This window comes from Zymoseptoria tritici, chromosome 3 (genome assembly GCF_000219625.1).
Source record: "Zymoseptoria tritici IPO323 chromosome 3, whole genome shotgun sequence".
NCBI classification, from domain to species: domain Eukaryota; kingdom Fungi; phylum Ascomycota; class Dothideomycetes; order Mycosphaerellales; family Mycosphaerellaceae; genus Zymoseptoria; species Zymoseptoria tritici.
The window spans coordinates 497652-550365 of NC_018216.1; the positions used below are offsets into that span (position 1 = coordinate 497652).

A 52714-nucleotide genomic window follows, 5' to 3' on the forward strand; every position below is an offset into this window, starting at 1 on the left:
ACTACTATCCTAGGCACGGGTCTTTCCCTAAGGTTAAGAGATACGAGAGAACAACGATTGTACATAGATAGACTGCTGTCGCAAGACAGCCGTCCTACATAGTTATAGACTCCTATAGGACGTAAATGGAACAAACAAACAAAACAAACAACAAACATGGCGACGAGCACGTGGTGTCCGTCGCCCTATCTCAGGCTGTTATCGCAACATGAGGTGCCGTCCACAATTTCTAATGGTAGGAAGAAACAATCCCGTGATTCCACCAGTTACATGCAAGCCTCGCAAACATCGCTCCCTAAAAGCCGCCCTGATTCCTCTCTACTCGTCCAACAACGCACCCACAAGAGTCCACAACCACCCTCGCTAACAACTCACCCACCCTGCCCCGTCAACGACAACATCAAACTCTCTCCCAAAAAATGAAACTCTCCCACCTCCCCATCCTCCTCGCCCTACTCGCTTCCACCCTCGCAGACTTCGTGCGTCCCTCCCGCCAGACACTCCCTCTCTCACACCGCACCAAACTTGTCCTAACCCACTCCTCTCCCACAACAGACCTGCGAACTCCCCAGCGACGACCACGAAAACGGCAACTGCGTCGGCCACGGCCCCGACGCCGGAAAACAGCAGGATTGCAGCTTTGTAAGCTCCCATGCCCCATTGCATCCCATTCCCCCATCCCATTTCCATGCCCTCGTGTCCGCACGAGTCAGATCTTGACGCGGCGGTCCTCGCTCGTTTCGTTCGACTTCCCGACTGACCGTATGTTTGTGATTTGCGCTTGGTCAGGCCAGACCTTGCTTCGACGACCAACATCGATGCGAATTCCACTCCGGCACGTCCGAAGCGGCATGTGACCACTGCTGTGGGGATTAAAGGGCGAAAGCTTTTGTTTAAGAAGGGACCTGTATGCGAGTCGGACAAAGGTGCGGGCGATGCGGGCGATGCGGATGGCATGCGGAGGGAGCGCGGACGGACGGCGAGGAGGACGGTGAAACAGGCAGTGCGGGTAATGCCACGCAGTCCTTTTGTCGAACTTGAGGTTCTGTCGAATCGTATTTTCCATGTTGGCGTTGCTGCTGATCTCAATGTCAACGAAAACTCCCGAATATGTATATGCGGTGATGGGGTATCTCATGCGTCTCGCTCCAGAAAAGAAATCATCGATCGCAACAGAAACCGTCCCAGCAGAACTCTGCCACCATTCCTCCGATCAGTGCTCGAACCCTCGACATGCCCTTCAAAATGCTCATTTTTCCCTCCCAGCCTCCTCCCACAACACAACAAAAGCCAACTCGACCTCCACCTCCCTCCCCACTCCCCTCAAAATCTTCACCAACTGCCGAATCGCCGCCCGTCCTCTGACCTCATCCCTCACAATCCTCGGCAGCAACTTCTCATTACCCAAGTCCTTCTGACTTTTCACCCGTATTTCTTTGATCTTCTTACCGAGTCGGGCAATCTCCTCGGGAATATGCGCGTCAATGAGAGCGAAGAACTCTCTCGTTGTGGAAAAGTCTCGTAGTTCCATGTAATCGCTGAAGTCAAGGGTTGTGAGACCCCATTTGAGTTCGACGGTGACGTTGGGGAAAGGGAGGGGATAGATTTGAGTGAGGTCGTGGGCTTTCGGCGGAAAGGGTGCCATGGGGTTTGAGGGTACGGGTCTGGGAATGGGAATTGGACCGGGAGGATGGATGGGGGCGTAGTAGTGTCCGGTACCGCTTGAAGCGCGGCGTGAGTAGACAAGGGTTGGTGGGCCGCCTTGTCTACTTGCAAGAGAGGGTCGTGGGGTGTTGCTACTACTGTTGGGAGTGGGCGGATCCGAGGGAGCGCTCATTCGGGCAAGCAGGATGTTGATGTCGACGCGGGCTTCGGGATATTTGGTGAGTTTGTCTTTGAGGTTGCGGAGTTGTTGAGCGTCGAGGTCAGTGTTGGCGGCCATCATTTGGGCGACCACGGGAGTTTTGGCGAGGTCGCCGAGGATTTCTTCGGCTAGGCTTTGGCGTCTGCCGTGAGAAGGCAGGCCGGAAGTGATGAAAGGTAGGTTTGGAGGAGATGAGACTTGTCGAGGGTTGGCAAGAGGCCGCTGTGGAATCAAACGGCCTTGGTTGGGATAGGTGGGCGGACTTTGCGAGAGTTGTTGAGCGCCTTGCTGGGATGACGAAGGAAAGTGGTATAGTTGCGTGGCAGGTGATGACGGCAGATGATGCGGGCGTTGTAAAGGCACAGCACGTGGAGGGAGATTGCTCAGAGGTCGGACCACGGTGCGAGGCGAGACGGCGGCAGATGACGGAGACAAAGCAGAAGTGCTGTTAGGCTCCGTCGCTGTGTGACGTCGTATGCCAGATTCCACTGGTGGCTTTGGCCGTAGCATTTCACCATTATTCAGTCGTTGTTCAGGACTCTTCCCGCCGCGTGCTTCAGCGACTGGTATGATGGTGAGCGGAGACGCCGGACTGGCAGTAGGCTGCGCTCTGCGTCCAGGGAAAATATCGAGGAGTGGATTGACTGGAGGACCAGCCGTGGGTAATGACATGCGACGTTGCTGCATTGGAGAGGGCTCTCTCCTATGGACCGCATCAAGCTGCTCTGTGGCAGGGCTTTGGCGTTGTGGGGTCTCCTTTGGAACGCCCTTTTGCGCAGCATCGTTAATTGAATTAATCGCCTGGAATCCGGACGAGCGCCGTGGTGGTGGCGGGCTTATGTTTGTCAGAGGCGTATTGTCCGGCGCCGGCATTGCAGACAGTGCTGACGGCACTGGCGTCTCATATGGCGGAGCAGCTGGCGACTTGGCGTTGTCATCTTCATCATCGAATGCATCTATCAATTGAATGACGGCGGCATCTGCTTGAGGATCTGCAGAGCTCGCGACGCCAGCGGTAGCCGTTTCATGTGCTTCCGCTGTCCTTTGCGTGGCAGAAACATCTTGCGACTCCTTCTCGCCGGGAACTGGCGGTGCTTCCTTGGGATGTGGATGAGCGGAGGACTCCGAATTGACCTGTTTATTGCCGTCAATCGAAGTTTTTGGCGGTGTTGATGCACCGCCATTCTCACGCACTCGCTTTGATGCGGCCTCTGGCCCATGTCCGTCGATTCGTCGTCGCTTCACGCCAGCTCGAGGCGGATCGATGGATGCGACCGTGAATGATTGATCCATCCTACCAGCGTTGTCAGTTGCGCCGTCAGAGAAGAGAGAGCAAGACTTCAGCATACCTTGCCATTTCCTCTCGATAATCTTGCAGACGCTGATTCTTGGTTCTCGTGTCGGATCCTGACTCGGGCGTGGTGGAGCCTTCACCATTGTCTTGATTGCTAGACGACCCTCCGAATGGCAACCCATGTGGGAGGTATGGTTCAGCTGGTTGGGAGCCAACTCGCTCTGCATTATTTCGGTCCGACCATTCCACACTTTGAGTGCTGAAGGCGGGCTGACAATGTTCCAAAGGTCAGCGTTGTCAGTGCGAGAATGGTAGTTTTGATGCCTCCCGTGCCGTGCTTTCATTTCCGGAAAGAGCGCCGATTCCAAATGTGGAGAAAAGTTGTACATACCAGGGCCTGCCCATGAACATCATCCTGCATCTGGTCCATCGGCTCCATCTCGCTCCTGCGAGCAATGCGTCGCGCTTTCTGTAATTGATTGTCATGATACTTCACACACTTCTCCACAACAAGATCATGGAAGAGCTCGGTGAGTCTGCATCAACAAGTCATGTCAGCATGTGGCCTGCGACATCCAAAGAACAGGACCACCCACGTCTGCCGATCTGGTTCATCCGAATAATGCAAGTCCTTCGGATACCGACCGTCATATTTCTCCAGACTGGGAGTTTCCAGCCAGTTCGGTCGTTCGTCATCGCCAAAATCCGGCCAGAGAATCGGACCGTAGCGAGAGAACAAATCCAGAGAGGCTTTCTCCAGCGAGGCGGAAGATCGGATTTCGGTATTTGGTTTCGAGACGTATTGTTCCGCGATGACCTTGATATCGGAGAGGAGATCTTGGACCTGCAGATTAATGGTCAATGAGATTGCTCTTTTCGAAGGTCGCATGCATGAAATCTGCATACCACGGGACTGTCCTTGTTACCTTGGCGCGAAATTCCACGATCGGATTTCAGGCCAAGGGAGCGCTCGATGCTGACGAGATCGCCGTCGCTGCGTGCCATGGCGACGACTGCATAGAGGAGAACGGTCGAAAGGGAGTGTGTTCGAAGTGAGCATGTAGGAGAGATCGTAGGATCGTAGTGGAAAGCGAGATCCAAGCGGAAGATGGGCGGTGGCTGCCCCGCGGGCAAGAAAGAAGGTAGTCTACGTGTAGCAGCTTACCCACTGCTACCTCTAGCCTGAATCAATCTCCTAGCGCAGGACCGTACGAAGTTCCGGCTAGATCTACTACTAGACGTTCAAAGAGGGTGCACCGCCGGGTCTATCGTACGTCCGTGTACATCCGTGTACCTCTTACCTTTCAACGACAGACAAGGTCAACCCTTGCCTCGAGTGTCATTACTAAACCTCATCCATCATGACAGTCACATTCCTCTGATCGGTGTGCCCAAAATATGCAATCACATGAACCAGTCATGTTCCCTGTCGCAATTCATCAATCACACTCGCCTTAGCTGCCGCGCAGTGCGCACGGACACTATCCTCGTACAAATCTCCTAGCAAGAGCCGAGGCTTACGATCCCCATCACACTAAGTCCCGGCCTCCGGCACATGTAACAGGGGACCAACGACACTAGACGCGCGGCCGATGGTCGTAGCACCTGCCTATTGAGTGAGGCATGCCTCGTACTGATAGGGATGCGTGCGACTGGGCTAGGCCGGAATGTATTTGAATTTTCGATTGCTGATCATTCCGTCAGCTGCTTTCATCACCGCGAACGCAAGATCGTGAACCGTACGTGGTGCGACTGCGATATCCCTGTCGCGGCTGTCGCTTTCCGGTCTATCCGAAGCAACAACAGGGACATCCTATCTGGAGCGAAGTACTCCGCGCCGTCGCTCATGGACTTGCATGGATATATCATGAGGTACGGAGATCCGCATTGGGTAGCCAGTCCGACCGCCATTTATTGCCAATTGCTGGCGGTGAGCGAGTGGGTGATTACAGCATTCGGAACATCGCCCTACGCATCTCTGCTATTGTCTACAGCGAGTGTCGCCAAGCCGGCTAGAACATCACTGCTACAGGCTCCATCCAGCATACTGACTACAGCAAGATGAACAGAAAGGTAGCATTGGAGCAGCCGAATCGCCATCCCCATCGCCATGTACCTAGGTCACTTCGTTCGGGCAAAGCCGAGGTTCGGACACGACGTCGTACAACCTCAACTTGAACGACGCACGATACAAGCCTTGCATACCATACAATACTCACATCTCATCTCGCCTCCGATCTCCTTGAGCCATGTCCTCCCCTCCCGCAGAAACAAACACAGTCCTAACAAGTCACCCATCCTCCGGCATAACAGTTCTGACAATCAACCGTCCCACAGCCCGCAACGCCGTCAATCCAGCCACCGCACTCGCCCTATACAAATCCATCCTCCAATTCGAACAGGACGCAACACAAAGAATCCTCATCCTCAATGGCGCCAACGGAACTTTTTGCGCTGGCTTCGACCTCAAATCCGTCGCCCAAAATTCCTCCTCCAAACCGCATTATGACGTCCACGATGTCCGCGGCACGATTGCACCGATGGGACCGTCCAGACTGCGAATCAGCAAGCCCTGCATCGTCGCAGTAAGTGGATATGCCGTTGCGGGAGGGTTGGAATTGAGTCTCTTGGGTGATCTGAGGGTCGTGGAGGAGGGGAGTGTGTTTGGCGTCTTCTGCAGACGATGGGGAGTGCGTTCCTCCTTCCATCCTTCCTTCGCCTTGTTGTCGCGGGCATATCGAGCTATGGCTCCGCTTTGTATATGAAATGGATCCAAGTGATACTGATAGATTCACAGGTCCCACTCATCGATGGAGGAACCGTTCGTCTCCAAGCCATCGTGGGACTAGGCCGCGCCCTCGACATGATCCTCACCGGCCGCCCCGTCTCCGCCACCGAAGCGCTCTCCATGGGTCTCGCGAACCGTATCGTACCCAAAGGCCAAGCTCTCTCCGAAGCGATCAAGTTGGCACAGCAACTCGTGCAATTTCCGCCGATATGTATGAACGCCGATCGAACGTCAGCATATCACGCAGCGTACGACGCAAGGAGTTTCGAGGAGGCGATGAAATTCGAATTCGCGAACGGCGTGGGAGCGACGAAGGCGGAGGGCGTAGAGGGTGCGAGGAGATTTCGAGAGGGAAAAGGGAGGGGTGGGGACTTTTCGAAGTTGTGAGTATCTTGTCTGTCCAAATGCTCACAACATATATGTAGCGTCCGTCATTCGCCCTATTTCACAGCCTCCTCACAACATCCATTAAAGCATCCTCTTCACCCCTCGCCTCATCACCTCCTCCCCTCCACTCGCAATAAGTCCCCACTCCGCCACCGTCGCCCCCGTTCCGTTCTTTTCGTTCTGCGTCCCCGATTGCGCCTGGTTCCCCCGAATCTCCAACGTCGCAAATCGCGCACTCCAAACCGGCTCCGGCAGTGTGACATTCGTGGTATTGCTCATATACGGCCGGATTACAAACTCGTTCTCCACGTTGAAGGGATCGCTAATCTTCACATTGTCGCTGGATGTCACATTGACCGCCGGCACGGACGTGGTGTCGGAAAGGTTGTGGAATGTCACGGCGTAGTACGTGGGAGGAGCTTGCGCCCAGTCGAAGTGGATCGCGCTGATGGGTACGAAGGGTTGGGGGAGTTCGACGGTGAGGGAAGAGGTGGTATTGGAGTAGAGAGGTTGCCAGACTGTGCTGACGGCGCCGTCGACGGCCGAGAGAGGGAATTGACCCGGGACGTAGTCGGTATCAGAAGAGACGGGGCGGCACTGGGCGATATTACCCGGATCGGTTTTCGTTTCGCCAATTTGCCGGTTGGGGACCGTGAGTGTGTCGTTCGGGTGAAGGGAGTAGACCTCTGTGCCTTCGAGGGAGATCGTGACCGGGATGGGGCTGTTGGTGAAAGTGGTGTTGGCATTTTCGAGAGGGGCGGAGAGCCGAGTTAGAGTGGTGTGCGTCGAGTTGGAGACGGCTTTGATGGGCCAGCCTTGCCAGTAGATTGTGCGGTAGGTCAGATTGGGGATCTGTGGTGGGAGGGAGGGGTCGATGTTGAGGTGTTCTGGGGTCAGGCGGAGACCCAGGTAGCCGAATACAGCGACTCGGTTGGCGCCTCCGACGCCTGTCAGGAAGGGGAAGGCGGGGTGGGTGCCTCCGTTTAAGGTCCAGTCGTCGATGAGTTGCTCGCTAAATTGGAACCATGGACCGCGGGTGTAGGGCTGAGAGCCGTAGAGGTCGTAGGTGTATGATGCGCAGCCGGAGGGACTTTCTCTATTGGCTACGATGCTGAAGACTCCGTAAGTCATGGCTGGTCCATCGGCAGATTGGGCGGCGGCGTAGTAGTCGAGGTTGCTGAGCGAGTATGGGTTTGGGTATTGGAGGAAGTCGTCGATCAGGACGATATCCGCCTGCTTGACAGTGATACTGCCGTTCTGGCTCGCATACTCCAAGATGATGTTCGCTTGCTCAGACACCGGAATTGTGATGAGCGAGGATATGTTCGCCCACGTCTCGTTGGCTTCCATGCCGAACCGCTGTCGAAAATCATTCGTGCTGTTGAGATGGCTTGACATCAAAACCATGGTAAAGCCCACATTTGTTTGGAAGTTGGCGTATTCGTCCGGATCAGTTGCGTTGTACAGCTCATACAGTCCCGTCGTTTCGTTGAAAGTGACCAGATCGGCGTAGAATTGAGCAATGGAGTCGTAGATGGGGAACAGTTCCTCCTTGAAGTACTCCGTGTCGCCAGTAACGACCCAGTAGTTCTGAAACTCCAGCGCAATGTCGCCGTTGAGGTGGTACTGATAGTCGAAGCAAGGTCCGGTTCCCGTGCAATTACCCAAGCGACCACTGGTCCAAGAGTATGCGGCGCCCTCAGGCGAAAACTTTCCCGTCTCATTCTGGCTCGACTGGTACGCAGTCAGGACGTTAGCCTGAGCTTGGGCGTATCGATCAACTCGATAGCGAGCAATCTGTTTCGCAGCTTGCGGGAAGGAGACGACGAGGCCGGGCTGCATCCAGACTTCGGTGTCCCAGAAGACGAGACCGGCATAGCAGGAGCCACCTAGACCGCAGACGCTGATGCTGTTGACATCAAGTCGTGTTGTGTTGTTGGCAGCCATGATTGCGTTGGCACTGACGGTGTTCTGTAAAAGCTGGAAGGGGTTCGTGATAGCTGTGATTTGAAGCTCCAGGACATCTGCGTCGAAAGCGAGAGATCCACCAGTATCTCTGAAGTCATCCACGCTGTCCTCTGGCATGACAGTCTTCCATTCCTGCACATGAGACTCGTAGAGACACTCATATCCGGTGGTGGCGGCGCTCGCGGAAGCGTTCAAGGCGGTCTCCTTGGGGTCCGTGAAGGCATCGCTCGAAGCTCCGCCGATGTGCTTCGTGATGGTAGACGTCTTGCCTCCCGTCAAAGCCACATCCATAGCCTGCGCAATCGTAGAGCTGTTACTTCCAGTCACAGACTCCGTATCGAACAGTCTCCGACTGGTCGCATTGCACGAATCGTCTCCAACCAGCGTCGAAGCAATGTACGCCGTAACATTGCTCAGCCCATCAGGACTCACACCAGAGTGGATCATCGGTCGGTCAGAATGGTACTCCTTGCCCACAAACTGCGTCCGTACCGCACAATCTCCATCCAACACATCCACCACCGTAACATTGACGTCCCTTTCCGCCGTAAGCTGTACCCTCACCAACCCGACATTGACCAACAACTTATGCACCAACATCTCATACTGCACTCCAATAGGCACCCCACCGCTCGGCGTCCAGGTGAAACTCCACTCCATCACACCCCTCCTCACATCCAGCGTCGAGCTAAACCCACTCACCTCCTCCTCCCTCACATTCGCATCCAACACACTCTCCCCAGCCACAACCACCAACCCACCCCAATGCGGCACCCCCGAAATCACACTCTCCCCACCATACTGATTCAACCACCCAAAATTCGTGCCATTCGTCTCCGGCTGGGAATCCCAAAACCCGGCGATCGTCGCAAAACTCTGCCGCCGATCAAACAACGGCCAGCCATTGATGTTATCTCCATTCACCGGATCGTCGACGTCGAAGAAGGGACCAATGGCGGCGAGGTTGATTCCCAGGTAGCCGTTGGCGAGGGACATGCGGGATTGGTAGTGGTGCGGATCGAGGTGGGTGGTGGTGATGCGCCAAGCGGAGTCGTCCCAGGTTGTGCCATTGAAGCGGGTGTTGTAGATGGTCGCGGAAGCGGCGCTGAAGAGCGCAGCGAGGGTGAGGGCGAGCATTTTGCCTGTAGGGAGAGGGTGTTAGTTTGGTGAGGTGGAATGTAGAAGGTGGAGAGTTTTTATGGTGAGCGAGAAGCAGGGTTTTTTCCTTCGTGCCCAAGAAGACTCATTCACTGGTTCACCCACCTCTTCGACCCAACGGTATACTTCTCCAGTCCAACCACGAAACGTCCAAACTCACCTTTCAGCTAAGCCCAAATCGGGCTATATCCTCAAAGAGAGGTTTCTAATAAGATGTCCTTCTCCCAGACCGGCGTTTTGGTGAATGGAAATAGAGGGAAGGGTTGTTGTGCAGACTTACGCAGAGTCAGACGGACTCGTGACTTTATGCGCCGATCATCATCAGTCGGACCGGCTTAAGTATATGCATTGTGCAAAGAAGTGGAGAGAACTTCGAAGGCAGCTGACATGTGCGTCCACGCGAGCGACTTCGAAGAAAAGCATCGAACCGGTGACGTGGGTGGGGTCGGCACGGGCTCCCCGCTCTGCACTCCGCACTCGCTTCCATGGACCATTTTGGGACAGACCGAAGTCAAACAAGTGAGTTTCGCAAACGAGAACTTGTGCCTGACGATCGAGCCAGATCAAAAGTCTAACGACCGATCAGTTCGAAGCATTCATTTATGCTACCTACCCAGAAACCACCCAAAGCAACGCCAGCTCTATTGTTGAAGTCGCACCCCCCAGTCCGATGAACCACTTGTTTAAAGGGCCATTCCTATCCTGACCGGTCCACCAACGCCTCGCTTGAACGCTGTTGAAGACCAAAATGTTGAAGATGCATGCTCACGACGACTTTCCATCGTCGTCGCGGACACGGGTGTGTTGAAGCTCGTTTCGTTTCGTTATTCCACGCTGCCTCACGTAGGCATGGGAGCAGCAGCGCCTGTCAGCCCTTCGACTTGCTCGAGAGACTCGACTGGTGCACAGCTAGTATGGAAAGTCAGCATGTGTAGTCTTGGAATGTAGGGTGGTCAGCAACATACCTGCAGAACAAGTTCATATCACCATACGCATCATCCAGCCTCGTCACCGTCGGCCAAAACTTCTTCTCCTTCAGGTGATCCAGCGGGTACGCGGCATTCTCCCTGGTATACGGACGATCCCACTTGCTCAGGATCAAATCCTTCATGCTGTGCGGCGCCATCTTCAAAACATTGCCATCCCTCGGCTGCTTGCCCTGCTCGATCTCCGCAATCTCCTCGCGAATCGAGATGAGCGCGTCGCAAAAGCGGTCGAGTTCGTTCTTCGACTCGGACTCGGTGGGTTCGATCATTAGAGTATTGGCGACGGGCCAAGACATGGTAGGGGAGTGGAAGCCGTAGTCTTGCAGACGCTTGGCGATGTCGATGACTTCGATGCCGGCCGTCTCCTTGAACTTGCGGGTGTCGAGGATGAACTCGTGTGCGCAGCGGCCATTATCGTTGGTGTAGAGGATCGGGTAGTGGGGCTTCAGGCGGGACTGAATGTAGTTGGCGTTGAGGAGGGTGATTTTTGTGGCGTGTGTGAGACCGCGGGCGCCCATCATCTTGATGTAGGCCCAGCTGATGGGGAGAATGCTGGCAGAACCCCAAGGTGCACCAGAAATTGGAGCGATCGCCTTCTCGCCGCCAACATTCGCAACGAGAGGGTGGCCGGGGAGGTATGGAGAAAGATGCTTTGCTACGCCGATTGGACCAACGCCAGGGCCACCACCACCGTGAGGAATGCAGAAAGTCTTGTGGAGATTCAAGTGGCAGACATCCGCGCCAATCTCACCTGGCGAGCAGAGACCGATCTGGGCGTTCATGTTGGCGCCGTCCATGTAGACTTGTCCGCCGTGCTTGTGAACAATGTCACAAGCCTCCTTGACCTGGGGCTCGAATACGCCGAAGGTGGATGGGTATGTGATCATGATAGCACCGAGTTCCTCGCTGTACTTCTCGCACTTGGCCTTCAGATCGACCATGTCCAAGTTACCAGTACCGGGGTCACACTTGATGGTCACGACACGCATACCAGCCATCGCCGCAGAGGCGGGGTTGGTACCGTGGGCTGAGACCGGGATAAGGCAGATATCACGCTTCTTGCCAGGTTGGTCTTCTTGGTACTTGCGGATGACACGAAGACCCGCAAACTCTCCTTGAGCGCCCGAGTTGGGCTGGAGAGAGACGGAGTGGAAGCCAGTAATTTCTGAAAGGTCCGCTTCCAACTCTCCAATCATCTTGGCGTAACCCTTGGTCTGGTCGCTGGGAGCGAAAGGATGAATGTTGGCGAATTCTGGCCAGGAGATTGGCACCATTTCAGTCGTAGCATTGAGCTTCATCGTGCAGGAGCCGAGCGGAATCATCGAGTGGACAAGAGACAGATCCTTGGACTGCAGGTGGTACATGTAGCGGAGAATCTCAGTCTCGGAGTGATAGGAGTTGAAGACTGGGTGGGTCAAGTATTCGGAAGTGCGTACGAGCGACTTTGGAACACCCCCAGTCGCGGTCACGCTCTGAGCGAGTTGGTCAACATCGACATCATCGGTGGTGAATGCGCGGAAAATCTCCTCAATCTGCTTCTTGCCGACAGTCTCATCGACAGTAATGCCGACGTGCTCGTCGTCGATTACGCGGAAGTTGGTCATGAAGTTCTGAGCAGTCTTGGTGACAAAGCCGCGAGCATCGTGCTTCTTGACGACAACCGTGTCGAACGCAACGGGCTGGCGGACTTCGAGACCACCACTCTCGAGACCCTTGGCAAGGACCTGCGCCATCTTTGCGACCTTCTCTGCGATCTTCTTCAAGCCGGCAGGACCGTGGTAAACTGCGTACATAGCGCTCATGTTGGCGAGCAGAGCCTGTGCAGTGCAAATGTTGCTAGTGGCCTTCTCGCGGCGGATATGCTGCTCGCGAGTCTGAAGCGCAAGACGGGCTGCGTTGTTTCCGAGGCGATCCTTGGACAGACCGATCAAGCGACCTGGAATCTTCCGCTTGTGCTTCTCACTGACAGCAAAGAAGGCCGCGTGAGGTCCACCGAAACCGAATGGAACACCAAATCGTTGAGCATTGCCGAAAGCGACGTCTGCACCAAACTCACCCGGAGGAGTGAGTAGGGTCAGAGCAAGGAGGTCGGTGGCTACTGCGAACGTGCCCTTGAGCTTGTGGACCTTGTCCGCCAGCCCACGGTAGTCCTCGACACCGCCCAATGTGTCGGGATACTGTGCGAGGACACCAATCAGATCCTCTCCGAGCTCTTCAACACGGCTGCTGTTGTTGGCGAGGACATCGCCGACCTCAATTTTGATACCAAAACCATGAGCACGGCTCTCCAACACAGCAAGCGTCTGCGGATGGCAAAGGTGGGACACAAAGTATGTCTTGTTCGGTCGCTTCAGGCGAGTCGCTGGCATTGCGTTCATCGACAGAGTCATGGCCTCAGCCGCTGCAGTAGCCTCGTCCAAAACGGAGGCATTGGAAATGGCAAGACCAGTCAGGTCGCATACCATCGTCTGGTAGTTGAGCAAAGACTCCAGTCGGCCTTGACTGATCTCAGGCTGATATGGAGTGTAGCTGGTGTACCATGCCGGGTTCTCCAAAATATTGCGCTTGATCACCTCTGGAACTCTGGTGCCTGCATATCCGCACCCGATATAACTCTTGTAGACCTTGTTCTCACTAGCAATCTGTCGCAGCCGCGTAAGAAGTTGGCTCTCCGAGTATCCGCCCGACTCGCTGGGCACAGATCCCGATTCTGGGATAGGTCCCTCCACCTTCAAATCTTTCTTCGACAGAATCGTGCTTGGCAGGACCTGGGACACGAACTCGTCCAAGCTGCTTGCCGGCGGATCGAGCACTTTGAGCATCTCCTCGGTGGATTCGGCGGTCGGGCCAATGTGGCGGCGGGCGAACGTGTCGAGAGGAGCGAAGAGCGAGGCATTGTCGATTTGAGTCTGTGGTTTACCTGACTCCGAGTCGGCGGAAGAGCTCGAGTAGAATCCTCGAGTGGTAGTATGCTTAGCACGTGCGAGAGCCGGGAGTCGTGCAGCTGGCTGCTTGACGATAAGGCATCGTGGCGACAGGGGACGTCGTGTCGCCAGCCATTGGGCGCGCAAACGAAGAGCTGTAGCAGACATGTCGAGTAAGCTGTGCAACGCGCACTGTGGCGTGTGTAAGCTCAGTCGGTGTAGCTCTCTCTCTCTCTCCGCTGGAGGAACAATCCTTTTCTTTGTGCGTGTATTCGGCCTGGTCCGTGGCCTCGTCGAGTGTGAGAACCAGCAAGCAGGTGGAAGGACTGATGTGTAGCAGAAGAAGATGGAGAGTCAGTCTTCAGGAGATCTGCAAGAAATGTGAGACTACACTCATCACGACCCTGAAGGTGGAAATGTTGCCTTAGCTTAGGACGGCGGGCAGCTTTTTCGCCCACCACCCGGGATCTCAAACTCAATCTGGGCCGCCGCTAAGCGATAAGAGATAACCGCGTGAGGATTCCGGGCGTACTGCTGCTGTTTAAGGAAATGTCTTCCCCGACATCCATCTTCTCTCGACTGCGAACATGCCGTTCCTGCGACGATTTGACTGGGGAACTGCGTCGTGACCTTGTTCCCTGCCTTGTTCTGCTACACTTGACTAATCGGAGCCATCTTCTCTCACGTTTTGAGTCGAGCCTGACGAAGCCTCGATAGCCGCACTACCCGCTATCTGCATCCGCTCCATGTTTGGACCATGTTTGGACCTTGTTGAAACTCGAAATTGGGACGAGATGAAGACAGCGATCATTTTGGCACTTTCAATGGTGTAAGGCAGTGCCCAAAAGTGTTCTTGACAGTTGATCTTCTGGCAATGTTGAGAACATCGACTTTGAGCAAGATGTATGGAATCAGTGATATTGAATCTGTAAGACCACCACTCTTAAGACGAAGAATACACCGGCAATCTTGACAGCGGGCATGGTTGGGTGTCTGGTGTTTTGTGAAGTGGTCGGCTTGGAGAGGTTCGGATATGATATACACGTTCGTGATGAGATTTCAGAGCAGCGACGCATGTCTCTCAAGCATTTCCAGCGTGATTGACAGGGCAATGCGAGCGATGAGCAACGTCTGGACCAACACTTTCCGTTCCAGGGCCTCGCTGGCTTCTTCCCCGTCTTCTTCTCGGATCTCTATGAGATGGCAGAGAACCCGATGACACCATGTAGCCGCCTTCATACTTGACCACGCCACGCCTCGCAAGACAGACCGTACACTACCGTGAGTGGCTTGCGAGGCCACAAACATCTCACGCGAGCGGTGGAAGCCAGCGCTGTCACAATTGCGAGTTCTCTGTCTGCCGTGTCTTTTTGTCGGGCGGACTGCACCAGCGGAGGCTGCCATGCGAGCAGACGTCGTCATCAGCGCTCAGGCTTTCCATGCATTCTTCTTATCGGTCTCATCTTCCCTTCGGATACACCGTCACCATCCCGACGCAATCAGGCTATCGGGCGAAGCCTGATCCCCCGAGAGTTCGATGATATCCCCAGAAGGGGTGTCGGGCGAAATCCGACGTAGGCACCTTGTACTCCCGGCGAGTATCCCACGAAAACGATCGAGCGGCGGCCTGTGGCAACGTAGAACTGTCGCAAGTCACTCCCGATCCTTTTGCATATTCCAAAAGCTCGAACAATCCAATGTTGCAAATGAACTCGACATGAAGAGGATGTCGTCCGCAGATGGAGGAAGTGCCCTGGTAAGCTTTCTCCCAGCCACGTGAGCCACGCAACACGTCACCCGGAAACGTCGGATCAGCGTAGGCCAAGGCTCCCAAGAAGGCTCCCAACTCGATGAAGAAGGTGTGTATTACTCTGACCTTCCTCGATCGTCCTTTTGCATACATCCTGGAAGCTCACACAACATCCGAGCACTTAATTCGAAACGTATCAGAGAGCTCAAGATAGAAGTCGTACGACCCGCGAGACAGACATCAATACCGTACCTTGGAACTCGGCCAACATCTCAAATCCTAGGGAAAAGTGACCAACGGCGAAAGGAAACAAACCATACAACAACCCGAAACACACGTCCATCAAAATGCTCCTCACCCTCGCCCTCTCCTTCGCCTTCGCCAGCCTCACACCCGCCCAGATCACCACCGACTCCGGACTCCTCGCTTACACCACCAGCGTCGGCCCCTGCACCACAAACACCATTCCGGAATCCGACCTCGTCTTCAGCATCCAAACCGACACAGTCGTCGAAACGCCCGGCCCACAATCCGCGTGCACATATATCGTCAACGCCGACAACCCATCTCAAATCGTCAGCACGTTGACGCCCGCGAGCGTGATTCCCACGGTCTCTGTCCCGAGCACCGCGGATGTGATTTTGATTAGCGGGTCTGGGTCATCAACGACGTCCGGTTCGGGAGCCGTGGTCACGGAGACGGCGGTGGTTTCTACGACTGGTGGGGAGGAGGTCACGGAGACGGTGACGAGGACGAGTGGTGGTGCGGCGTCGAGGACCAGTGAGACGGCGGTGCCGCCGGCTTCGACGACGGCGGACGGAGCTGCGGCTGGAAGGGGAGTTGCTGGGGAGGTGTTTGGTGTTGCTGGGTTTGTGGCGATGGTGGCTGGGTTTCTGATGTAGGTCTAGGGTTATCGTTGGCGAGGCAGGGAGTGATGGAGGTGGTTTGTCTTGAGGCAGTGAGTGAGATCAGAGTGTTGGAACATTTCTCACTTTAAGTCGCTGCGATGCGAGGTCGAGGACAGTTTCTTCAGAATGAAGATGCAGGAAACCCACATCTCTCAGGTTGTGGTGACAATGTGAAGTCTTGATATGCAGGCTATACTAAAGAGCGGAGCTGAGGCCTTGCAAGAGTGTGTCAAAGTCGGCGTTGCCTGATCCGGTTGCTTGTGTCCAAGAGCCGATGTAACGATTGCTTGAACCCAATATCCCGCCGGTTCAACAGTCCCTCCCTCGTCATGTCCCTGGACGACGCCGATGATTGCCACAAGTAATCACTAAAACGGACAAATGCAATAGCCGTCGGAACTGCGCGCAAGTCAATACGCGGACGGTGGTAGACACGAATGAACACAAGAGGGATCTGGCTCACCAAGCGCCGTTCTTTGCAGGGCATGTATTCTTGCATTTGTTGTCGTCGTTGCCGCAGGGGATGTTCCCTTCGCCTGCCTGTACACGCAAGTCTCTCGTTAGCAATTGTGCAAGATTATTCGAAGATGCGGCCATGTCGTACTGGCGCCGCGAGGACGGGAGCGACGAGAGCCACGAAGACGGCGGCGATGAGAGTTTGGAATTTCATCTTGGAGTTATTTGGTGGTGGATGTTGATGGGTCGTTCAGCTTGTTTGGTTATTTGTTGCTGGCAGTGGAAAAGTGATCTGAATTCCGCGAGTGAGAGCTGCCTCTATAAGTGTTGCGATGGCCGGCACCGGTCGGCATCGCTCAGGGAATATCCCTAGAAATGGTTTTCTGCCGAAACGTCAGCAGCAGACAGGTCATCGCCGCATTGATCGCGACCATCGCAAAGTCATGCCTCCTTTTCTGCGAGGAGAAAGGCCACTCCGAGGTACTCATCATCACTCTCCACGAAATAGCCCTCGGTGCAACGGGCACTTCGCTGTCTGGGTGGAAACACCTCAAGTTGGCAACGGCAGCACGGCCAGGAAGCTGAAAGAGAGCGTCCGGAGCTCAGCACAAGGAACATCAAGTGTCCATCCCAGCACGGGTCGCGCGGACTTGCTTCACTTCACCGAGGTGATGATAACCACCGGAATGAAACCACGGCCTTTGTTCGTGCCCACGACCCCTGGTGCTCCTAGTTCCGTATGGAGTTCCTCTTGCCCATCTAGCGCTCTCCCGCCTTATGCCAAGGTCATCAACAGCTTGTGACTTTTTGGGGTGTCGCTGGTTTCGTGGCGATCATGGTCGAAGGAAGAGAATTGTGAAAGAAGACACAACAGCACGGTCTGAAACTTGCTGACGTCGTGCTGTGAAGTGCAGGCATTCATCCATGTCAACACCTTTGCTTGCACACTACACAATCATCATCGCAACATCAACATCAATCATCTCATCTTCATGTTTCTTCCTTGTCACCACAGTCCTCAAGGCGAGCGGCCAGTCAATTTGACCAGCCACGGCTCGCCTCCGAAACAGCACGAGACGCCATGAACAGCTCGGACGTTGCCGAATGCTCCTGTGGCAGAAGCGCGGTTTCGACAACGAGTGAAGCCAACACGCCGACCCCAAAACAGCAGACTGATCCTCCACGGCAGTTGCATTCGTCTTTCAAATAGCCGGCTCCCATTCATCCGTTGACGTGAGGTTCCAATAGATCTACGGTACTCCGCAATTGCATCATGAATTGAGTTCCGCCTCCAAGAGCTTCAGAGCTTCTAGACCCATGAAGGTCGATCGACGTGCTTTCGCATATAAGAACACCCGCCACCCGCTTCAACACACTTTCCAAACCCCGTGATACTGACTAGACCATACGCTTCGTCACCATGGCCCCACCAATCATCCACGTCGACTACGACTTCTCCCCCTACGGCCAAAAAACCAAACTCCTCCTGCACGCCTCCGGCGTGTCCTTCAAGAAACTCGACGTCCCCGCCGTGCTCCCCCGCAAAGACCTCGAAGCTCTCGGAATCACCTACCGCCGCATCCCGCTCCTCGCCGTCGGGAAAGACATCTACCTCGACAGCTCGAAAATTCAACAAATCACCGTGGCCAGCCTCGGCTCCATCCCGCAGTCGCCGGCTGATAAAGCGTACCAAACATGGGGCGATACGGTGTTCAATGAAGTCCTGGGTTTGATTCCCCAGCAGGTCCTCTCGCCGGAGTTTGTCAAAGATCGAGAGACGGTGTTCCCGATCGTGAAAAGGCCGGACTTGGCGACGATTCGGCCGAGTGCGTTGGCGGGCTTTCAATCGAGGTTGAGGGAGGTGGAGGAGGATTTTCTGGGAAAGTCGCAGGGGCCGTTCATTAATGGGGAGAAGATTTCCATGGCGGATGTGCATGTTGCGTGGGCGGTGAGATGGGCTTTGAATGATCTGGGAGCGGGAAAGGATAAGGGGTGTGGGAAGGAGGATTTCCCGAAGGTGTATAGGTTAATTGAGGCGCTGCCGGAAGTGAAGCCGGAGGTTCTGAGTGGCGATGAGGCGCATAAGGTGATTCGGGAGAGTGAGTATTCCGCCAGTGGACCGACGAGTGTGATGAAGGATGAGGCGTTGGGGCTGGAAGCTGGGACGCAGGTGACGATTGAGAGTTTTGAGTGCGTTTTCATGTCCGTGATGGTCTACAATTCGCTAACGTTGGAGTAGTTCGACACCTGGAGCCCACCCTCAAGCCGGCAAACTGGTCGGTACCAGCATCGACGAAGTGGTGATCGAAGTCACCGACGGCATTCGTCTGCATTTCCCCAAGATCGGATACATCGTACGCGCGCAGTAGTGCTCCATACGATTGGTAGATACCTATCTCGGCGTGCTGCGTAGTAGACTTTGCACAGTGGATAGACCGTAACGCTTGTAAATCAAGAGGCATCCATCTCTCAGATCTTCTCCTTCGGCTCTTGAGCCCTTCCATCCTGACTATGAGTCTCACTCTCGTCTTCGCCCTTTCCAGAGTAGACATCATCGCGAGCACCCAATTCGTTCATGGCCTCTTCTTCGCGATCGTAGTGGTGGAATGTGAACCAGAAGATGACGGCGGTCAAGGCAGCGGCAATGGAGACACCGGTGTCTGCAATAAAGGTCAGTGGAAGTCGAAGCTTGATCTAAAGAGAAGTCATGAACTTACACATGTACATGATCGCCGGGTCGCCGGTAGCAGGCACCAGAGCTTCGCTGAGCGCCGATCCAATAGCGTTGGTAAAGAGGTACAGCGACTGCACGAAAGACTTCATCGACGGCGGGGCCTTGGTGTACGCATACTCCAGTCCAGTAACCGAGATGAAGATCTCCGCCACACCGATGAAAATGTACGCCGGCGTCTGCACCGCGATGTGCACATTGTTGGGCAGTTTCTTGTTACCGTCCATGCCTGCTGGACATCCGCCTGGGTTGCCGTAGCAGGGTCCGGAGGAGTAGATGATGTGTTGCACGATGGCGGCGTAGGCCAGGCAGAGCGAGGCGAGGAAGAAGCCGATGGTGATGCGGGCGATGGGTTTGAGCTCGATGTGGTAGCGGCGGAGGGCGGGGTAGACGACGCGGTCGAGGATGGGGATGAAGACGATGATCTAGGGGAAGATGTCAGTTGCTGTTGAGTGTGGGTGCATGAAAGAGTCTCAAAGGCTGCGCTTACCGAGATGGGATCTAGAGGGAACAAGTCAGCAGGAAATCTAATGCAGCTGGGGAGACAATGACATACCAAAGTTCTGCATCAAGTCGTTGGGCATGCCGTGACCTTCCATCTGGCCGGCTTGCGATACAAAGTTGGAGGAGAATTGTCCGTAGCAAACCCAGAAGACCGGGTAGACTTGGATAGGTCAGCAGAGATCCAAGAATACTAGAGGAGCATACTTACAAGTGAACACTTTGCACGCTCGGAGCGCACGCTTGAGTTCCTCAACGAAGTGGTCATTCCATGGCACTGCCTTTGCCTTTCCATTTGCCGCGCGCCACGATGGCTTAGCAGCGTTGGTGTTCCTGTTGGCGATCATCATGCCAATAGCCTTGAAGGAGTCGGTGATGACACGGCCTTGAGGTGGTCGATCGATGTATTTGCCGCGGCAAAGAACGAGTACAACGACGCCCAAGGAGAACATGATGAAGCACATCAAATATGCCGTCCAGAAACCCTTGTACTTCTCCATGAAAGGCGTGGCCAGGAGAGAGAGACATCCGATGTTGATGCAGGCGTAGAACATCATGTAAATACGCTGGTAGGTGATCGCAGGGTTGATCACGACACGTTCGCCAGATGGGAGTGTCTTGACAGCCATAATGCGTCGAGTGTACTGGTCGGCGATCAGAGGTGCGATGTTGGACTTGATACCGCCGGTGCCGAAAGCAATCACGATGATACAGGTCACATATCCTCCAAGCGCGGCGCCGTGTTCGATTGATGTCGGAAGTGCGGTGGTCCAGAGGATGATCAGACCGCACCAGTAGATCCCGGCGAAAATGAGAATGGTCTTGTACTTTCCGAGATATTGGTCGGCAATGATGGCACCGAGAATTGGCGTAACGTAGGCAAAGAATTGGAAGAACAGGTTGAGTCCAGTTGCTACGACAATGTCAATATTGATCGACATGAAGAAGACATGCGATTGCGCATACCACCAGCATGGCCAAGTCCGAGACCGGGAGCACCATCTCTTCCGTCTGGGTGGTTGTTGATGTAGTTCTGGAACAGCCCTGTAGATGCGGTCAGCAAATGTGCACTCTGGCTAGAACAGTACTGCACGAACCTTGACAGCCGTAGTAGGTGAAGCGCTCGCAAAGCTCTACCACCGCGACCAAGTATGCAGACTTCGGGAACTTGTCTCCAATATGGCGAAGGGTCTGCTTCTCGACCTCGGACGGTTCCTGGTCATCTGGTGTTGGTTGCTGTTCAGCATCACCGGCCGTCAATCCGCCCTTTTTATTCTCGACGATTGGCAAGTCGGCTCCAGCCATGTCGGCATGGTTGCGGTCACCGATCGACCCGTTCCTTTGCTGAAGAGTGGCGTGCAGCTCGGCGGCTGTGTCTTCGTGATTCATCTTGAAGTTTGTATGCAGAGATGGTAGGACGGGAAGCAGCAGGGATCAGAGAACCAGAGCGAGAAATGACGATGCTTATCACGAACAGCAGGAACGGTGATGCCTGTGCGGGGGCGTCTCACAGGACTATCTGATCAATTGCTTTTTCGAGTCTCTCCACCGAGAAGGATCACAACGATCATGAAGGCTGATTGATGGAGCACCAATGCCGTCGCACAGATTACGTCCGGCCCTCGCCTACCGCACGTGTCGAAATTGCTGATCCAGGGCTCGCACGCGAGTTTGATGTGGAGGCGATGTGGACGAGCGATCCGAACTGACACCGAAACGGGTCAATGGTGCCTATCAGCCAATTGCGTAGTGAAGCCAAGAAGCAGAGGGTTACATGGTGCGAAGCTTGTCTCGTACGAAGTTGCGCCGTGCTGCGAATCCTCTGCCGATTGTCCCGGCCAAGACTTTGGAGGAAAGCCTCTGGTGTTGCTTGTCGGGGCTTGTCGTGCTTGTTCGTACTCTCGAGTGGCGCTTGAGGTATGATAGTTGTGGGATGCTTGAGCCTCGAGACCGTGTCAATTCCTGCAAACGGCGGACAGTTCTGTTCCAAGCTTCATCTCATCCCACAGTGAATGCGGCAACAGTCCTTTCGGCTACGAGCGGGACCCAGCCCGAGAGGTCATCCTTCGGCTCAGGCAGGTACCTCCTACAGCACTTAGGCAAGAGATTTGCGAGCTCGGAATGCTTTCCGAGAGACGATGGCCGATATGAACCTCTCGTGATGATTTCGCCCAATAGCAGTGCAGCCGGCTTATTCGAATGCGAAGAAAGACTTGTAGTGGGCCGAGCGCCGCTCTGCTTACTCAGTTATTGTTGCCTCAGGCATGATATTTGTCCTTAGCGTGGACGTAAGGGTCGACCCTTGTCCCTTGCCCTTCTTCGTCCTTCTCAGCACTCACTTCAAGGCCGTCATCTATCTTCACCTTGCGTGGAGCCTCGAAATGCGTGTGAAAATGCGGTGCCAGACAGGACTGTAAAGGCTCGCCCAGCCTCAGCCGCACTCGGCAGGCTGCATATGCAGAGGCACCGGTGGCTGTGTCACGGGAAGTAGACCACCATGCTGTGCTTTTAACCATCGTTATTTACATCTTCTAACGTGGCACGAACCGATTTAAGAGTATGAGCGAAGAAGCTGCTGACATTGACCGGAGCGCGGCCTGTTCCGGTATCATAGGTCGCGCGACCGAAGTTCACAAGGAGAAAATCCGCCCATTGAGGCCATACACATATTCGCGCATTCCTGAAGATGACAGATGGATCCGTATCGTACACCTGGAGCCTGCACCTGAGACGACATCGCCTCTCCGAGCCACCGTCACGACCGATCGTCTGGAGCCTCGGCTGTTCTATGAAGCATTGTCGTACTCCTGGCGAAGTCCGTCCGTGACCGAGCCACTTGTCCTGGACGACCAGTATCTTGCAGTCACGACCAACCTCGCCGCAGCACTACGGGCACTCCGTCTCGCCACTGAACGTCGGGTCTTGTGGATTGATGCTATCTGTATCAACCAGACCGACATTGAGGAGAAGAATCGTCAGGTCCTTCTCATGAGGGAAATCTACACGCATAGCTCACGGACTATCGTCTGGTTGGGGCCTAGCGACAGACTGATCCGGAAGGAATTCGAGTTGATCCGACAGGAGAGAGAGGCAGGCGAGATCGAATTGTTGTTGTATCATTTGCCGAATGCCCTTTCTGCTCTCCGTACCCAACGGGTGGCAGCAGAATGCCCTTGGATATCGCGTGTGTGGGTCGTACAAGAGGCTTCATTCTCCCGTACGATCACGGTACAGTGCGGCGCTGATCAATGTGGATGGGATGCCTTCCTTTCGAATTGCCAGTCCTTCTGGGGCGCCTGGTTTTTGGATTCTTCCGTGGGCCAGCAAATTCGGACTATGGCTTTGACGAGAAGGATGATTAAGCGTGGACTGCGGCTTGGACTTCTTGAAGCCCTGCGCTTCTACAGGCCTCTCAACTATACCCGAGCCCTGGACAAGGTCTATGCGGTTGTCGGTCTATTGCAACGGCCGGACGAAGTCGTCATCGACTACGCCAAAGATCACAGGACGTTGTATCGAGACGTCGCGTTGCTCGCGATGGCGCAAACGAGATCCCTGGATATCTTGGGCGATGCAGTGCAAAGATCTCACAGTACAAATCGCGATGACATGAAGTCTTGGATCCCTGACTGGTCTGACAACGATAGCACGGGAGCCATCGCCCCGGGCTGGACTTTGGAGTACCTACGACATCCGGAGTCGGACGGGGCGATGTCTTCGTCGCCAGCAAATTCCGCGACCGCCATCGCAGCCGCTTCTTCGCCGACACTTCGACCCTCTACGCAATTCTGCGCCAGCAATGATCACTTCGCCATGCCGATCTTAGCGCTTGATGGAAGTATCACGCTCGAGGCGCAGTTCATTGATAGCATTGCAGAAGTCGGGCTGTATGTTCCGAGCACGTTTGAGATTTTCGCCTATCTGGCCCCAAGGCGCCTGGCTTTTCCGACCCTCTGGTATTCCTAAGATACTACAAGCATTCGGGAACAGTCTACAGAGTTGGGTGAACGTGGCTTGCAGGATCAATGGACCTCATGGAGCACTGGACGATTCATACATAACCGGGCAGCCGATAAAAGAGGCACTGTACTTCAGCTTGACTAAGCAAGAGCTACCGTGGAACCGGGAGCTCTCTGATTCCCTTGAGCTCGTTGTAACGGCTGTCGCAATTCACCGTCGGAGCCTGGATCGCGCGCTGTGGCTGCTCAAGCACCTTATCATGCCACTCCCGTTTCCCTTCTCCCTTGCAATTCTGCTCATATCCCTCGGTCTATACGCCATCCTGCACCCTGTCGAAGTCATTGCACTGGATCCACTGGATGAACCATCAGGAAGACTATCCCGAACCGCGGACCGACAATATTGCTCTTGAAAAGTACTTGACGACCATCGGCCGCACCGACAAAGGCTTGCTCGGGACGTTTCCTGGTCCTACGCTCGCATCGACTGGGAGGCTACCGACCATTCCAGGCGACTCTGTCGTTCTCTTCAAAGGAGCCTCAATGCCATTCGTCATCAGACAATCCGGCGAGCAATGGAGACTGATCGGCGAGGCATATGTGCACGGCATTATGTACGGCGCCGCGTTCGATCCATCCCGTTGTGTACCAATCAGCATTTGCTAGCTCATATACGATGTAGCATTGGGGAATTGATCTGGCACGAGAGCGAGACTACCGTTAGGTATAACCGCATTGAGCGCATCCTGTTCATTGCCCGTTGGTGGAGAGGTAAGTGGCAAGGAACATCAACGGTACAGCCACGGTGGCCAGGCCAGGAGTACTGCAACTATTATCAGACTCGTCGCCAGCGTCGCCCCCACTGGTCCTGTCTGAATTTTCGTGCACCCCATCAGAATTGTCGTCCTGCAAGAAGCCTGCTCGAGACAAGCCAAGAAAGGAGTAGCAGCTGAAGAGAAGCCTTGATTACCAAACCATCGCCACGCAAGACTCATCAGGAATTGTCTGTTGCTGAATGTGCCAACCCTCGAGGAACCAGTTCAATGCGCCATGACTGCGTCCGGGGTCTATCGTCCAACGACATGGTCCCTCAATCCACCTCACGTTCAATCGAACGGTGGCCATTCCAGCGACTCTAATGCCGTTCTGGCCCAAACGTGGCAAGCGATTTAATCGGACGAGACTAGAGGAGACGGACTGTAAGCGCAGGTCGAGGTGTGAGTGCGAGAGCGTTGGCGACGATCTGATCGCTCCCTTCGCGGACTCCATCATCCTCCAGGCGGATGGACTCGTGGTCCACCTACCGTTGGTACTGAGTTAGTTTCTTCTTGTCCTCCCCTTTGCGCTGGCCTTGAAGTTGTTGGCTGCTGGTCTGCTTCGCCTGGTCTGGCACCTTCCATTGTGGATCGAATATGGAACTTTCAGCATGCTGGACTGAATCGATCCCCCGGAGTCGAGTTCAGCACGCAGGGTGATCTGACGACAGTCGGCCACACGGACGATGGCATGCGCGAACCTCGCATACTGTTGACTTCAGCTCTTGTCGGTTGAGGACAGAAGATTGGCACGAATATCAACATCACAGCCATATTAGCAGATGCACGAGTACCACAACGATCGATGGATGCGTTACCATTGTCGCTCCCGCTGTCCGCACTTTCGTGCACTCCGTTAGCACCGTCGTCGTATGCGGGCAATCGACCGGGTTTCGAAGGTCATCCCGCTCTACTGCCGGTTCGTTACCTCGCTGGAAACTGTGACGGTGTACGAGACGAATTTTGCTTTTCGAGTACGGCCCGAACAGGATGCGATTGGGGTTTATGAAGGCAACAAAGCATGCTGAAGGGAACTTTCAAAGGGGGGATCATGCCATGATGCCGGATACTGGTGGCTGTACCCCAGTTGGGATATGACTTGGCGAAGACCTGTCATGTATGGGAAGTGTCGCTATTCGAATGACTCCAAAGAACACACCTCTGCGCCAAACTTCGCTCATTGCCCATCGAGCCGAGTATCATGGAGGTCTACGCTGGTGCGTGCAGTGACCGTCCACCGGACGAATCCTTCTTGCCGAATGTCGATGAGGCCATTGTGACGGCCCCTGGGGGCGATCTTGTCATGCTTCTGCATCCTGGAGGGCGCGCTTCGAAAATGATTACAGCGCTATGGCCAGCAAGTTGCGGTCAGCAATTCACCCGCCATGGCGTGAGACGTTCGCCCAAGCCTTCACAACAGTGAAGCTGCAATCATGAGTGGGCAGTGCCTGTAATCGCGATCTCGGCGACTATGATTTCGGCAACTACGATGGTATCCTCTCAAAGCAAACAAAGCAAAGCTACATTTGGACGGCAGCTGAAGGATTTCCTCTGTTGCAAAACCGTCGCCAGTCCGATGTGACATGTCATGCTTATTAAACCTTGTTTGAACCCTGGGGATGCCTGAACATGCCATCCCTTGAGGGACAACGTCAAGGGGCCATAAATCCCGGACGCACACTCGGACCAGCGACATGGATCCTCGCGGAGATGTCCAATTCAACTTACCACAGCGGTCAGCCCCTCAAATTATCGAGCGAGTTGTCACATCGCACATGGCGCCCTTCGAGTCAACACAACCTGTCTTGTGGAACTGGCGTTCGAGTAATAATCCTTGAATCTCTTCTCCAGCGCTGCTTATGGACCTCGTCGGGAGTGATTCTCTGCAAGAGTCGGCTAAAGCCGTCATGCAGTCCTGTGTTCAAACCATGACATGGTGTGCGCCCCCTGAATGCTTCCCGGGCCAATACAGTATGACCTTGAGTATCTTTCGATACCTGCCCAACAAACAACGACATGGTCCCCAGAAGTCAACTGTGATCGACCCTGGAGACAGTGTGTGTCGTTCCATGCCTGGCAACTGCTTAACTTTGGTCCTGATTCCGCGAAGCATCGTTCGATCGTTCCACCCTCGTATTCAACACGAATCCGGCACTGTCCAATATATTACGACATGCAACCTGTCTCGTGCATGCGGCAATTAGCGCTGGCTTCCGGAGACCTCGCCGTTGTATCCATCGGGTATACGTGTCTACTATTCGTCCAATTTCTATTGGCGCGGAGTTGTCGTTGTCTTACTCCAGAGTCGAGGGCTGAACTTGATATGCTTCGGCTCCAGGGATCGGAGGTGTGATCACATCGGACCACTCTGCACTTCGCTAAGCACGAGCATTTGCAGGTCTTGAACTCATTTCACGTCCCTGTCCACAGCCCTTGAATCCGTCGAGCTGGCTCTGGACTTTCGGGTTGCTGAGCGTTCGAACGCAACAACCTGCTGTGCTGGAGAGACATATAACCGTCTCCACCCCCCAAAGGGTCGGTCTTCTCTTCGCTCAACTCCAGATCCATCTTTGAAGTTGCATCAGCACCAGGAGAAACACCACACATCAACAAACATGCACATCTTCAAGCTGTCCTTCATTCTCTCCATGGCTTCGGCCGCTCTCGCTCATGTATGCCGACTCCCTCGCGGGCTTTCCCCTTATCTTCCTCCAACTAACCCTCCACTCCCAGCAATGCAGGGGCGGATCCGGCGGTCTCTCCGGGGTCTGCGTCATCAACGGCGTCAACAAACCCTGCGACATCGTACGTCCTTTCTCTTCCCTATTTTCCTTGAGGAAATCCTCGCCGACGATGCCGCCCTTGCTGACCTTTTTTTCCTCCGCTAGAGTCATCCGTGCAAGACCGGCGGCGACTGCGGATGTCTATTCTTATTAGTAACTTGTAGTACATCGACTTCTGTAACAATCTTCCAAATTCCAGTCTGTCTGTCTCTACGCGGCTTCTCTATGCAGTAAGCAAATCAAGCCCACCGGAAAGGTGGTACGACTCCCTGAGCTCAAGTCGGCTGCATGAAATGGAGGCTTGAAGCGCTCGCGGGATGAGAATGTGATCAACAGTCCTCGTTGATCCTTCACAGCCCTTCTAGAGACCCTCAAGGAGGACTCGTTCCTTCGGAATGCTCAGAATGCATTTCGAACGTGCAAACCTGCCATGCTAAGAGAAGCCATTTGAGCGTCCGAAGCTTCTCGAGTGGATGATCTTCTTTTTCAAGCGCATTTTGAAAGTCGTATCGGCACCAAACACCACCACTAGACATGTGCAGTTTGGATGGACAAGGGCTTGGATGAGGGGTGCAGGGGAGAAGCCAGAGAGTGAAGGAGTACCTAGCAAGTACTGAACTTTGCTTCTCACTCCCCGAAACATCGTTCGATGATTCCACCCTGGGCTGCTTTTGATTTCGCTTCGCACGAGCTTCATTTTAGCTCCTTGTTCTCAGGCAGCCCTGGGAAAGTATCAATCATCAAGGACACCTCGGAATTTCGGGACACTCAGCGTTCCGATGGGCCATGCACCACCAGCCTGCAGTGCTGATGAGGACACGCATAAAGATCTGACACCTCTTCGAAAGATTTCTTGTTCTTTCCTCATCAACTTCCTCACTCTCGACTTTGAAGTCCCATCAAGACCAAAAAGTCTCCACCAAACACCAAAGCAAACATGCACGCCTTCAAGCTCTGCGCCGTCTTCTCTATGATGGCTGCTACTGCTTTCGCTCATGTATGTCATTGACTGCCTTCCTTTTTGCACTTTCCCACCTCACCTTCTTCCTCCTCCACATCGCTCTCCAGCTGAGCTCAACGCACTAATTCTGCTCTTTTCATCTAGAAATGCAAACCCAACCCACCCGCCAGTGGTTACTGCTACTACAGTCCAACCGACATGCGAGCCTGCCACCACGTACGTCCTCGCCGTCTTACGACCGACGCACTTGTCTGGCTCTTTCATGCCTTGCTGACTTTTTGCGGCAGTATCACGAGTGCAAGACCCCGAACGGCGCTTGCGGCTACAACAACAAGGGTGAGATGGTGTGTTCTTGAGGAGGCGGGAGCGGTCTGGGAAGAAGGAGAGGGAGAAGGGTGGAGGGATGGAGGAAAAATTGGAGGCATGGAGGAAGGAGTGGAGGAAATGGAAGGAGTGGAGGAGTGGACACTGTTCCGAGGCTGGGAGGCGGACAAAAGCAACGGATTGATACTTTCCCAACTGTAGTATCTCCTCCGAATCCCACCTCATTCCTGTCGCTCATCCTCACACGAACGTGCTGCCTGGAGCCTCGACTGCTCACTTGCATCTTGACTGACACATTCTCTCCGCGGCTTCAACAGTTCCACAGGTCTTACCATCCGCCGGAGGCCTCTCCGCATCCAAATAGATTTGCCGTCTCTTCTCTCATACAAGCTGCGAGAGCCTGGCCTTGCCTCTCGACACGAAGCCCAAAAAGACCGCTGGATCAACGCCCAGGATTCCCAGAAGTCGGTCGAATCAAGGCGCTGCTCACCGACATGACTGCTTGACTGCGCACTCACGTCTAAATACTCGACTCCACTCCACGACCCCTCCAGCCGCTCCATCCTTCTCATTGCCTCTCCACCAAAAACTCCGAAGCCTAATCACCAATCCATTCCCCCTTTCCTGGTGCAACTGGCGCAAGAACCTTGTCTGTTTAGAAAGTTACAGAGTTGACAGACATGCTTTCCCAACACCTTTTCCATCACCTTTCCCGAATGTCCGAGTCACTTCTGACCATGACTCTCCACTTTGCCATCAAATACATTCTCCATCTCTTCGGTTCGCGCTGGACCGAACCAATCCCAAACTTCCAAACGACTCCACCTCCTTTTCTCCGTACACATACAAGCCCCGTCCGTCCGCCACATCGCAGAAGGCAGTATCGATTGTTTTCCGCGCTCAAGAGCCGGCGAGAGCTAAGCTTGCAGTTGGATCAAACCCGCTGAGCAAAAAAATTAAAAAAAAAATTAACAGCTCAGCAACCTCACCCATCTCGGACCATTCAAAGTCCAGCTCCACCAACACTCCCCACTCCCCACCGCTCCTCTCACTCCCTACAAACATTTCTTTGCAACGCCAACCTAGAAACTCCCCACCTTCTCAACTCCCTCCTCGCCACAACCTACCTCCATCTTCTCCCTCCCTCCTTCCCACCCACGCCGCCTATCTCTTCCCACCTCCTCTCTCGTACAACCCATCATCATCTCCATCCCCTGTCCGCCTGAGCATCACCTCAAAAGAGACAGACAACAAACACCTTTCCTCCAACTTTGCCCCGGCCCAGAAATATTTACCTACCGAAAAAACGACCCGATTAGTCATCCATCTGATTTGTACCATTTCCACTCTCCCACTCTCCCACTCCCAGTTTTTCCGGCTCTCACAATTCCTCCCGACTTGGCTCTCCGAACTTGACCATGTTCCCAAATACCCAACTCTTTATAACGACTCTTTAGCAACCCCCTTTCGCTCGCAACACCCGAGCTTCCTTCGTCCGTCAGGGCTAGAATATTCAGGAGAGAGCGTCATCTCGAACGCGGAGTGGGATGAAGAGAATTCTCATATGTCAAACGTGGTTGACAATGCTGGTTGAGACACAAGAGTCTGAACCCGAAACGGAAGACGAAAATCCGCCCGTTGGCTTCTTTTTATCCGTAAAAAGAGAGGGTATCTCGTTCGCATATACACAAAAGTGCGCCGCGCCTAGTATATATATATGACCTGACTTGCCGTCCTTCCTTCCTTTCTCATTTTTTGTTCTTACCTGGCCGTTGATCCGGGCGTCTCACAAGTCCCATGTCCCAAACTCCAGATTCGCATCCAATTCCTCGTAGCTCCATGTTGAAGTCGCCACTCCCTATGCCACACAACATACCCATTCCCTCATAGCCTCGCCTTGCCATGCCCACTCCACCCCCAAGTCCCGGCGACAATCTCCGCACACCTCTCCCCAATCGCCAACACCGTCAACATGGGATTCACACTCGGCATCTCCGGGAAAACACCCGCGTCCGCAATCCTCACATTCTGTAGTCCTCGAATCTTCAACTCCGGATCCACAACCGCCATGTGGTTCGTCTTGACGTCTCCCATCTTCGTCGTGCCGGCCGGGTGGTATACCGTGTGGGCCACTCTACGGCCGTACTCGGAGAGGTCCTCGTCACTCGTGATGGCGGGTCCGGGGGCGATTTCACGCTTGATCCAGTCTTTAAAGGGCGCGGTCTGGGCGATTTCGCGCGCGGCTTTGAGGCCCTCGACGATAGTGGCGGCGTCGTAGCCTTCTGGATCGGAGAAGTAGCGGAAGTCGAGGGCGGGTTTGACTTTGGGGTCGTTGCTGACGAGGTAGAGTTTACCCCTCGATCGCGGACGGGGAATGTTGGGCGTCACGCAAAAGGCGTCGACGGGGACGTCGTAGCCGAGTCGTTCAGTGTTGTAGACGAATGGGACTTGGTAGCAATGAGCCATGATGTCGATGATCTCCCCGTCGTCGTGGTTGGCGTTGGGCCGTTGGCGACGAATGAACATGGCCGCATCAGAGTCCATGACGGTTTGGTTTTGAGGGACGGGTTTGTTGAGTTCCCAGAGGATGATGGATTCTGGGTGATCGAGGAGGTTTTCGCCTACGCCGGGGATGTCTTTGACCACTGGGATGGAGAGGGATTCGAGGTGGGATTTCGGGCCGAGACCGGAGAGCATCATCAGACGAGGAGTGTCGACTGCGCCGGCGCAGAGGATGGTTTCGCATTTGGCGGTGAGGGTGTGGGTGGAGCCGGATTGCAGGGTGACGTCCACGCCGAGGACTTTGGTGCCGGACGTGTTGATTTTGCCGACCCAGGCGTTGGTCAAGATGGTGAGGTTGGGACGGGACTCATCGCCGCGGAGGATGGGGTGGATGTAAGCGACGGAAGCGGAAGAGCGGTGGCCATCGTCGGGGTTGTAGGAGATGGAGAGGAAGCCGATGCCGGGGTGGAGGGCGCCGGTGGAACGGATCTCTTGGTTGTAGTCGCTGACCACCGGAATCTTGAGGGCTTCCGAGCCGGAGTTGACCCAGTCTTTGCAGAGCTGATTGCGGTGACGGGCGTGGACGGGCTGTACCGTGTTACGAATGCCATCTAGCAGACGAGTGAAGGTGGAAAAGTCCCATCCTTCACAGCCCTGGGCCACCCATCGCTTGCAGTCGTATTCAAACGGACGGAAGGAGATGAGGGTGTTGTGTGAGGAGCAGCCTCCTAGTACTTTTGCTCGCGAATGGCGAATGTGTGAATTGCCGTGGGGTTGTTCGGTGGTGGGGTAGTCGTAGTCGAGCTCGCCTCCGAGGAGGGATAGCCAATCTTTGAGGAGAAGGACGCGGTCGTCGTTGTAATCGGAAGGACCGCCCTCGATGAGGAGGATCCGCTTGGTGGGGAGATATTCGGCGAGACGGGCGGCGACGACGCAGCCGGCGGTGCCTCCTCCTACGATGAGGAAGTCGTAGGAGTTGAGGTCGGAGGTGGGGAGTTCGTTGGTCGTCATGGTGGGTGAGAACGATGTTGTTGTGGGTGTGGCAGTGAGGGTGGAGAGGGATGTGTATTCACGCAATCGTGAAAGCGAGAGATGGATGTCAAAGAGGAGGATAGAGAGTGAGAGTGAGAGGGAGTAGAAGTAGAAGTAAGAGATACGGTGCTCGGGGCTGACCAGGACTCCCGGACTCCCGCTATCGATAAGTAGCAAAAAAGCTTCCATTCGGCTCGTGCCAAAAACGTGCGTCGACTCCACCTCGAGATCGAACACGCTAGCATAGGGCGGTTTCTTTCTACGAGATTTTCTACATCCGATGCTTGCCGCCCGTCGTTTCTCATCAATTGAAGAGAATCGTCGAGTTAGTCCGTCCGTGTCATAACGCTCTCGTGGTTTCATCGCCTTGTCGTACGGCCAGGCCTGCAAAGTATTCGACGTCGTCGATGTCGTTGTCTCACGACTTCTGGCCAATGCAGCCACCGGAAACTCAATTGAAGGAGGGGTATGTGGTGGTCGTGCATTCAATGTTTGCTATCGGGTCTGTTGTAACATGGAATCTTGTTCCCGTCTCCCGGCAAGATCAAGCACTGGAATCGCATCTCGCTAGAATAGTACTCCTCCACCGCATCTCGTCGCTCCTGCATTCGCGATCCACAGATTCATAGCCAAGCAAAAGACCCGTCATAGCTTTTCCTCTTTGCCCCGCCCAGCCCTGCATGAACGGCTCTAGTCCTAGTCCTAGCTCATCCTGCACCTCGACTTCTGTCATGAATCCTTCCACCAACCTCGCCCACTTCACTTCACCTTTCTTTGCCATCTCATCACACCATCCTCTATCGCTCCTTCCTCCCCTCGGTCGTACTATCGGCTGCTGCTTCTCCATTCAGCCAAACGCTAGCTCTTAGCCTGGCTCTCCGTCTTTCACTTCACCACACCCCTACCGTCACTGTTCTTCATCGGCATCTTCGCCGTCTCTAGCCGACTTTTATCGACAGAGCCTCGTCCTCTACGTTTGCCCGACCTCAGGAGAAATCAGTACTGAGGCCGGCACTTAGGCAATTCACATCCGCCAGGCCACTCCAAATCCTATTACAGGCTTCCCTCACGACCACTCCTCCACCATGTCTCCCCCAAAATACGACCTCCAACCCCTCTACTACGCCGGCAAACGACAACCCACCTCCTCAACATTCCAATCCATCGACCCCTCCACCAACACTCCCATCGCCACAATCTGCAAAGCCGACAAATCCTCCATCGACGCCGCCGTCAAATCCGCCCAACATGCCTTCCCCGTCTGGTCCGCCCTCTCCCCCATGGAACGTTCCCGCATCCTCCTCAAAGCCGTCGCTCTCCTCCGACAAGAAAACGACTCCCTCGCCACCATCGAAACCCACGACACCGGCAAAGCCTTTTCCGAAACCTCAACCGTCGACGTCGTCACGGGCGCCGACGTTCTCGAATACTACGCCAACCTCATTGCATCCGGCGGTCTGAACGGCGAAACCACTCACCATCGCCCCGACGCTTGGATATACACCACCAAGTCCCCGCTCGGCGTCTGCGCAGGCATCGGAGCCTGGAACTATCCCATCCAAATCGCCCTGTGGAAGTCCGCACCTTGCCTCGCCGCGGGTAACACAATGGTCTACAAACCGTCCGAATTCACCCCTCTCCACGCCCTCCGGCTCGCTGAAATCTACACCGCCGCTGGCGTACCTCCAGGAGTCTTCAACGTCGTCCAAGGTGCCGGAGATGTGGGCGCCATGCTCACCTCCCACCCAGCAATCCAAAAGGTCAGCTTCACCGGCCAAGTCAGCACAGGCGCCAAAGTCGCCTCCTCTGCCGCAGCAGGGATGAAATACGTCACCATGGAACTCGGCGGGAAATCCCCCTGCATCATCCTCCCCGACGCCGACCTCGAAAACGCCGTGCAAGCCGCTCTGCTCGCGAACTTCTTCTCCACCGGACAAGTCTGCACGAACGGCACAAGAGTCTTCGTCCCGCAATCCCTCCTCCCCGCTTTCGAGAAGCGCTTGCTCGAAGAAATGAAAAACATCCGACCCGGCGACCTCTTCGATCCAAACACCAATTTCGGCCCACTCGTCTCCAAAGTCCACCATGCAAAGGTACAGCAGTACATATCCCACGGCATCAAAGTTGACGGCGCAAAACTCCTCGCCGGCGGGCTTGGACTTCCCGATAACCTACCAGCCGGCGCGAGTAAAGACGGCTTCTGGACCAAACCCACCGTCTTCACAAACTGCACCGATGAAATGCTCATCGCCACCGACGAGATTTTCGGACCGGTGATGTGTATCCTTCCTTACTCCGACAGCACAACCTCCCCTCCCACACTTGGCCAGGATCCCACATGGCTGGCCCCTCTCATCGCCCGCGCGAACAATACTCGCATGGGTCTCGCGGCGGGGATATTCACCAAGGACATCGACTTGGCGCATAAAATCATCGCAAAGCTAGAAGCGGGCATCACATGGATCAACACGTGGGGTGAAAGTCCGGCGGAGATGCCGGTGGGTGGATGGAAACTGAGTGGGTTGGGGGTGGAGAATGGACGAAAGGGGTTGGAGAATTGGGTGCAGAATAAGAGTACGCTGGTGGAGATGAATGGGAAAGTACCACCGGCTTTTGCGAAATTGTAGAGCAAGTTTTGGGGCTTTGCCGTTGCGTGCTAGTTTGAAGCGGTCCGGTCGCAGGAAGGTGTTGGATGTTGTTTGATATGTATATACATCGTATACCCGATCTGTCCCTTCATCTCAGCACATCCAATTCCTTTCGCTCGAGGCCCTTCCCTTTCTCACCCGCTGTTTGAACCCGTTTTCACTGCTATGTGCTTTTTTCTTCGCCACTCCTCCCCCTCTTCCTACGCAGCTACAATGGACGCTCGCTAGTCTCACCTCAACACCGTCCTTCTCGCCAGCACTTCCTCTCCTCCCTCTCTTACCTCTTAACAGCAAATCACGTCGAGCGCCTCTAGCAGCTCCACCACCCCCGCGCCCCCCAAATCTTTGTCCTTAAGCGAGTCTACGACAGACCCTCCTAAGCCCCGCAATTCCAATCATCGCGGCGCCTGAGACTGTCTCGGCCCGGCCTGTTGCAGGTCTCAAGTCTGTATTGCTGTGGGGTCCGAACATCGCTGACCGTTATACCCTTTGATGTTTAGCCTCACCAAGCAAGGAACGGGAGTCACGGGAGTCACGCAAGTCACGCGACAGCGAATGGCATACGAAATCCACCTCTAGGGTGGAACGAGGGAAGTGAACAGTGTGTCGCATAGTGTTACATATTGGCAGAAAGGCTGAGACGTGACGATATACGAGGCCAGTGGTTGGTTTGTACGCGAGGCACGCGAGTGCCTCCATCAGCTTGCGCAGCAGTTGCTCTGAGCAAAGCCCCTGGTGGCGGTGGTGGTGTTCTCGAATGTGAGGTTTCTCCAGCCGCGTCGATGTTGGGCCCTGTAGTGCAAGTCGGGGATGCCCCGCCGTTTGTTGCTGCGAACATGATATTTCACTTCACTCGACTCGTCGCCCGTAAAGCAGCTACTTCGCCACCACAATCTGCCCTCAATCCCTTTGAGCGCTCGCCCCAAGCAACGCATGCCGCAGACCCCACCCACCACCACGCTTGTGCTGGGTGGGAATGGCTGCCCCGCACCCTCATTGTGGTGGTGGTGGTGCCGGTGCCCACGGTTGAAGAATATTCCCACCGGCTGTGATCCTCGACTATACCCCAGAGACGCGAAAGGAGAAGTGAAACGTCCTCCCGATTCTACAGCGAACACGATAGTTTGCCCTACTTTCCTACCTCTCTCCCATTTGGATAGTTCTTGAAGAGCTGTAGGAGTTGCGATAAGCATAGTCAGTAGCTACACCCCAGAGCTCGATCTCGAAGTGACGAAATACTCCCTAGCGTGAACCGAGCGCTAGTCCCGCGCGTAGGTGCTCGTCTTCTAAAGCCCCTAGAGTCGCCTCTCCACCAGTTGGAGATGAGAGTCTTGATCTGGATGAACTAGTTTCCAGGTCCATCGTCTTCGCGGACAGTGTCATGATCTCAACATAGCGATGGATCTGTGCGCTGATCGCTTGATGGGTCTTGGAGATTTGAGGGCACTCGAGGATATACACGTGGATGTGTAGACTCTCGTGAGGTGAAACGACAGTGAAGAGACTCGCCTGCATGTAGGAAGAAGGTAGGATCATCATCATTTTCCATGCGACCATCGGGTGAGGGGCAGCGCGTTCGAGCTGGGACAGGGAGGAAGGATGAACAGGATCTGTCGACAGAGTGGTGCGCGGCCTCTTCAGTGCGCGTGGTGAATCTTCTTGCTGCGCTTCTGGTCGGGCTCGGAGCGGTCTGTCACGACGTCGATGCTCACGGATGCCATTGACGTATAGGCCGCACATCATTATCCGTGAACTCGGCGGGTCGTTTGTCCTGCAGCGAATGCGGGTGTTTGCTTCGCTGCCATTTGCCCTCTTAGTCTCTGAAAGGGCCGGACACGTCTCCGCAATACTGGCGGGCATAACTCTTGCGTCTACGCGCGAGGACTAGCGGCGGTGCGGCGAGCTTTTCACCAGGCTGCCGCTTTGCGTTGACATGTCAAACGCCGACGTTCCTGGTGGTCCGGCTCGCTGTGGTAGTGTGGGAAAGCGCAGCGTGTGAGGTAGGGCTTGAAGGTGACGTGCAGACTCGTTCGGGGTCGACAAGGCACATCTAGCCCATGTCGAGAGAGCTGCCGAGATTTGCTCGTCCTCTGTTGATGATCGTATTGGTCTCTTGCTTGAGCGAAAAAGCGTCTTAGGGTGGTGCTTGTCCTTGATCAAGGATGGCGTTGTTGATGGGCTTCTCGTGGCGCGGATCGGCGCATGCTTGAGCATTCGCGATGATTATGATGACATGCGACCCGCAGAGGAAGCAGGCTGAGAAGGAGTGCTCTTGGATACCAGAAGCCGCACGCTCCTAAAGCTCAGCGGGAGCTGTAAGGAAGCAGCACACTTCACGCCACTGCAGTGCACTTATGGTCGGACTTATGGTCGGACTAGATCAGGCAGGTATCTCCTGCCTTCGTTCTTTTTGCCCACACGCCCAAGCACCCCGCACTAACCACGACCTGCCGGCGTCAAAAGCTCAATCTCAGCCAGCTTCGGGTCGCGCTCGAACCCGCGACCTGAGCCGTCAACGAAACGGAGCAAAAACAACAGCGCACCGAAGCAAAACACAATACCGCAATAACGGACACATTTGGGATCACGTTCCATCCAGCCCGAACAAAAAATGAGTTCTCGTCATGCTGGACGAATATGTTGCAACAGCAAAAGAAACTCTTACCATCACAACACGAGTCCAGAAAACCTTTCCATTTCGTTATATTACTACAAGCCCGAGTTCTTGCGAAGCGGCCAAATGGGCGGTTTTGCTTGATTGGATGACGGAGAAACTTTGCAAAATATATATGTCAACTTCATCTGCTCCGATGTTTGGCCGAGCTCGTGATTTTCTTGGCGGGACTTGGGAGAGGACGGCAGGACAACACATGACAGGGCAGAAGGCCACTAAAGATGGATTCCATTGATACATAGGCGCCGTACTCGGTGGATCAAGGCAACAGCCAAGAATTGCAATGTTTTATTCACATGAATCTATGTCCATATTCTGAGTAGCAGACCGGATTTGTTGCTTGTGTCGATGACGTGGGCTACGGTTTGCACCTCGACGTCTATCGGAATCGATTATATTTCTTCTGACAAGCCAGAGAATCAAATAGTCACTTAGCTCTTGCGCGAAAATGGCGGTAGCATTATTGTCTGCGAGAAAGCTTCCAAAGCTCCGGCTGCGCTCGGCGTTTTTCATTCACTCGGAGTCGGCTTTGCGACGCTAAGCAAAGCTTATTTACGAACCGCACGAGACACTTTGAAATTGCGCTTTGAATTGCCCAGTACACCACAGAAGCCTGGAGGATCTTCAAATTGTATCCCTTATGTCGAGCTCGATGTTTGCTCAAAATGACAATTTTCGCGACGCTGTTCGTCGTGGTCGGCTAGTCGTCGATGTCGTAGCCGCAGCTTCGGTCGGCACGGCCTAACTGCGACCAACAGTGCTAAAGACCGATTTGTATCAGAATTTTACCGCACGAGTCTGACGGTCTCTTATGTTTCCTCCTTGCTCTTACAATGTTCAGCTCGACTAACTCAGTGTTGACATCCATAGCCAGTCCTGCAAGCAATTCAATCGGCGGTGCCATTAACATGTTTCTTTGGATTAAAAGAGACGACTTCAAGCTGCGGCGTTGATTCACCTCGGATTTCTAGAAACGCAAAGTCCCGCGTACAATCGCAAAACTCATTGACATCCAAATTCCCACAATAGGAACGAAAAGGCCTCCGACAATGGTAAGGAATCCTTCGCATCAGAACTCGATCCACCCTTCACATAAATCATAACTCATCTCTCTTCCGTCTCTTCTCTCACTAATAACTCCATCCTCCCTACCCCCAACACAACAACCATGACTTCCACCGCCTCGCCTCCCTGGCTATCAAGCCTCATCCTCCTCTTCATCTTCCTCCTCCTCTCATTGACATCTCTCGCCTGCGCGATCCTCGTCCTCCTCTCCTTCCCCTCCTCGGCTCCCGCCTCAATCTTCTGGACCGCCATCTCGGCGCTGAGCGCATGGTTCCTGTTTTGTTTCGCACTTGTGGCGTGGCGGAAGAGAGCGATGAGACGCCATTGGCGTGAAGAAGGTGCGCATTCCATCCCATCCTTCGCTCTCATCGCAGACGACCGAAGTTTCCGACCCGAGAATGTACTGACAAGTCGTAACAGCATCGTCGAGATGTCTCCGCCCTCTCCGTTCCGACACAACCGGTACATATTCTTGATCGAATCAGATCAGCCCAGACTCCCCTCGGAGTCCTCTAACCACTCCTTCAATATAGCAATCCCTTTGAGCAGCCACCCTCCCGCGCTTCGCCCATACCCCGCAACCCGCCTCCACCCCAGACCATACCTTCGGCTGCCATCTCCTCGCCTCTCTCCAGCCCTTCCGACCCTCCATCTCTCGATCGCGCCGTCCATCGCCCCGGCACAGCCCCGAGTGCCTCCGGCGCTTCGGAAGCCGTCGCCGGCTCAGCTCGCCTTGCCTCGCCTCGCGCCTAAAGCTTCCGGGCAATCAGCAGATCTCTCCCAATCGATAGCAATGCTCCCTCGAACGCCGCTTCACCCCGACGCGGAAGTGAGCGCACCTCTCTGCTCCGCTACCCCACCCTCCTCTCCACCGCTTCCCTCGCCGACCGTAACGGCAACCGCGCCCACAACCCGCCTGGAGTCCCTCCAAATCCTGCGTCTCGCCACGAAGCGGCGGCAAGCACTAAACTCCTCACTCGCCCACGACCAAACCCAAACGAGAGAAGGCCTCACATGGGGAGAGGCATTTTAGCCTTGCGTGCAGGAGAAATTTGGTATTTGGGTTATCTGGGTCGTCCTTCCTCTCCGCCACTCCGCTTTGATGCGGAAGAGACGATGAGAAAAGTTCCCTCGTGGGGAGATGAGCCATAGATAGCCGTTCCTTCAACGAAGTGTAGCTTCGGCTGTGGTGATCGAGATGATCATTGTTTCCACTGTGTTTCTGTTTCAAGTTCGAAGGGTTGTGATGCCCGAGCCCCCGTGATCCCTTCAAAGCCCCAGTTTCCTCTGTGTTTTGGTGTCGTCGTGCCTAGTAGTCAGTGTGCCCATATGAAGTTGTTGTGATCAGTGAGTACCCGAGTCATGATGACTGACACGCACATTGGACGACCAAAGAAGAAGAAGGAAAAAGTACAACAAAGAAGAAGAAACCAGGAGGACAGACGGCGCCGGATCTCGCGCATGCGTGCGCGCAACAAGCAGACAGAAGTTCCTCGCAATCCCTCAGTCTCGTCACATGTCTCCCCGTTCGTCGTGTCTGTTCCGTTGTCATAGTCTGTGCCCCGCGCGGCGCCGTCGTCCTGTGATCATGTCAACTTTTGGCGATCCTAATAGTACATGGGTATCATGCCGTGTCAAAAGCACAAGCAAAGCAAAGAAAGAAAAACCACAAACATAATCACGCATGCGCATGCATCGTTCACCCCTTCCCGAAACCCGTGATTCGTAAGCCGTAGACCTCGTCAATCCTCCCAGATCTTCCTCGTTCCAGGTCCAGACACCAGTAAAGGCCAGGTCAGGTCAGTCGATGGGCAGCGCTCTTCGGGGTCTCGTTGTTTTCCTCAGTCCAGCTCCCGCATTCCCGCACTCCGGCAATGGCTAGATCAGGTCAAGTCGATGGGATTCCCTTGTAGTCCACTGGTCTTCTGCTTCTTATTCTTTCCCTTCTTACGGGAATGGGATCCGGAGGCAGCGGGCAATGGACGTGGCAGAGAATCCCTGTTCGAGGGTCAGTACAAATCTTAAACACCACTACACTCAAGCCCCTGGCACCCATGAGGGGACAGGGTCTGGCGGTGGGGGAGGAGGAATGTCGTCAGAAGGAGGTGGAGGTGGCGGCGGATGCTCATCTCGCGGTGGAGGGGTTGCCGCGAGCTGCGCTGTCCATGTTGGGTCACCAGGAGGATGGTTCCCGTTCTGAGAACGAGCCTGGTTCGCGTAGTACGATGAATGACCAGGTGTGTGACTCCCATTCTGTGAATGGGCCTGGTATGAGTACCATGTTTGACCAGGTGTGTAAGTCCCGTTCTGAGAACGAGCCTGGTTCTGATAGTAACGATCCCATGCCCATAACCTGCATTGTTCGTACGAAGGAGTGAGAGCATACCCTTGGTTATATCCGCTACCATGGTAGCCAGTGTTGCCGGGGTTCACGCCAGACGGGAGTCGCTGCGGAAGTGCATGCTGCATTGGAGGTGGGACGTGGTTATAATTCGGTGGCGAGACGTTGTTGTAGCCATGCTGCTGACCGCGCGGTGGTCCTTGCGGAGGACGCCCTTGGCCGCGAGGGTACATCTGCTGCTGCATGTAGGATGGTGGCAATGGAGCGTTGTTGTGCTGCGGCCTCTGCCAAGGTGGCGGGCTGCGCGACCGACGGTTCGATCGATAGGGATCGCGATCCTGGTATAGATCTTCGTTGTCGCGCTCGTGGTAATCTCGTGAGACGTTGCGTGCTGGGCGGTAGGAGTTTTCAGCTTCATAGCCAGTTTCGTAGCGAGCATCCCTACGGCGCAGCTCGGCATGACGGTCACCACGCGCGTAGGGAGACGGTTCACGCTGGTACGAGTCTCGTGGTGGAGGTTCGCGCTCTTCGCGTGCTGGGGGTCCGCGCTCGTCACGACCAGGCTTGATGTCTCTCGCGGCGATCAAGAGGCGATCACGCTGAGAAAAGAACGAAGTGTAGCTGCCACCGAGGATGCATCCCAAGATGCTGGTCTCGGGATCCTTGTCCTTGCTGAACTGGTGAAGGCGCTTCTGAATCAACGACAGAGCACTTCGGAAGAATCCGAAGATTTCGCCAACTCTTTTCGAGCCACCAGAGATGTCGTTCTCCGGACGGTTGGGGTCGATAATGGTAAGGCCTGTAGCGTTGATCTTGGCGCGACCGCGGTAGGTGTACTTGTCCATATACCGAGGAGGGTTCAACTCGATGCCAACGTTGCCAAGAATAAACTTGTTACCGTACAGGTCGAGGAAGTTGAGTAGGAGCTCGCCGTAGCGACCTTCGATATCGCTCATTGCACGATCGCTCGGCGGCTTCAGCTGCAGCATGCTGACAACCAAGCAGATGATGGTGAAACCTCCAATGCCACCGGTGTGGACCTCATTCATATTACGCATGAGAAGGAATTGCTTGATGATCGTGACAAGGACAGGCATTTCGGGAAATTGCTCTTTCCAGGCCTCGAACGTCTCAATCGCCCGGAGACCCGAATCATTCTCGAAAGAGATGTCCACCTTCAGACCCGTCTTCGCATCAATGAACTTGATGATCGGAACCTTGGCTCCTAGGATGCCCGTCACCGTGCCGTGAGCAGCAATTCCAGAGCGTTCCAAGTAGAATTGAAGCTGTCGCATCTGATTCTTGCTCTGACAGAAGACTTGACGACCACCCTGTAGGTAGCTCTCTGAGACGGCAACTAGGTCCATATCAGAGTTGGGTAGGTAGAGGTTCGAAGCAAATGACCCGAAGCTCTTGATGGAAACCTCGTTAGGATTGCCCCTCCAAGTCTTCAAAGTCCGGTCGACTCGGGCAATGAGATCCAGGCGGCATCTCTCTTCGTAGTCAGTCGGTCGGACAAAGTTGTAGAATGCGAGTATCTCCTTGTGTAACCTACTTGAAATCTGTTAGCTTCAACACGTGTGGTAGGTCAGATGACTTTTGTCAGATGACTTACTGGAGACCAACGTACGCTGTGAAAGTGCCGGTGCCCTCGTGCCAGGGCGTTGGGTTGGTGCCATCTTCCTGCCACTCCTCAACGATGTATCCGGCGGAGTCGTTGCTGTGCTTGTCCCGGCGCTTGCGCTTGGTGCCGGCAACGAGCCGAGTGGCAACCACTGCATCGTCCATCTCTTCGTCCTGCAGAGCCTCGACGACGTTACTGGGAGGCGCAGGTGGAGGAAAGGTACTACTGCTGGATGGTTCGTTGCCAAACTTGGGGGTAATGGCGAAGCCAAGGTCGACACCAGGAGGTTCAGCCATCTCGCCATCCTCATCGATCTCGCCTTCGGATCGGGAGCTGTCGTGTGGTTCATGAGCTTCAGGTTGAGCGACTGGCGGTGACATGTGTGGGCGATCTGCTTGGTGATGTGTCTCTTGCAGGATGTCTTCGTAGTCGTCTTGCTCGATCTCCTCTTCTTCCTCGTCCTCCTGCAAATCATCGAAAGAGATGAAGTCGGCATTTTCCTTTATCGCGTTAGTGCTAGCATTCTGAGCTGCAGCTTCAACCTTTGCCTTGCGAATTGTCTGCACAATGTCTTTCTTTGGCGCCACACTGAAGTCGGTGGGCGGCAACACAGTGTAAGGATCAGGATTGGACCACTTTGGCACAGAGTCTGCTGCAGCGGCATCGACTCCAGTCCTCGCGCGCTTATGAAGTGGCGCATCGTCTGCCAGATCACCACCGGTACTAGCGGCGTCCGCATCGTCCTCACTGCTGGAGACGTATTCAATGTATTGTGACTTTGCTCCTTCGTTCATGCCCTCCATGAGCTCGGGTGTGGTCGCACGATCGTTATTCCTGAGCAGGTCTCGGGAGTGCGCCGGTCTTGGGAAGAACCCACGACCTCCGCGGCCGCGAAATTGACCACGGCCTCGTCCTCGTCCGCGTCCACGATCATTGCGACGGTCGCGATTCTTATTCGGTGGCGCATTGCTCGGTTCGAAGCGAGGAGCTGGCGGTCCGCCGGCCTGAAAGGAAAAGTTCTCTTCGGCACGGCGCGGTGGTGGCGGTGCGTGGTTATCGTTGGCGGCGCCGCGGAAGGTAAAGCCGCTGTCATTGTTATCGTGAGTGCGACGGGGAGGCGAGGCGCGGCGTGGATAGCTGTCGTAGTGATCGCGGTAGTCACGTCGCTCATCTGGTCGGTAGCGGTCGCCCATGATGGCGATGAGTGTTTGTGTTGGTCGAGGGTGTCGGAAATGGGTGGTCAAGATGAAAGCGATTTCAAGCTGTGCGCAGCTGCGCGATGCGAGTAGATAAAAAAAAACGCCTTGATCGTCTGGACAGTACCTCGGTCTCGTCCGGTGGTGGATCGGCAGGACTTGACGGATGCGCGCGAGCAGGAAATGTTCCCGGCGCAATGTTGTGGTGTTGTCGCGAAAGTGAAGTTGATCAATTGAAAGTTCTCAAAACACGACACGAACGGCTCACCGCATGCGGCATGACGCATCGGCCCGGCCTTGGCATTGGTCGTAGCTTCCCCTCCTTCACCGTGTCCGCTTCCTTCGAACGACATACCTCAACTTACGACGAAAATTGCTGCAGGAGATGAACCATCTGCGGGATCCCCTCGCTTGGTGTGAGATATCGTCCTGTCTGCTACTGAGCGTTGAACAACATCAATGGCCATCGTATCGTAGCAAGATAAGGTCTAAGGTGCAGTTCAGCTCATGCGTGCTTGGTAAGTGAGTGCATTGGAAGGAGCACGGCAGGAACATCTCACCTCAATTCCAGACTCATAAAGTCCATCCAAATCTCCTCCAATCTTCGATCTCCTTCAGCCTCCATTCCTCCCCTCTCCAACCACACAAGCATGGCAGAAGAAACCAGGACCGTCAAAGCCAGCTGCCTCTGCGGCATCTTCAACCACGATATCACCCTCCCATCTACCGCCTTTCCACTCTATGGCCACATGTGTCACTGCGCCACCTGCCGCCACGTGTCAGGTGCTTTGGCAACCACTCCAGCATTCCTGCCTAGCTCGTTTGAACCGTCCCAGCCAATGCTCGAAAAGCTCAGCACGTTCAAGCCCACCCAGCGGGGCACGGTGTACTTTTGCCCGACCTGTGGCGCGCAAGCTATGGGTCGCTATCGGATCAGTGGTGAGGATGAAGAGAGCAAGTTCCTATGGATCATCGCTACCGGGAGTCTGGAGCAGCTGGACGGTATCGTGGAGTTCGGAGCACACATGCAGATTCGGGACACCATCGACGGCGGGCTTGCTACCTTTCTACCGTCCGTAGACGGCAAGACTCTAGCACGGTGGCCGGCGAACTACCACGAGGGCGAACAGCTTCCTTTCGATTGGACTGGTGCAGAACAAGGAGCTGTGCCCGAACCATCTTCAAAAGACATGTTGCATGGCTCCTGCAAATGCAAAGGCACACAATTCTACATCGCCCGTCCTTCGACCCGCTCAGCTTTGACTGAGAAGTACTGGCCTTCCACCCCGCCCAACGACTGTTCAGAGTCCGAGCTACCTCCCAAGAGCGAGACGCACTGGCTTCAAGACAACCGTACCAAGTTCTTATGCTCGCTCTGTGTATGCAACTCCTGCCGCCTCGCCTTGGGTATGGAAGTGACCAGCTGGGCATTCGTCCCTCCCTGCGACATCTTCCTCGACGCGGAAGGCAAAACTCCCGTGCCTCACTCAATGGAGTTTGGCACGGTGAAGCACTACACTTCCTCACTTGGAATTCACCGCTACTTCTGCGGCGATTGCGGTGCGACATTGTTCTACAATGCTGATGACCGGAGACACTACACAGACATCGCAATGGGGCTGTTTGATGCTCCGGGGGGTGCTCGAGCGGAGAGCTGGTTCAGCTGGCGGCCTACTGGCGTCGACTATGCCGAGGATGCGGAAGGCAGGGCGGAGAGCCTGGCGAGGAGTATCCAGGCAGGGTTCGAGGCGTTCCAGAAGCAGCAGGACAGGAAGTGATCTTGATCAGGAAAATCGACAGAATCGCAGCAAAACGTGTACTTCGAGAATAATTTCAGCACGGCGGTAGTATGGTATGCAGCACCACAATATCCAGCCTGAAACGCTTCCACTTCTTCCGTCGTATAGCACGAACGACTGCCGATCCCTCGTGGGAGTCTCTGGTCAAGAACAAGGCCGTCTTGGTCGCTTAGTACTTGGCTTCGGTCCGATGGGCAGCGTCATTAGTAGCACTGGAGTCCGCTCCACTCGTCCGAATTCTGAGATTCTGGTAGCGAGGACAACTCAAGAAGCGACAATCGGGCTGAGACTCACACAATGAGAAGCCTTCATTGAAAACACTACAACCGCCCAGAGCATTTTCGGAGTTGAGACCCTTGAACACGTCAGAAGGCATCTAACTTTCATGCTAAAGCACTGCAGATCTTCGGGCGAATCTTCGGATGACTTGAGTTTGACTAAGCAGCGAGCTACCATCGTAGTGGGATCAAAACCGCCAGCATTTCCCATCGGTGCCGAACTTTGGTCGCCTATACTCATGCATGCACGTCGGATGTCCGCTGGAAACCGAATCGCTGCCATACTGCGACAACGAATCAAGATGTATCCATGATTGTGAGGTCGACAGAGGAGACCGGATGAACGCCCGTCTCCATCTGAAACATAATTTGCACGAAAATGGACGACAGCAGCGGGCCAAAGCGCGACAACCACACTCCCAGCTGTGCGGTCTGGTATGTATAAGCACTCCCTCAGCTACCGAAGATGCCCCCAGTCTCGGTATCGAAGACACTCTATATGCAATGCACCCGAGACTAATCCTTAATGCTCGGTTCCCAGTCAACGCCGGAAAGTCAAGTGTTCCCGAACGTACCCTTGCACAGCTTGCACCAAGTCTGGCCTCGAATGCGTCTTTCCGCCCCCTCGAAAACGAGCCAAACGAAATCCAACTACCATCACCGCTAGCTCGGATGTACACTCGCCGGGTCGGACTTCCGCAGATGGACATCGATCGCATGCTGGTCATGTCAAGTCGGCTTCCGTGAACATCAAAGACCATGCCTCCCCGGAGTCGTGCGGCAGTACTGTCGGTACCGCGGCGAGTGCGACCACCAACACTGCTCGTCTGGTGTCTGACGGAAGATATGTAAATAACCACCTCTGGAGTGCCATCGCTCCTGACCAGTCTGCTGGAGACGAATCGCCGCGGCCCAGCACTGCCACTGATCAACAATCGAACTCGGTCGACTCACACGCGGCAAACGCCCGGACGGGATCCTACACCTCCAATGGAGAGGACATGACCGATGGGCGAAGTTTCGTGTTTGGCGGTGGCGCATCGCATAATACCTCCGTCCAGCCACTACCACCGACGCACATCGTCTATTTGTGGCAGACATATGTCACGAACATCGACCCGGTGATGAAGCTCTCGCACGCACCATCAGTACAGCACATCGTCCTTGGCCAGATCGGCCGACCAGCGCTCGGTCGTAATGAACAAGCCATGGCGTCAGCCGTCTACTTCATCAGCGCAGTCTCTCTCTCCGACGAACAATGCCGGCGAGACCTCCAAGACACGCGGGCGAACATCCTGGTCAAATATCGCCATGCCTCCGAAGTGGCCCTCTCCGCAGCAGGGTTCATCACCACAACCGACGTCCTCGTCCTGCAAGCCTTCGTCCTACACCTCACAGCCTTGCGCTCGATTGGGGACTTCCAAACAGTCTGGTCCCTTCTCGGCCTTGCTATTCGCGTCGCTGGCACAATTGGTCTCGCCCGAGACGGCACATCTTTCAACCTCGCCCCATTCGAGACAGAGATGCGTCGTAGGCTGTGGTGGGCGCTCGTCTACTTCGACGGCCGCATGGCGGAAATCGTCGGTCAAGAAGGTGATCTTATGGGAATCGACTTCGAAACCGGCTTTCCCGCCAACCTCAACGACAGCGATCTGTTTCCCACCATGTCCCGCCTCCCTGAGCCCAGTCGTGGACCTACGGAGTCGATCTACCTGCAAGCTCGGGTGCTGTCTTGCTCCGTCGCCCGCAGTTTGCAACGGATCGCTTCTCCACAAGGAACATGGCGCAATCTCCGCGACGCCAACATGCCAGTGTCGGAGAAGATCGAAGTTATGCAGCGCATCGAGAGACGGTATCAGGAAGAAATCCTCGGCCCTTGCGATCCGACTGTCCCTCTTCAATGGCTCAGCATCAACACCGCCCGCACCTTCGCCACCAAACTCCGCCTCATCGCCCGCATTCCCGTCGTAGACCTCGACCGCGAATGGGAAACAGCAGACGGCTGCTCCGAGAACGCATTCATCCTCTCCATGGACCTCCTCCAAATCCAACTTGACCTCTGGCTCGAACCATCCGTGCAACCCTGGCGCTGGCACTGGCAAGCGCATTTCCAATGGTACGCGCTCGTCACGCTCTTGAAGCAGATCAAATACCCACGACCAGGACAAATTCAGAGTCGAGCTTGGGCTCTCATCAAGAAAGCGTTCGAGGTGATCATCCCGACTTTGGAATTGGGAAAACGAAAGAGTTTACTGCTGGATGGGATCCATGGACTACTGAATGCGGCGAAGCGGCATCAGAAAGAAAGTTCTGCTCCGATCGATCAGAAGCCAATCATACACGCTGGTCGGTATAGTCGACATGTACTTCCCAGTCCGCCGTTCAAGCCGATGTCAGGGGTACCTGGTGGAGCCTATAACAATAGCGCCACTGGCTACGTGGGAAGCGGCTACGCTCAACGACCAGCCCCTGCGGCGATGAACATCATGCCCGCGATTGAAGTCGGCAGGATACCGACCCCGCCGAACTTCTCGGGTGGCAGGAATATTCTGACCCCAGATCCGGTGGTCGGCATCGATTTGGATGCGATTGATTGGGTGGAATTCGATCGATTGGCGGCAGCGTTGTGTCAGCAGGGAGTTGACTTGACGTAAAGCGCTGAGGGCGACATGTCTGCCAACTGAAAAGGACAAGCATGATTCCCAGTGGCGTACTGAAAGCATGCAGTCGCCATGTTCGACGTCGACAGATGACATTTGTTGAATCGAACAAGATGCATGATCGCAAAGAGGAGGACTCAGATCCGCAGTCTGGAAGAGACGATGTCGTCCGTTGCTCAGACGCACGTGTGTTCGAAGACTTCCATCGCTCTCTGATACATCTCCTCGGCATCCGCTTATCAATACAGACTGCTCCGAAGCTGGGGAAATATGCTCCGCCATGCCATGCGTCCCTCTTGGCTTATGCGTGTTCTGTCCTTCCTCCCAAATTCTCTGTCGAGCGACAGACAAGTTGAATGCTCCTCCGCAGCACCACAAGGTTGATTGTATGGAAATTTGCACCTGACTAGCCGTCGCAAAGGCTTCAAGCGGGAGGATCGGGATGTTTGCAATTCGCCGGCTTGTTGAGATTGCAAGGTTCTCCGTTGCCGATCGTCTGAGGATCGGGCGCAGGTGCAGGTGCAGGTGCTGCGTTGGCACTTGCGCTGCGAACGACGACTGCGGGAGGATTGGGATCGGGATGCTTGCATCCGTGCGGGTGCTCGATAAGGTCGCAAGGGCCCGAGTGACCACCAATAGTTTCGGGTGCAGATGCTGCAATGCCACTGACGCTACGGACTAGCAAAGCAGGAGGACTAGATCCACCGGACTTGTGTTTGGGGCAGCTTGGGTTCCGGATAAGATCGCAAGGATCGTTGTTTCCGATAGTACTCTGTGAATGGGGAGTAGAGCTTTTTTGCAGGGCCTTGCTGTATACACTGCCAGGCCACGCAAGCGTCCAAGAAGGGTATAGCGGCTGTTACGTGAGGTCTTAAATAGGAAGGACTGGCAGTGTCGGTAAATTGGCCGCTCTACCGGTAGAGCGGCCTATTCTTACACTACTAGTAGCTATAAATAGCTTAGTTGTTGCCTGTTTAGTTTAGTATATTAGTAAACCGGACGATACGCTCTTATATACGCGAGGGCGCGTTCTCTCGTCGTTTACCGCTCTTACTAGTCTTTATATAGCAATACCGCTAAAATGTAGTCCGTATAGAGTATTAATCCTCGTATAAGAGCCTCGTAGTCTACGATACTATATAAGGGCTAGGGATCGCCGACACTACTAGTAGAGCTCGCCGCTCGCGAGGCTACTTACCGACAGCGGTAAAAGGTACTCGAGAAGGAGCTTACGTAGTTAAGGGCTCTATATAAGGTCGGTAGTATAGTTATTAAGCGATTAATTAAATAGACGATGCCGCCGCCCTTACCGGACCCTTTATAGACGCCGGCTCCTTTATAGACGCCGGTACTACTACTACTACGCCGTAAGTAGAGCTAGAGCTAGCGAACGAGAGCTTAAGCGACCGCCGCCGCCGACGCCGGAGCCTATAGTAACCTTAGTAGTAGCTAGCCGCCGGTAAAGAAGGTCTCGAAGAAGGGCTTAACCGAGGAGTAAGAGCTTATATTAATAAGGATAGCTATAAGGGTTAAGGAGTATTATAGCGATAGCTTCTAGCTAGTCCTTACGGTATAGTTTCTATAGTAGACTAGCGTCGACTACGGTAGTCTATAGAAGGTATTAAAGAAGCTTAAGGAGCGGTAGACTATAAAGTTTAAGGCCGCTAGTACTAGTACTAGTAAGGAAGACGAGACCGGTATATCGTTAGTAATAAGGGAATAGCTTAAGTTTAAGGGCGCTTAAGCGGTAGCTAAGGCTACTCGTACGGCGGCTATAAAGGTTACTAACAACGAGCAGGCTACTTTATAACTAGCTAGAGCGGATATGTTATAACGATAAGGGAAGAAGAGTTACCGGTAGCGTATAGAAGCTAGTAGTAAGTCCGAGAGCGGTAGTAATACTAATACTATCGGTAAGCCTAAGGACTTTAGTAAGGACGAGCGCTTTAATAACGACGGCGACTCTATACTACTACTACTACGTCCTTAATAACGTACGCCTACCGCTACTATACCGAGTAGTCGACGATTATCCTTAATACCGTCTAATACTTTAACACCGGTCCCCTCGTCGTCTACGACTATATTAGCGCGAGCTAAGAAGAAGCGTAAGGCGCTAGCGGACGAGACGACGTTTGTTTGTTTGTTTGTTTGTTTGTTTGTTCCATTTACGTCCTGTAGGAGTCTATAACTATGTAGGACGGCTGTCTCGCGACAGCAGTCTATCTATGTACAATTGTTGTTCTCTCGTATCTCTTAACCTTAGGGAAAGACCCGTGCCTAGGATAGTAGCAAGCTAGTATCGAAGGACTTTAAAGAAAGACAAATAAGGAAAAGTAAAAGGAGTGTAGGCTAGACGGTCTCGTCTTCGCCTCTTGCTAGGTGCTAGGACCTAGAAGCAATCTTTATATCCGAGAGAAAGGTAGTAAGGTGTTTCCGGAGTTCCTTATCTTCTACTATTTCTAGTAGAGATTGTGCTTGTCGTAGCGGTAGTAGCCTAAATACATCGTAGATAGGGCAGCTACATACGAGGTGTTCTACTATTTCTCGTCGTCCGTAAGGGCAGTCTAGCGTCGTTGCGTGTCTAAAGCGATAGAGATAGGACTTTAGGTATCCGTGTCCTAATAGGATAGTATAGAAGGCACTAGTTAAAGCGCGTCTTCCTCCTATTCTATGTTTTCCTAGCGAGCTCTATAGAAATCGACTAAGGTAGCTATTTGTATTCCTAGGTATCTTATTAATCTCCCGTTGTCTTGCTATTTCGTATCGGGTTTTCTAGACGCTAAAGAGATCGTCTTTTGCGTAGTTAGCCCTCTCGTGTTCTACGAAATGCTTGTATTGTCGGAGTCGATAACAGAGTAGTTGTATCTATGTTCTCTGTCGTTTTTGCGGAAGTATCTCTCTCGAGTCCTCGTGTCGGACTTCTCGCGTATCCGAAGGCGCGCTTTAGATAGCGAGTCTTATAGGGTAGTTTTCGGGTAGCTTTGCTGCGCGTAGAGAGTATAAAATTAACTGTCTCTCTAGGCGTAGATCTAGGGGGAAGAGATTTGACTCTACTTCGGACGGGACGTTTAGGGCGGTACGGAAAACGCCTAGGATCTTTCTACAAGCTTTACTTTGTAGAGATACTAGAGGTTTTATGCTCTTTTTCGACTGCTACTAAACCGGGGCCCCGTAGTCTGCTATTATAGTAACGTAGGCTAGGTAGATCTTTCTTAACGATATAGAAGATAGACCGCGTTCGGTATTTGCTAGTCTTTCTAATCGATAGAATGCCGCTTGTGCTTATGCCGATCTTATTGTAATGTGCTCCTTAAAGGTAAGACCGGCGTCTAGCTAAATCCTAAGCTACCTTATCGCTTTCTTTGCCGGGCGAACAATATCGCCGTTTAGAAGAATTACTAGGCAATCGGACCCTTTCCCTTTTAAGAAGTGTACTAGGTCTATCTTTGCTAGGTCGAAAGCAATCGAGTTCTTCTTTCCTAGGTCTATTAGCCTTCTTGCCTTACGTTCTAGTACCTTAGAGTTCTTCTTAAGGGACGTAGACGAGGTAGATAGTCTAATGTTGTCGACGTAGGAACTAGGAGTAACTCCTTATAGCGAGAAGAATATATCGCGCGTATAGATAAGAAAGAGGATAGGAGACATCGGGCTGCCTTGCGGAACGCCGATCTCTACATCCTAGAATTCCTATATCTGTCCGTCGAATGCTATTCGTAGGCGTCTATTGCTTATAAACGACTGAACCTAACGTATAAGGCTGTGCGGAAGCCTTAACTAGATTATTATTCTTAACAGTCGGTTCTTTGTAACGTAGTCGTATGCTCCTCTTACGTCGAGGAAAATAACCGAAGTCTTCTTTTTCTTTCTTCGATTCTCCTCGATTTCGTTTGTTAAGAGAAGCACCGTATCAATAGCCGATTTCTTCTTTCGCCCTCCTAACTACGAGTCGTGTAGAAGGGGCTTCGTCTCTACGATAATCCCTAGGCGTTTTACGAGTATTCTCTTACTAATCTTACTAAGGCAGTTTAGGAGAGAGATAACTTGGTAGGCCTTAGGGACCGAATAGTCTGGTTTTCCCGGCTTTGCTAGAACTGCGCCTGTCGCAACTTTCCAGCATCGGGGGTAGTATCCTTCGTCGAGTAGCCTCCTATATATACGTAGAAAGGTAATAGGAATAGCGCTATACGCTTTACTAATAATAGCTTGCGTAATACCGTCTAGGCCCGGCGTTTTTCCTTTTACTATCTTCGTACTATAGGCGGCAGCGAGTTCCTCTTCGGTTAGCGTAGTCTAGCCCTAATCCCCGGCTATATACGCTTCCTAATAGCTAGGTAG

At 54.1% G+C, this 52714-nt stretch overlaps 15 protein-coding genes across 15 annotated transcripts; 8 read left to right on the forward strand and 7 right to left on the reverse strand.

The window, feature by feature from the left end:
• Positions 1-1249: 1249 nt before the first annotated feature.
• Positions 1250-4163, reverse strand: MYCGRDRAFT_108441 (uncharacterized protein; the record flags this gene model as incomplete). Its single annotated transcript, XM_003854556.1, has 5 exons — positions 1250-3158; positions 3214-3428; positions 3550-3694; positions 3755-4002; positions 4065-4163. 5 exons carry the CDS (start codon positions 4161-4163, stop codon positions 1250-1252), a joined length of 2616 nt encoding a protein of 871 aa, XP_003854604.1.
• A 1244-nt stretch (positions 4164-5407) lies between these two features.
• On the forward strand, positions 5408-6333 carry MYCGRDRAFT_37766 (uncharacterized protein; the record flags this gene model as incomplete). Its single annotated transcript, XM_003853625.1, has 2 exons — positions 5408-5848; positions 5956-6333. 2 exons carry the CDS (start codon positions 5408-5410, stop codon positions 6331-6333), a joined length of 819 nt encoding a protein of 272 aa, XP_003853673.1.
• Positions 6334-6414: 81 nt separating this feature from the next.
• On the reverse strand, positions 6415-9438 carry MgATC1 (putative acid trehalase; the record flags this gene model as incomplete). The annotated part of the gene is made up of 1 exon (XM_003854555.1): positions 6415-9438. One exon carries the CDS (start codon positions 9436-9438, stop codon positions 6415-6417), a length of 3024 nt encoding a protein of 1007 aa, XP_003854603.1.
• Positions 9439-10298: 860 nt separating this feature from the next.
• MYCGRDRAFT_69333 (glycine dehydrogenase [decarboxylating], mitochondrial) lies at positions 10299-13537 on the reverse strand (the record flags this gene model as incomplete). Its single annotated transcript, XM_003854554.1, has 2 exons — positions 10299-10368; positions 10425-13537. The coding sequence occupies 2 exons, from the start codon at positions 13535-13537 to the stop codon at positions 10299-10301; spliced, it is 3183 nt and encodes a 1060-aa protein (XP_003854602.1).
• A 1869-nt stretch (positions 13538-15406) lies between these two features.
• MYCGRDRAFT_79783 (uncharacterized protein) lies at positions 15407-16247 on the forward strand (the record flags this gene model as incomplete). The annotated part of the gene is made up of 1 exon (XM_003853626.1): positions 15407-16247. One exon carries the CDS (start codon positions 15467-15469, stop codon positions 16019-16021), a length of 555 nt encoding a protein of 184 aa, XP_003853674.1.
• A 2705-nt stretch (positions 16248-18952) lies between these two features.
• On the reverse strand, positions 18953-21104 carry MYCGRDRAFT_69338 (uncharacterized protein; the record flags this gene model as incomplete). Its single annotated transcript, XM_003854553.1, has 7 exons — positions 18953-19143; positions 19201-19639; positions 19705-19715; positions 19771-19878; positions 19927-20628; positions 20682-20759; positions 20813-21104. The coding sequence occupies 7 exons, from the start codon at positions 21102-21104 to the stop codon at positions 18953-18955; spliced, it is 1821 nt and encodes a 606-aa protein (XP_003854601.1).
• Positions 21105-22274: 1170 nt separating this feature from the next.
• MYCGRDRAFT_37870 (uncharacterized protein) lies at positions 22275-22910 on the forward strand (the record flags this gene model as incomplete). Its single annotated transcript, XM_003853627.1, has 1 exon — positions 22275-22910. A coding segment is annotated over one exon (636 nt), but the record flags the coding sequence as incomplete, so codon positions are not given.
• Positions 22911-24415: 1505 nt separating this feature from the next.
• MYCGRDRAFT_103569 (uncharacterized protein) lies at positions 24416-24865 on the reverse strand (the record flags this gene model as incomplete). The annotated part of the gene is made up of 1 exon (XM_003854552.1): positions 24416-24865. The coding sequence occupies one exon, from the start codon at positions 24667-24669 to the stop codon at positions 24463-24465; it is 207 nt and encodes a 68-aa protein (XP_003854600.1).
• A 3313-nt stretch (positions 24866-28178) lies between these two features.
• Positions 28179-28790, forward strand: MYCGRDRAFT_103572 (uncharacterized protein; the record flags this gene model as incomplete). The annotated part of the gene is made up of 3 exons (XM_003853628.1): positions 28179-28269; positions 28378-28449; positions 28521-28790. 3 exons carry the CDS (start codon positions 28210-28212, stop codon positions 28587-28589), a joined length of 201 nt encoding a protein of 66 aa, XP_003853676.1.
• Positions 28791-30274: 1484 nt separating this feature from the next.
• Positions 30275-32938, reverse strand: MYCGRDRAFT_108444 (uncharacterized protein; the record flags this gene model as incomplete). The annotated part of the gene is made up of 2 exons (XM_003854551.1): positions 30275-32475; positions 32918-32938. The coding sequence occupies 2 exons, from the start codon at positions 32936-32938 to the stop codon at positions 30442-30444; spliced, it is 2055 nt and encodes a 684-aa protein (XP_003854599.1).
• MYCGRDRAFT_108445 (uncharacterized protein) lies at positions 32934-36135 on the forward strand (the record flags this gene model as incomplete). The annotated part of the gene is made up of 3 exons (XM_003853629.1): positions 32934-34665; positions 35319-35340; positions 36096-36135. The coding sequence occupies 3 exons, from the start codon at positions 33177-33179 to the stop codon at positions 36133-36135; spliced, it is 1551 nt and encodes a 516-aa protein (XP_003853677.1).
• Positions 36136-38581: 2446 nt separating this feature from the next.
• Positions 38582-39231, forward strand: MYCGRDRAFT_91417 (uncharacterized protein; the record flags this gene model as incomplete). Its single annotated transcript, XM_003853630.1, has 2 exons — positions 38582-38940; positions 39012-39231. 2 exons carry the CDS (start codon positions 38582-38584, stop codon positions 39229-39231), a joined length of 579 nt encoding a protein of 192 aa, XP_003853678.1.
• Positions 39232-41406: 2175 nt separating this feature from the next.
• Positions 41407-43237, reverse strand: MYCGRDRAFT_39612 (topoisomerase-related protein; the record flags this gene model as incomplete). Its single annotated transcript, XM_003854550.1, has 3 exons — positions 41407-42370; positions 42435-42739; positions 42812-43237. Coding segments are annotated over 3 exons (1695 nt in total), but the record flags the coding sequence as incomplete, so codon positions are not given.
• Positions 43238-44289: 1052 nt separating this feature from the next.
• On the forward strand, positions 44290-45417 carry MYCGRDRAFT_37838 (uncharacterized protein; the record flags this gene model as incomplete). The annotated part of the gene is made up of 1 exon (XM_003853631.1): positions 44290-45417. One exon carries the CDS (start codon positions 44290-44292, stop codon positions 45415-45417), a length of 1128 nt encoding a protein of 375 aa, XP_003853679.1.
• A 678-nt stretch (positions 45418-46095) lies between these two features.
• MYCGRDRAFT_108446 (fungal transcriptional regulatory protein) lies at positions 46096-48370 on the forward strand (the record flags this gene model as incomplete). Its single annotated transcript, XM_003853632.1, has 2 exons — positions 46096-46151; positions 46258-48370. The coding sequence occupies 2 exons, from the start codon at positions 46096-46098 to the stop codon at positions 48368-48370; spliced, it is 2169 nt and encodes a 722-aa protein (XP_003853680.1).
• Positions 48371-52714: the final 4344 nt, after the last annotated feature.